The following is a 72,089-nucleotide window of genomic DNA, read 5'->3' as shown; positions in this document are numbered from 1 at the left end:
TGGTCAAAAATGTCTGCTAGTGTTTTTTTTAATCTGGATAAAGATGAATATCCGTCAATATCTGATAGGGACTGTCCTTCCGGCTCAGTTATACTAGGCCCGATTGAGTCCAGCTGCCTCATGTTTCCCTGTTCTTGCAAACCGATAGGCAATAAGTTGGCAGCACTCTGTGCATATAATATGGTGATTTGGCTTGAGGTCCCTGGTAAGGAGGTCATCACACTGTGATCGGAGGGTGCCCTTCCATATTCTAATTGTTCGGGGTGCCTCAAAGCCGGTTTGTATCTAGCCATTTTCTACTCCAATCTCTCAGATTTATCTATCTCAGCCCCCATCTCTTGTTGATATAGAGGCCTGAGTTTTGAGCTCTGTTATCAGGGATTGGGTAGCTTCTATTACTTTGTTGTGTGCCCCCACTTGGCCACTGAGTCCCTTGTTCTCCTCACCAAGGAACTCATTTTACTTCTGTGAAACTTGTATTTTCTGAGCATACTCAGACTAATCTCCTCACTTTATGAATTTTGGGCACATGTTGCCTGCTCTAGATCATATTCTGCTTGCCTCACATGTCCCATTCATTTTTTATTTTCTACCCTCGTGTCAGTCAGTTTCTGAGAACATGACTCACTTTTCTCCTTGTCCTTCCTTAACTGGTAAACTTTCTGACACAGGGCACTTTTTTCCTGACACAATTTACTATTCTCCTCACTAAGGTTATCTCTCTGTGATTTCAGAGCATTCAGATTCTGGTGCCCCTGTTCGAATTTCACCTGGGAATTAACCTCCTTTATGATCCACTGGCTATTCCCATCTTTTAGTTGTTTAACTTCCATCTGAAATGCACAAATGTCCACTAAGCAGGCTCTATTGTGCACTACCTGCTCACTTAATTACTGTTGACTCTCTCTCAGGCAGTTTTCCTTGATGTTCCTCTCTCAGTGCAGACAAATAGGACTCTTGCTCTAAATTAATTTGCTGCAGTACCACTAAATCATATTTTAGCTGCTGAATCATGTTTTCTATTTTTAACTCAGAATTTTGACTCTGTTGCACTATTTTTTCTACTTGCCAGAACTGTTTCTGTGCTTGATCCAACAGCTCAGATTGGGTTTGGACAGAGGCAACACTCTCTACATATCTTTCTTCCATGATCACCATATGGAAGTACATATATGCTGTGAGCTGGTCCATTTTAATGTGCTAGTCGCTGGTGGTCTGTGTCATATAAAAGTCTGTCAGGGCCTGATGTAACAGGCCATTATCTTGTCACATATGCATATGTACAGAGGTAACCTCCTGCAGCATTCTAGATTGCTACATTTTATTGTCCTATTCTACCCATTCACCTTTAATAAACAATTTGGAAAGAAAGGTGCTTTCTGGCCAGATTGATCTCTACGGTGCTCATTATGAAATGTGTTCTGCATTTTATAGGTTCTCTATGCAAGGGCAAAATCTCCACCCTGTTCCTGTTTGGTTTGTATTCAGAATGATCACTGTTGATTACTTGTATATATACACAAAGCCCTGAAACCCAGGGTACAGGTGTGGATGATGCCTTCACAATGCAACACAGCTTTCTATCCACTAAATCTAACAATACCTTCAAAGAATAGTCTGCTCTGCTGCACTGTCATAAGCGAAAACACATAAATGCTTTTATTTATATAATTCAGGTCATTTTTGATAAGGTTTCCAACCCGCCTCACACACAACCTCAACAAATACCCAGTGCCACAATGGACTAGGAACCAGGCCAGTGTTTATTAATAAGATATTTATTAATTTATTTAAGTCAAATCAGAACACACACATTACATCAGCCACCAATGTTGTGGCAACACAAAGACACAATGGGCCTCATTACGACCTTGGCGCTAGCCATGCCGCTACTGGTGGCCTGGCTTCCGCCGAAATCGCGTCCGGGTCCAGATTCCCAGAATGGGGAATTACCGGGCCATTCCGAGTTTGGAGGGCCTGGTAATTCCTCCCTCCAGGAACTCGGGCCCGGACCTTCCCCATTCCCATTTCAGTCGCTATAGGGCTGAATGGAAATGGAAGAGGGAGCAAACAACGGGCCGATTACGAGTGGCCCGTTGTTTGCTCCCTCTTACCCTCGCAGGACCCAGTAACAACGCCTGGTTTTACCAGGCGTCCTTACCGGGTCCGCGAGGGGACCTCGTAATGTGGCGGAATGGGTTTAACGGTTCCGCCTCCATTTGCGGAGCCCGTTAACCCGTTCCGCCAGGATCTCAATGAGGCCCAATATCCTTTTTGGTAAAGTAGCAACACAGAGGTGACACTAGAATATGCAATGACAATAGCTTCCTTTTACATCACCGCCCACACCCCCAATACAAGCAAAGAACATCACAAAGCACAATGAACAGAGTTATACTTTTCTCCCAGCAATCCTCACCCCCCAAACATCCACTAGGCTTGACTATATTGAATGGACGGCAGTGGCAGGGAGTGGGAACACAAGGGAAAATCCAGTTTTTGGTTAGTGCTCACAGAAACAAAATGACAGTAAGAAAGGGAAGGGGAACATTTGTTTTGCTGTGCCTGACAATAACACACAAGGCTTTAGGATTATGGTCCGAACAGAATGGGAAAATCGGTTTTGGGATGTTGAGCACAATTTAAATGTGAGAAAGAAAATGCAAATGGGAATTCGTTTCATAGCTTACAATGGGAACGCAGGGACAATTTTGTTTTGCACCTTACAATGGGAATATCGATTTTCAGTTACCTAGCACAGTTGCAATGGTAAAGCATAGAACGAAATGGGAAATTGGTTTCTGTTACACCAAAATGGGCAGGCAGGGCTTTGGGGAATATTAGTAAGCACAAAATGGAAAAAACGGTTTTAGGTTGGGATAACAGATGCAATAGAGAAAGAAAATGGAAATGGAAATTCTTTTTTAGAGCACAATGGGGACACAGGGACAATTTCGTTTTGCACCTTAGAATGAGAAAATCGGTTTTCAGTTACCTAGCACAGTTGCAGTGGGAAAGCATAGAAATAAATGCAACATTTGTTTCTGTTACACCAAAAAGGACAGGCAGGGCTTTGGGGAATATTAGTCAGCACACAATGCATACATCAGTTTTGGGTTGAGATGACAGATGGAAATCATATAAAATGAACATTAAAATACACACTGAACCTGTGCCATAAAATATGAACTAATACATTAACATCATCAAATTATACAGACCGGCCAAAAACAAAAAGTCATACATACCTAGTTCCATACCTAAAATCTATCAATTTCAATTGTCATCTCTTACAGTACATTTCCTACAAACTAATTCCCAGACGTGAATGGCAGAAGTTGATAGAACAAAACACTCAGGCCCAAACAAGGCACTCCAGAATTTATCAGAGGAAGGATTTTGATATTTCTCATAGGCCCGGTCATAGGTACTTTCTAAGACCTCACATTGAGTAAGTACATGCCTAGCTGACTAAATGGCTTTCCTGCATACTCTACATAACCTGCTATTTAGTGGAATTCCTATCCATGCCCCTGTATTTTCAAGTACCAGTGTGAGTGTAAGTAGATTTTCCGAGCCCCCTAATGCATATTTTATCTTAACCCAGAGATTGCAAGATGCTATGGACCATAGTGTATAAAGTGAGGGGAGGCCTAAATCCAATCTTATTGCCTGTATTGGAATGCTTGAGGGCATATTTAGCAGGGATTGTAAGATCCTACTCTCCAGCTTGCCCAAAGATGATACCCAAGGGGATATAAGATGGTAGGCACAATTGATAACTTATAGGCTAGGATCTTGGCTTCTATGCATCTCCCCAATTGGGAGTCAATAGTTTTTCTTAATACAAGCCATATTTTCCAAGCTTTTAATACAAGCCATATTTTCCAAGCTTTTTGAGTTGCCTCCTCCAAAAAACAGGTGCCCGTGAGCTTGGCCCCGATGATGATTCCTAAATACCTATAATCACAGGTCATTTCCACTTTTTTCCCTCCAAAGCGCCAGTTAAAAGGATTGCTCCCTCTTATACCTTCCCCAAATATCATGATGTCAGTTTTTTTGATATTTGGTTTCAGGGCGAGGTCAGAGGCGAATTCTGAAAGGGCCTGTAGGGAACGTTGTAGTCCAATTTTTTTTCTATCCAGGAAAACAACATCATCCGTGTATGATATATATACCAGGCCCTCATTTCTATATTGCGGTGGAAAGTTCAACACTTGCGCCAATCTCTTGGCAAGCAATGACAAATAAAGGTTAATAAACAGGGGAGCTAAAGCACACCCCTGTTTCAATCCCTTCATTGTTGGAATAATGTTGGATAATTCTCCATTCTGGGAGAGTCATATTCTGACCACCGTTTCACTGTAATTTTATTTTTACACCCTGCGCACACACGTGGAATCAGGGCTTTGGGTTGAATTCTTTTGGCAAATCTTTACGAATATACCAGCTCACAACACACTGGGAAACGATTGTTGGTTTTGAATGCCAGCAATACAGATCCTGTGAATTCAATGGGGGAATTCATTGATTTACTTTGATAAATATGCTAAAGATCGATACCAGAAATCAGGGGATTTTTCATTGAGGAAATAACTAAAATACAAAGGGAAATTGATTTTTCAGTGGTGAAATAACTAAGACAGTTCTGAAAGAATTCGGGGCAGACACGATGTATGGCTTGGGGTATTTCTACTTACAAGAGAGGTCTGGACTGGGCATCAGAGAGTGTCAGGGCACACTGCTGGGACAGCCAAAGGGGGTGACTCCAAGGTCTCCTTTCCTTCCTCCAAGGGTCCCAATCAGTCAATGTCTCTAGGCACCACTGCAAGGTTAGGCCTCTCACTGCTGGGATGTCCATGCCAGATTCCAGCAGAAGGTCACCTCAAGGAATTAGTCGGAAGAAAACTCTAGCTCTGAGGCAAGCTGTCTTAGTTATAGTGCAAATGACATCAAAACTGTTCATAATTCCTGCAAAAGGGATTGGTTAAGTGTCCCTACCCCTCTCCCACCTGTGTGCTGATAGGCCAAGGGAATAGGGGAGTGTTTTGAGACAGCTAGGGGAAGAGAGTTCTTCATCATCCAACTTCAACAGGAGGGCTCGGTCTGCATTAAGATTTAAAAATCTTCCCACATGATAAGTACCTTTAATCTCTACATTTTGACATATATGAATATATTTTTGAAACTTAATTTTACACCAAATCATATGAGACCAGTCAGGTGTCTGTACATTATTCCTGTGCAGAGATACCGTTTTTCTCCATTTACTCAGGAACTTTATCAGTGAGAATCATGGCATTTTATGAGCACCATGCTAATCATACTTGGCATGCTTTAATCAACAATTGGTGTCTTTGGAATTCACAAGGAGGGCCACGTCACATTTTAATGAATAATTTTAGTTGTGTTTATCCCACAGAAATCATTACAGCAAGGTCAGAAGGGGTTCATTGTCACCTTTCCTAAAAGCCTCGAATGACTGTTGTGCAATGTATATTATCAATTGTATGCAATAAAATGTGATTCTCCCTTTGAAATCAATGTGCAGCTCCACTACCCCCTTGCTCCGGCCCCACCTTTTTTTAAGTTCCAGTTCTCCTGTTTCAGGCAAATGACGTCAAGAGAGGGATCTGTGTTTAGATTAGCCCGCCCCTCCAAGGGATAATGACTAAGCTAATGCACTTTTTATGGGGTTTGTGACCCAAAGGTCACAAGGTCTGGAGAACAGACGCAATCTTATCTGATCCACCCCATGTCTCCCATCTAAGAGCATATTATTTCTTGTATTTTTAAGGAATAGTACTGGCAATTAAAGCAGCCAGGCCTATCTCTCCAAGGCTGCAGGGAGGAGAGCTTGGTTTCACATTTGAAGAAATCAACATCCCAGTCCCTTGCAATAAACAGCCTGTAACTCGTGCCTAAAGGCATTTAAAATGACATTGTATAAAACAGTTTCAAAGCTAGGCAAGTTGCTTTAACATTGTCTATTTTGTGAGCTTGTGCTCAGCAGCAACCCTATACACTTTTTTAAAGTCTGGCGAGCATTTTTCTGCACATATTAATAGTCTAGAGGGAAAAAAGAAATTACATGCATTTGTTTATTTCACAGTAATATGCTTGGTTTCACTGCAAGGGTTTGAAACACAATCTTGGAATTTTCATTTAAGATTCTGTGCACTACTGTTCCTGGAAATATCAGTGCAGCTCTCCATATATTTGTTAATTATGTCCACGTGTGTTTTTGTTCCTTCATGAAAGGCAGTTCGCTTATTTAGCATCTGGAGGTTTTTAGGCCCCCTTTATCTCCTTTTTACTTGGGTTTCATAGGCCTTATGTCCCACATTTTTTCAGCGCAGGCCTTTCATTTCGGGGCATGCAAACCAATGATTCTGTACTTTTTATTCATGGCTTCTGGGGCTATTTCACCTCACAAAATGCAGAATTTTCCCATTTATGTTTCAGGAATGCCTTAGTCAATGTACCAATCCGGAACTTTATATACGATGATCTTTCAAATTTAGGATTCACATAATCGAGGAAACCCTCACATCCTTTGTCGGTTTTAAAATTAACATAGCGTGACAGGGACGGCGAGCCAAGAGTCTTTATAAAGATGTCATGCTGTGTCTTGGCATGAGCAGCACCTTTTACGACATCCTTCGGAAGCGTAAAGATTAAACACTGGTTACTCCAATACTCCCTGAGATCCTGATCCCCCAAGCATCTCTCCACATGTGTGGCACATTTCAAAGAGGTGCCCCTTGGCTGTGAAAGAACATCCACCAGTGTGTCCTTATACCTATCAAGATCATCATTTGCCCACAGCCAGACCCAGAACAGGACTGGGTGGGGCTAGCAGAAGGACTATATTCCCTGCATGCCAGTCTCTAACGTCTCTAATAGCAATGGTTAATTGGGTGTGCAGAAAGGTAATCCCCATATGTTCTTGAGATATTTGTTTTTGACTTTCGCTAATGAATGGGTATCCATCTGCCCCCACAGTTCAGACTCATAGATTGCAGCATGTCTTGCCTGGGCCTTGTAAGCCGCCAATGAAACGCGCAATGCCCCATTACCATGTTCAGCAGCGAACTGGGCTAGAGGTCCCCATATCTGCCCAGGGTGGTCGTAGCTTTCTCCAACAGCATTGACCATCCACATGAAGCCATCCCTCTGGCCCAGGTAATTATAGTAGGGTACTTGTTCTATTTCACCCTCTTGCAAGGCCAGCTTGAGGCCTCAGTATTTCCGCCTCATGTTAGTTGTTAAAACCCATGGATTTAGTCTTGGTTACATTAAGTGCTAGGCCATTTTTATTACATAAGGTAACAAATACCTACAACTGTGTGCGGACTCCCGCAGGAGTTAAAGATAACAACACGGCATTGTCCACAAACAGTAGGACTGTCACCAGCTAACATCGCTGCATCCTTCTGAATGTCCAACATCTCCACAGTGATGCCATTACTGAAGATGCAAAACAGTTTTGGAACCGGAACACCCCCCTTGTGGACACCCTTTTCAATTTTGATACCCCTTGTAGTCCTATTATCGGTTCCCCACCGAACCACTGCTGTATTGCCCCTGTACAAACTCTGTATTGTGGAATGTCCAACCTCCTGAGAACCTCCCAAATGTGATGCTGGGGCATATTAATGAATGCAGTTCTCTGGTCGAGATAAACTGCATAAGCACTGACCTTCCTGAGTACTGCATATTTATTGATAACCAACCGTAACCGCAAACTCTTGTCAGTAGTGCTCAGGCCCTCACAAAACCTGGCTTGCCGGTGGTTGATGATCTGATAACTATTTGCCCAGGTCTTCAGATGGAAAAATAGAGCCCTAGCAAAGGTTTTTCCACCTGCATCTGACAACAAAATGGTCTGTAATTAGAAGGCAGATCTTTGGAGCCTTTCTAATGGATCAGGACCAACTCAGCGCTAGTCCAAAACACTGGCTCCACTTTTTGACTCAGAATGACATTGTAAAGTCTTGTTAAATACGGGACCCAAACAGATGGTTTGTTCACATAGAAATCTATTGGGACCCCATGGGAACCTCGCGCCTTTCCCAACTTTTGGCACATCAATGCTCTTATGACCTCTTCACGGTCAATACCATAGGTAGATGATTATGCATGTCTCTATGCCTTATGTTAGCCTCCTCTTCGAAGCTCAACATGCCACTAAGGCCCCCCTCATCACTATAGAGTCTACTGTAGGATTCCACCCAATTTTGCTCAGTAATACAACCCTGCAGTGGGTTTGGCCCTGCCCTATGCCCGGTCCCCATTAGGCCCCAAAAATCCTTTGAGTCCCCCTTACTGATAGCGTTTAGTAAAGTGCTTCAGGTTTCCTCATGCCATACCCTCTTTTTATCCCTAAGTAACCTTCGATATTCAGCTCTAGCCACCTGTAAACCTTGACTCTTTGGAAATGATAGAGATCTGGCTTCACTGATCAATCGTGCCTTAGCTTGTCGGCACTCCTTATTGTACCATGGGGTGAAGATCTCAGTTAGTTTACGTGTTACTTTTGAAGACTTTGAAAACCGAGTACCCACCTTTTGATGTTATACTCTTGTGGACGGTAAACCAATGCAACCGCATCATTGGGATCTATCGCGGCCACTTCTTCCAAGGACGGGACAATATCGTAAAATGCCAAAGGCAGGATTGTATCTAAATCAAGCTTACCCCACCTGATATTAAAGCATGCCCCTGTACCATCCGATGAACAGCTCCTTCCACATTACAGAGTGTTCTCCCTGCCAGAAGCACCCATAACGGCACACTCGCCTCCATAACGAGTGAATGTTAATCACTCTCTAGCCTTCTACAAATTTGGAAGGTACTAGGTCCAAGGTCTCAATGTTCACAAAAAATGTAATCAATACTACTATTACCCTGGTTATTTTCAAAAGTTGGTGCAGCCGAGACGTTGCCTGGAAACCAGCCAATACATGCCCTTAAATTAGCCGCCTTCATCAGGATGGCTACCTCCTCTGCGTTCCTGTGTTGTCTCGGCGGATAGGCTGCATTAACCAACCCTATTCCCCAATGGCTGCCCTTCTCATCCATAATAACAGACATAGCATATAGGGGCTTGAACTGAAGATTGAGATCTCCCATGGAAAAGATCTTCAAAAGGCCAGAGGGGGATAATCTCCAGTTCAGGACCCACTCTACCATCCTGTCAATCAATTCCACACCCCTACCTGTTATGTTACTTGAATTTGTAGAGCGCACGGTCGCCCAAAGGCATCATGGCGCTAATGAGGGGGCTGCTTGGCTGAGAAAGACAGTAGGAAGCCAGGGAACTAGAATACAATGGTCTTCAGAGCTTTCCTAAAAGCCAGATGGTTGGAAATAGATTTGAGTGGCAGTGGGAAGATGTTCCGAAGCTTGGCCGCAGCCATGGAGAAGGCTCTGCCGCCGAGTCTTTCCCGGTTATACCTAGTCACGACAAGTAGGTTGGTGGCCGAGGAACGGAGATCATGATCCGTAATATATCGGAGGAATTTAGATTGGAGAAATTCAGCACCAAAGCCGTGGATTGCCCGATGGACAATGCACAGTGACTTGAACTTAACTCGCTGAGCCACTGGGAGCCAGTGGAGTCGGCGAAGCACTGGCGAGATATGGGCACCATGGGGAGAGCCAGTGGCTAATCTGGCTGCCAGGTTCTGCATACGTTGAAGTCGCTGGGGAAGGCCTACCGGTTGAGAAAGGTATAGGGAGTTACAATAGTCCAGCCGTGGGAGGACTAGTGCAGCCACCACGGTGGGACGCATGACTTCCGGAATCATGGGAAGGACTCTTTTTAGAACCCTGATCTGCTGGTGGGCAGACTGACAAACAGCTGTGACCTGATCTGACATAGATAGAGAGGCAGAGAGAATAACCCCCAGATTCTTCACTTGGTCAACTGGACCAGGCAAAGGACCCAGTGTTGCAGGCCAAAACGCGGGAGTCCATAGTGAGGGGTTGGAAGGGCAACCCACCAACATCACTTCCGTTTTGTCGCCATTGAGCTTGAGCCAATTTGGTCCATCCAGGCCCCGACTGCCTTTAGGCAGTCATGAAGACACGCTGAGACCTCAGTTTGATCCTGATCCAAGCGGATCAGGATTTGAGTATCATCAGCGTAGGAATAACAGTTAAGTCCATGCGAGCGAATGAGGCAGACCAGCGCCCAGATATAAATATTAAACAGAATCGGGGATTGAATTTACCTGTCAGTATTCTATTGTAGAAATTAATCAACGATAACCTGGAATCATCCCTCAATTTAAGCAGACGTTCAAGTAGGTCAGGAGAGCTAGTATCCACCAGCCTAGCCAACTTAAACAAGGCCACATCCACCCACGTGACCAACCCCCCCACTGGGGCAATCCTTCCCTCCTTCAACTACTGGAATAGAACAAGTAGCATACACCTGAATATCTCCTGGAGACAAATTGGCCCGTAACATCATATAAATTCAAGCCAATCATTGTCGGTCATATATTTGTTTACCCTGGCTATGTTCCACGAGAGGACCCGCATCCCAGGATCAGTGTGAGTGGGGCATGCACCAAGATATTGGTCTGGCATATCCCAGGCAGCCTCTGAATCCAACTCCATCTCGTTCAAAAGATGGAGTTGATTCTGTTCTTGCCTAGGGTGTCCGGTCTGTCAATTCTGATAGAATATTTCGGGACCCCTGCTGACTTGCATCATCTATGCTGGATCCCAGTAGTGGGAATTTGGCTAACCCTACGGCCCTCTTCAAACTAGGCACTAAAATTGGAGTTGGCTGCTACTCTCAGTCCGGAAAGACTCTGCCCATGTTCCTTCTTCCCTACAGCTTTCAACACGACCACACTGACATTTGCAATGGGCCACGAAGGTGGTGACATTTTTATTAAAATCGCCAGGACATTTGGAGGCAAGGATCGCTGTTCCATTTCCAAGCGACTCTGAATCATTAAAGGGTCCCTCATTTAAACTCTGATAGCATCCACCTTATGTGGTCTCATCAGTCTTTCGCAAAGTGCAATATCACTTTGTATAATCGAGAGACATCCTCACGTTACTCTCGACCAATGAGTAGGCTTGTTAATAAGGCCTTTGCCTTGTTCATAGTTATTGTCCTCAGGTTTGGGGACATTCATTAAATAGAAACAGGCTGGCCTAATTATGCAAGTGTTGTTCATATGGGGGGATGTGTCCTCACTATGAGTTATGGCTGGTCCTGCACATTATTATCTAATCTTGACAACCTAGGGGGAAAATTGAGGGGTGGCCCTTTTTTTGCCTGGACATACTCTTGCTGGTTAACCCCGTTCAAGATGTGTTTTAAATGGTGTACCCATCTTCTCATTTCCTCTGACCCAGCTTCCACTGCTTCCCCCTCAATCACACACAAAGATGTGGGGGGTATCCATAATGGCAAACCCTCAACTATCTTCAACAATCTCTTTTATAGTTTTTAGTTCCTCATTCTCCTTCCTCAGAAAATTCTATAAAATATGGACCACATTTACAACCCTCACAGCCAAGCAGCACTACATCAAGTAATGGATTTGTAACTTGGGCAGCCTCCCCAGGCTTAGTAGTAGGGAACTCGGGAATGGGTGCAGGTTGAGACACAGTAAATGCAGTAACTGTGATATCATTACAGTTGGTGTTCAGAGCCTCAAACCTATTACTAATAACCACCTTGAGAGGATAACTAATACTGGTTGTAACCTCTTGATCTTCCTCCAACAAAGCTTTGTCCCCTTCCTCCTCTCTACCTGCCCCCAAACCACTAACGCCTACATGTGCCAGGATAAAATGACCCATGCACCACCAAACTGCTCACGGGGGGAGCTGCCATTCAGGAAAAGTATTACGAGAGTTAATAAAGATTATGAGAGTTAACAAAGATGATGAAACAATTACAAAGAGCCACCAACCTGATTTAACAATACTGGCATCGCCCCCTGACTCTACTAGCCCCATCATGCCCACTGAATATACGGATAACGAAGAAGCTGAAGATTAATCTTGTGGGATGTATTGATCCACTTTTGCTCTACCGTGCGGCCTCCCTGTGTCTGATGGTGCCAGAAACATCCAAATGGCTGCAAAACCCTTGTGCGTGCCAAAACCTATGGAAATTGCGCTTTACAACACAAAAAGATGGCTGCCAAATCTACCATGCATGTTGCAGTGGTGGAATGGAGATCTCACTCCTGAAACATGTCACTGGGCTTCACGACAAGTGAAAATGGAGCACAGAGGGAAAAGTGGTGTTTTGCTGAAAGAAATCAAAAATCTTGCTTTAAATCCTTTTTCGTGGTTGCTGAAACTGCAGAATGCCGGTATAAAACACCCTCAAACAGCCAATATTCTTGCTGGGTCTTATAATTCATTTAGTTCAAGAAATCATGGTGATATTACAATGTCCTGAAAAGCTGAATTTGTCAAAGAAACATCCACAGAGTGCCTGCCTGTGGAATCTGTCAAAATGTGGGCGCAGTACACTTGAATAACAGCTGTCAGAAGCCTGAATGATAAAACTGTAAACTTATACAACTGAAATCTATTTTCTGAAAATTAAGTGACAATTTATTGAGAGGCACCTAGGTTGTAACTGTCTAATCCCATAGTTTAGAATCTGGAATCAGTGTTCTAGCTGCTTGTTTTGAAAGTGTGTTTTAAACCAAGAAAAAAATGCAACAGAATGACATTTGAATTTAAGCTTAACTAAAAGCAGCCAAGTGGCGGTGAGTGGCAGTCCTGCAGCTTGCTATCATCACTTCAGTCTTTCTACAGTGCTAATTTATACTGAGAGGTGTGTTTCCAGCCACTTACTACATAAACTCATTGGCCCTCATTACGACCCTGGCGGAAAGTAACTGACCTGACCGCCATAGCGTAAATAGCGTTTCCGCCATTGCACGATGGAGTAAAGTGCGGCTAATTCTGACCCATCGGGCACGAGCATTACGCCATGGCGGAAGTGCAAAGTCTGCGATGGCGGAAATGTCCCCAAAACGCCCCTCACCGCCGTCGTACGGCGCCCTAGGTGCAATTCCGCCACCCATCATAGCGGTCACCGTAATGAGCGGTAATCGCAAAATACGGTGACCGTAAATATACGGAAACGGAAGTAAAAACATGGGCCCGGAACGGGAAACAACACGCCGTACACCTATAAAATCAGAATCCCAACACAACCATCAAAAATCCTACCCTGAGACACATCCCAACCCGTTAGCCACCCTAGTGAAAACAATCAAAATGGGAAAAGTTGCGAAAAAAGCGTGCGACCGCAAGCGGCAGGTCCACTTCTCCCATGAGGAACTCACCGTGCTCACAGAGACCCTCCAGGAGAATGCTGCCGTCGTCTTCTCGACGCAAATGACCAGGACGGCACTTGCGAACAAGAAGGCCATATGGGCCCTGGTGGCACAGCGGGCAAGTGCGGTGGGGACCGCACCCCGCACCCCACAGCAATGCAGAATGCGATGGGACGACTTGCGGATACGCGTACGGAGCATACTATCAGCCAACCGTAACATTGCCACAGCTACCGGGGGAGGATCGGAATCACCCATCAAGTTGACCCCCTGGGAAGAAATCTGTGCCTCCACCATTGGAATGGAGAGTATAGAGGGAGTCGGAGGGATGGAGAAAGGAGTGCAGACATCCGAAGAATCAGGTAGGTGGGCCAAAGAAAACAATGCAAAATCCACAATGTCCAATCATGTGAAGTACCATGTGTCCACATAGTGCAACAGAAACACATGTCCAGGAGAACGTCCACATACATTGGCCTGATAGCGCACTTCAAAAGTCACATTAAATACATAAATAATTAAAAATCCTAAAAACACCCTCTACACGTGCAGCATGCACACCCTAACTGCAGGCTGCAAAACAACTGCATCCTCAATCCACACAAAAATGAAACCACCTCCAAGGCCCTGACCCAAATCACCCTCAGGTACCACCCCAATGCATGTGATACATTGCCATTCCAATTTCCACAGACCCATGAATAACGCTCGCCCTCCTTTACTCCACCACAGGGTCCGATTCAAACGACGAGCTTCAGGACACCCCTACCAGCACACCTGCAAAGAGGGCCAAGACCAACGGCCAAAGACCCTCCACCTCAGCTGCACGGATCAAGACACGGCAGCAGCACAAATCAAGTGGCAGCACACAGGAGGGGACTTCAACAGGCACCCCAGCAGCCAGCATGCCCACAACAGCAGCACCACAGGTCCCCCCAATGGATGCCACAGAAGGCACTGCTTCTGGTGGCAGCAGCACCATAGGTGACACTGCATTAATGCCAGCATGCTCCGACACAGATAACGGTGCTGTCGATGTAGGACCCATCCATGACCTGTCTCAATCCCCCTGTTAGTTTCATCCCGTACACCATGAGGATACCACGCAGGGGCACCCACAAGACGACGACTGGCCATCCCCCACAAGCCCTGTGGCAAGGCAACATGAGGTGATCAGCCCCTCTGTGACACCACCGCAAATGGGCATGGCCCAGCAGAGGCAACAGTCCCTCGACCAGGTGATCGTGCAACAGCAGCAACTAGCCACGCTCCTCAAGGAGCATGCTGATGAATGTGGGGGTTCTAAGGCAGCCATAGAAACATCTACTGAGACACTTAGGGCACAAATGGAGCGAAGTACAGAGACACTAAGGGTACAAATGGAGAGAAGCACCGAGAGCCTGAGGGGGGAACTGCATGCGACGTCCAAAGACGTATGTGGTGAACTAGCCGCTGTGCGCCGTGTGCTCACTGAGCTCTCACAAACCCTTAGGGACATGCATGGACGTGAGCAGGCAGAGACATCATCTGTTGCAAGTTCCGTCCAGGGCAGCCCCCAACGTAGATCTGGGAGGAACCTGCGCTCCACAGGCAGGGGTGCCCCTGATACCCGGAGAGGGGGCTTGCAATAGCGTCTGCCCACTGACAATGAGCATCTTTGGACACTGGTGTTCGGGGGGGAGGTAGGAGGGTGGAGGGGGTGTGTTGGGCATCCTTGGGTGGCGGGTCGATGGGGTGTGTAACATAAGTTCACATATGCTATAAACATTTCACAATCATCCAATGAGATGTGTGGACATTGATCTTTGTGTACGAGGCCTTTATAGGCGTACAGTCCATATTGTGCATGTTCCAGACACACACAGTGCCACAAGTCCCGTGTCCATGTATCAGCCACCAGGCGTGAGTGCTAGAAGCATGAATCTATGATATGATATGATATGATATGGTATTTGTAACGCGCCTATGACGAATTTCACGGGCCTCCTGTGCCTCGGGGACTCCTTCAGGTGCTGCCACATCCCCACCCTCATCATGACCATCTTCAGGTGCTTGCAGTTCTGCGTCAGGGGGCATGGGCACATTTCTACGTACGCACATGTTGTGTAGCATGACACATGCCATGACCATCTTTGCAACCTTCTCATGGCGGTACAGGAGTGCCCCGCCAGACCTGCTGAGGCAGCGGAAACGAGCCTTCAGAAGGCCGAATGCCTGTTCTATGACTACACGGGTACGTGAGTGGGCATGGTTGTAGTCCTCCTCATGCTGGTTCTGTGGGTTCCGGAGTGGTGTAAGGAGCCATCTCTTCAGTGGATACCCGGCATCACCTGTATGTGGACAATAAAGGATGTTTGTGGAATGACATTGCTACGTACGCATCCCCCCCCCCCTTCCTGCCAGGTCATTGCCGCATCACATACCCCACATTATCATGCATGAAATGAGACTCACTGAGTAGCCATGATCTGTTCCCTGCGTGTCGCTCCATGTAGCGTGGTATTGTAGAGTTCCTCAAGACCATAGAATCATGGGTTGATCCAGGAAATCGGGCACAACAATGTGTAAAGATCCTGTTGGAGTCACACACCATTTGTACATTAAGAGAATGATATTGTTTCCGGTTGCGGTACTGGACCTCCATGGCATGTGGGACAACCAATTCCACATGGGTGCAGTCGATGGCACCAATGCAACCCGGTATGCCGGCAAGTGCATGGAATCCCACTTTTGTGTTTGTAATCTCCTGCTCCGAGCGTGGTAAAGAGATGTAGTCGTCTGCGTGCTTCAGGAGGGCATCGAGCACTTGCAATAGTGTCCGTGACAACAGTGGCTGTGAAATGCCATGCAACTGTCCGACTGTGTGCTGGTAGGTGCCTGTGGCCAGGAAGTGGAGTACAGACACCACCTTCAGTAGGGGTGGGATGGCGGTTGGGCTATCTATCATGCTGACAAGGTCAGCGTGTGTCATGTCCACAATGGCGGTTATGGTGTCCCGGTCCAAACGGTAGAGGGTGTGGATCTGCTCATCAGTGAGGTTGAACGGATGAGCTCGGAGGCGTGGGATTGCAGGCTGCCTGCGTGGTGGTAGTGGCTGTGCTGGTGGGCCTTGCTGGCCCTGCCTTGCCCTCCTCCTCCTCCTGCGTCTCCTCTGTGCGGCCGGTTGTTGTAGTAGTTGGTGTTCGTCTTCTTCTTGAAGTTGGAGTACTTGCAGTGCTATCAGGTCCCCCAGGGACAACATCGCTAGTCCTGCCGGTAGCATTTTGGAGTGGGTGTGGTTGTGGGAGGGGGTTGGGTGTGCAATTTATGTGTTTTCAGGCTGTATAGCCTCCACCTGTGGTGATTCATTCCACCTGTGCCAGCTGCAATCCCCTTTGGGCGAGCACGTCCCGCACACAACGCTGCAATTTGACGCATGGCATCTTGCTATTACAATCATGTTTTTAATCCCGATGGCAGTGAAATATTGGTTTATATGTTCATTCTGCTATGCTCCCATTGTTTCACATACCAACTTTGCAGTCGCAAACAAACTTGGGAAGGGTCAGTGGAATGTAGTACTCGATTAACGGTGGACCCTCATGCAGCACTGTACCGAGGTTCACCGACGGGCGGGGCGTCCCATTTGTGAGTGAAGCCAGTTGCCATTTTCACACACTGCCGCACTACATGGATGAATTTGTGATTTCAAACGGTCACAGATGCCTTTTCGACGTGATGTTGCAAATGAGGAATTCGAAGGACAGCGCTTTCGGTTTTCAGCTAGCGGCGAGGAGACGCCCACAGGTCTGACTGCAAATTTAACGTTCTATTGTTTAATGTCCTTGGGACAGGGGCCATGGCGAGAATGCAATGATTGATATGAATAGTATGGGATGCGCAATAGCGTAGTGGACGATAAGGCAGGACGTTCCCAAATACATGTTACTTCACAACACTAGTATTCCGGGCTGGGGCACAGTGGATTTTGCAGACTGCATTACGCACAGACTCAATGGAAATTTCAAATGTCATGTGAGTAAATAATCAGGCGTTTTTATACCGGGATGAGGGAATGATGTATGGATGCATGGACAGATGATTTAATTGAGAGTTTGCCATGTACATGGCTTTTTGGAATCGATCCCCTTCCCCTGCGCTATGTGATGCAGAGCTGCCATAGTGGGACCATCGTCTATCTGCCCTTGTTGGACCCTCCCTGTCTCGACGCGCCTTCAAACACTTGTGTCTATGCACGTTACTAATCCCATCTAATGGATTCTGTTTTAACAGACGCATGCACACAAACACTCGTTTGTAATAGTGTTTTCAACTCGATTTATATAGTTATGATTCGCAAGTGATTTTTGGGTGGAAATAATCCTTTTGAGTGGGCTAGCATGCATATGGCTGTAGATTTAGTGTGTTCATTGAAGTGAGTAATTCAAATGTAGTTCTGATGCCCATTCTATTCTTTTTCATTTCATTTGGGTGACAGGTATCTCCTCCCCTTTTGCCGCTGCCATCTGTATGCCACTCCTGCAGATGGCTTTTACTCCCAACACCTGCTGCTTCGAGTTAATCAGTGGAGCACCATTACGATCTTATGGGACGATCGCCAATGGGCCACATGCCCTTACGCAGTACTAGTGGCTAGGAGCAACATATCGACCTTTCAGCTGGACTAGTGCCTACCTAATGGGACGGCCCTGTGGTTCTAGGCACTTCCATGTTGCCTTTTTGAACTTGAATGTAGCCCCTGTGTACCATGAAGGAACAGGGCGTCACACAAGAAGAAGCTGGTCATTTATTGCGGATGCAGCCCACATTAATGAAAAATGTTTTTGAGTTTATGACCTAATAGCTGTATGGGCTTGGTGAATTTGATGTGCATTGAAATTTTATTCTGATATTAACCGTGTAGCCTTATTCTTTGCAAGTAATGTAGCATATTCCTATTTGTGGAGCGATGTATTGTGAGAAGATCTGCATTGGGTTCCGGCTTCTGAGTATAGTTGCGTGGTACTGTACTGGCCGCGTTTGCCAACGAAGCCCAGTAAGGTCAGGAATAGGGGCTGCCATTATGACTGTTTTGATGATGTCATGCTCAGGGGCGGGGGATTAGCTTTTGTGTAACAGATGCCGGTCAGCCAGGTGGATTGGTGGAATGATGTGATTATCAGAAAATGGCTGGTCACAGGTGCCTGTGTTTGCGTGCGTTTCTTGGAGGGAGACTGAGGTCATGTCCATTGGAATAGCTTCTGTATTCGTGCCATCTGTGCCCTGCAGCTCCCATTGGCCCCTCTTGAGATGAGCCTGGCTGCTCAGTCACTCTGCCAACTTGTGTGGTACATGCTTATGCTGATGGTTGGTTTGTTTACTGGCAAGAGTACAGGGCTGGTGCAGTCTCCCTCAGGATACTGCTTTGAATGTTGCCTTACACTGGTGTCAAGCGATGGGGGCCTGTTGTTGTTTTGTCTCATATTTCAGTTCATATTGCTGTACTTGAACCTTCACATGCCTGTGCTGCATCAGTACGGCAATGGTGACATGCCAAATATGGATGGCCACTCACAAGGCACTTGGAGCCCCTACATTCATTTGTTCGTTGGCATGCATGGGTGACTTGTACATTTCACTGGTTGCATTGTGTAACTTCATTGCACCTACGAGGAGTTGTGCAATGTGGCCAGGGAGTGGTGTACAGGCACTCAGTAGGGCCATTTACGGTTGGTTCACGATGCCGTATTTCTCACCATGGCGGAATGGTACTTTCCGCCATGCTTGATGGCGTTAAGTAAATGTCCGCTAGGGTCAGAATTCGCGTACCGTTGCGCCATGGTGGTAATTACGGTTTGCATGTCGCGCGTGCGCGTACTTGGTGCAGTTAGCGTTGGAGTTCACTACGGTGTCGCTAATGGCATCGTACTTTACGGTGACGGGTCATAATCGCACCGAGCGGTATTCGATGGCGGTATTGCATTTCCGCCATCGTTTTTTGATTTCCACCAGGGTCGTAATGAGGGCCATTGTCTCCGCGGAGCGGACGCGGAGTGGCGGTGAGTGGCAGTCCTGCAGCTTGCTATCATCACTTCAGTCTTTCTACAGTGCTAATTTCTACTGAGAGGTGTGTTTCCAGCCACTTACTACATAAACTCATTGTCTCCGCGGAGCGGACGCGGAGTGGCGGTGAGTGGCAGTCCTGCAGCTTGCTATCATCACTTCAGTCTTTCTACAGTGCTAATTTCTACTGAGAGGTGTGTTTCCAGCCACTTACTACATAAACTCATTGTCTCCGCGGAGCGGACGCGGAGTGGCGGTGAGTGGCAGTCCTGCAGTCATGCCAGGCAAGCCGGCTAAGCCTGCAAGGACCGCCACTCCACCAACCACACCAGTCAATCAAGAGGTCGACTTGGGCCGCTGTTTGAGAAGCTCAACGGCCACCATAAGAAGCACTGCACCAGTTTTCACAGACTTTTCCGCCGTCCAGAACCAGTCCAGCACTTCTTCCACTTCTGAGAACATGCACCAACGTTCCCTAAAAGGTGCAGCGACTACAACCTCTGCACTACTTAAAATACAAACTCCACTTACTCGAGAAATGAAAACACCAGTTCGACCTTCCAGTCATCCCTCGCCCTCACCCGGGGCCATTCCTCCGCCCTCTGAGGCGATGACTGAGGTTTCGCTCCTCGACGACGTCCACCCGCCTTCAAGCCAAAGCTCGGAACCACCAGCGACTCCTGCCCGCCCGCAGCCTCCTTCAGTCGAGACCGGAGCTCCGCCGTCACCCGGAGGGGAGACGGCGTCGAGACCTCTGGACGGACTGATAGGCGCTCGCGTCGGTACGGGTGCCGAGGCCGAGACGCCCATAGTGGCCACCCCCGCCCAGAAGGGGAGAGGGGCCTCGGTCGCGATGGACTCAATGATCAGGGGCCTTCAAACCGCGCCTCCAGAACCACAGCTACACGAAGCTGCGCGCAACATGGCTTCCCAGGAGGGAACACAGTTCCAAGCGCCTCCCCCCACCGTACTAACGGTAACAGCCGAGATTCACAAAAGTGCAAAGCAAGCCTCAATACAAGAGGCTAACTCACAGCCTCTACTCATCGCCGTATCGAAATCTCCATTACTCACCACCCCAGACGGCAAAGGTACAACGCTAAACCTGAAAAAAAGGTCACGACTTGCTAGTGCCTTTCCAACTACAAAAAAAAACACAGTCCAAAAACAGAAAAAGAAAACATTAACCCCATTGACGAAGCAAGCTACTAATACTAACCGTGGTGAAACAAACAAGAAAAGCAGATTGGCTCTAACAAAAACCTCTACAAAGACAACAAAGAAACATCAACAACCATTGAGCCTTTTATCGGACTTTTTTCTCAAACACCCAAAGGTCCTCCAAGGAATACGCCAAGATTTGACCGACGAGGAAATCCTAGAAGCGGCCAGCGAATGCTCCCCTCCTACTAAACAGCGTAGACTGTGCCGGTAACATCAACCCTTTTTGCTGACTAACCCTAAAGGAACCGACTGCCCCACGCAACCCCAAACCAAGGAAAGGGGGCCAGGCGCAGACATACTCTCAGCTGCAACCGTTGCACCAACTACTGCTCCACAGTCCACGGGCCTAGTTTCCAACAACGCAGCTGACATAGCGCCTGATAAAGCGCCTGGGCGCACAAATAACACTGCCATTACCACGGACGCCCCGGCCCCAGAGCGGGTAGATAGTGAAATACTGTCCAGCAACGAGAGTGAATCTGCTTCCCCAGACTCTACGGAACCGGAAAGAGAGCTTCACGAGACATCCTCAAACTACTCTACGGTTTGTCATAGCGTAGTCCTCACCGGTGCAAGTCTAATGGCTTCCCAAACCCTACCTCAGGACCTTATTTCTACAGATAATCACACCCCTTTAGTCGTGGAGTTAACCAACAAGAACGAACCAGCGAAAACGTCCCTTCCTGAGGCACGGGACCCCCATAACAGAACAAATAAATCACCAGTTGACAGCCTTCGGAACAAGATGACTCCCCAACCGCCTAAACCAAATCCTCCACTTGAGAGAACCATAGACTCTTTCTACTCAAACCTCAACAACTACAACACTCAAAGAAGAATCTCGCTTGACCATCCTATCAGATCGATAAATACAGATTCTACCCCCACCCGCCTATTATCCCCTCCGCGAAATCGTTCCTCTTCTCAAAGTTCCACAGCTTTAAAAGATCCCCCCCTAAAAAACTCGACATGTGTACCCTGATGTCGGCCCTGACAATCGCCTTCGCCCCCTTTACCAAACGTTACGAGACAATTGGAGACACCTTGAAAGACCAAATCTCAATACAGGCGGCAATGTCAACCAAACTGACTTTCCTCGAAGGCTACATAACCGCCCTAGACCTGAAACAAAAGCAGGAGGTCGCCTCCAGATCTCAGCCACCGACATCACCCACAGTCATAGAAAAGGACAACACAACAGTAGTGGTCTCGCGGCCAACTCACACCCTGCAAAAATCTACAGCAACCCAAACAACAGCATTAATCGACCTAAAAATCACGTCCAACCCACTAACCAGGTCAGAAAAACCTACAAAAGACCCTCCAAAGAGCACTACACGACCTACGACAGCCCCAACTTTCAAACCAGTATTTCTATTTCAGGCCCCGACCAGAGGTAAACTCTCACCATCATTAAAACTTCCGAAGACTCAACCACCCCCAACACCCAAACCTGAAGCAAAGCAAAGGCTGTCACGCGAAGAAAGTGCCCCTATCAACCCCTCGCCAAGAGGGGCCCAGGCACCTTTAGATCAAGAAGACCTGATGAACTTAACACAGCACTTAACAGAGAGGTCGACACTCAACTCAATGAATGAAATCTACATATCAGATCCAGCTCGGCCATCTACTCACAAACATACGAGGTTTAACCCAGTAGACTCTGACTCCGATTCGCCATTTCTCACCCTGGCGAACCGTAGAAAGTCAGCCATCAGGAGACAGGACGACACGAAAAAGCACTCTTCTCCTTACCCTAACCACAACACTAAGAAAAGATCCTCTCATCAACAGAGAGAAGCTAGAAAAAGTGGAAACTGTCCGAGCAATTCTAAAGAACATCACAAAGACACTAAAAGCTCTACCCTTGATCCCGGTCGACTATCTAACCACCCGCAAAGATCCATAAATAGACCTCCTACAAACAACAGAACAATCAGAGACACTTCACAAAAAAGACCTCAAATTAGATGGATCCTTAAGCTAGCACAAATCCAAGAAAACCGAGACAGAGTAACCCTGAATAGAAGAGGAGTCATCGACCTCTTCAGCTACATCCCAAAACTAGGCGCAGTGAAATCTGCGGACATCCGAATAGTAGATCCAAGCCACATTCACCACAAGGCGATTTCCCATCTGTACATCTCCTCTTCGTCTACGAACAAATTACTAAGATCAGCGGCTGAAGACCTGCTAACACTGGGCTACAGCCTAAGCGAATCGACAAGGAAAATAAAAACACTCATAAACGAGGAACCAACGCTTATTGCAAACTCCTCTAAGAGAGAAATTGAATCAAAGCAACCTAGTCAATACCAACATCGTTTGACAAAAAATGTCCGAGATAACCGTTCACGGGAAGAACCTGCCAATCTGACCACTCATAAAGTGCACTTGACGCCATCCATAAAACAAATTGCCCACTCGACCACGTTAGGCGACCATTCTTCAAATACGCAGCTCCCCCATGCTCCTCAAAGAGACAAGTCTAAACAACGACAAACGGTCGATCCAATGAAAATCCAAAAGACGGTACAAAATGAGCTCTACTCTAACGTGGCCAAACCCACTTCAGCCTCCACCCTCGAGACAGTGTGGTCATGGCTTCCTAAGGCCTTGAAACCCCGGCGGATAAAATAGCCATCAAAACCCAAGCTCTACCGAGATATCACCAAAGACACGCACAGCCTGACGAGCGATCGTATAAAGTTGTGCTCATGGAACACTAGAGGTTCTCACCATTTATTCTCCCAGAGCTCCGTAGACTGGCACGAATACGATATTATCTGCCTTCAAGAGACTTGGCTTCTTCAACCACCGACTATAGACGGGTACGTGACCAACATAGTCGCGGCCAAGAAAGGCTCAACAGGCAGACCAACCGCCGGCCTACTTGTAGCGATCCGAACTTGCCGAGGTCTAACGAACATAGAAAAACTAAAAGAGTCTCACAACATGTTAATGATGAAGCTAAACTGGTCCCCGACTGTAGAGACCGTTCCAACTAAACCAAAGCCGATGATCATCATTACAGTATATTGGAACCCGGCCACGACAAACACTACAAAATTCATCAAAAAAATGGAACAAGACATTGATTGGATCCTCCTAAAACACCAAGTGGACAACATACTTATATGTGGTGACCTCAACATTAAGTGTCACAACCCGGAAAATCCCCCTGCTGGCAAACCGAAAGGCCCTTCTACCGACCTAAGGGCGTCCAAATGGCAGAAGTTAATGGAATCCAGAGCCTTCTCAAACCTTGACCATACCTTCCACGATCCAAAGAGATACCCATCCTGGGAGAGAGCCAACTCAAAATCCACTATTGACTATATCTTTGTCTCTCGGCCGCTGCTAAATTTAATAACATCATTCAACGTCCAAAGACCAGAGGAGAGTGACCACAACCTTTTAGAAACCACCTGGGTCTCGGTAGCTCCAAACAACATCTCGATGCCAAACAGCCTCGAGTTAACAACGCAAGGCACAAGATTAAAAATGACCAAAAAAGCAATAACCTCCTTAACTACTGCCTACAAAGATCTCACCTTACGAAACAAGCAGTCGACGAACGACTATACTCCGCTGTTGACAGTATATAGAGTTCCACGTGGCAAGACCAGTCAGAACCCCCTTCAACAAACTCATACTTTTGACAAACTAACCCAAGGAAAAAAGAAAGAGTTAAGGAGAATCAAAAAACTCGCCCTAAAAAGCAAAGACCCCGCAACGCAATCAGCCGTCCCTATAGCTGTTAAAGCCTACAAAAACTGGCTGAGAGGACATCGACACAACCTATACCAGCAAGACGCTGAAAACATCCTCACGGCAATAAACGGCAACCACGCAAGAGACTTTTGGGCCCTCATTCATTCAGCGACCCCAGGCACTCTCCCCAACCAACTAAACGGGATTGCTGCCTCAGTTTGGGAGACCCACTTCGAAGCCCTATTCAAAGAAACAGACCCCGTTCAGGGCAAAACAATCGAAACCAACTCCCCATGGATAGACATTACTGACCAGGAAGAAATCCAAATACAAATAAAGAAGCTAAAACCCTCCCGCGCCCCTGGCCCAGATGGGATAACAAACCTAGACCTAAAAATCCACCCTGAAGCGTGGTCCCAGCTTCTGAGTATCATCTTTGCCCGTTGTGTAGCATCCAGATCCATACCTCCATCATGGACCAAAGCGAACATAGTTCCAATCTACAAAAAAGGAAATAGGGCCGACCCAGCCAACTACCGCCCTATAGCCCTCCTAGACTCAATAGGTAAACTATTCGGATCCCTTCTCTTACAACACTTCACTAAGTGGGCTAACAACGCCCCCTGTCATGATAACCTCCAAACAGGTTTTAAGAAGAACCTGGGCACGAACGCCCATATCTTGATACTAAACACACTGAAAAACAAGATCCTTGAAGGTAAACCCACACTTTACATCACGTTCGTGGACCTTACTCAAGCCTTTGACAAAGTGGATCGCGCTAGACTATGGCAGAAACTTACGACCTGGAAATGCCCACCCGAGATTCTGAACCCAATCAAGGCTTTACACTCCGGCACATCAATGAGGGTGAGGTTAAACCAACAAGGGTCACTTTCGGGAGAGATAAAAACAGCTAGAGGCGTTAAGCAAGGTTGCCCACTTGCTCCTGCATTATTCTGGACTTATCTAGGCGACTTTCAAGACTTTGAAACACAAATCCGTTCGTTCCCTCCAAAGCTAGGAGGTACCCAGATTAGCCGCCTGTTGTATGCCGACGACCTCATTCTATTAGACCACACCCCTATAGGTCTCCAACGGCAATTAAACAGCCTCCAAAGGTACATGACGGAAAATAACTTAGAAATCAACGAGTCCAAAACTAAAATGATGAAGTTTCAAAAAACACCTAAGAAAACAGAAAAACTCCACCTCTATCTTGGCTCTACTCAAATCGAAACGGTATCTAGCTTTAAATACCTGGGAGCCACGCTAGATTCATCCTTAAAAGACAAAGCCATGCAAGAAATCCTCATTGACAAAGTCAAGAAGTTATCTACACAGGGAAAGGCAATCGATCTCAAATTCGGTCGCTATTCCTTAATCCCCGTAAGAGACTTCTACAAAAAGAAGGTGATTCCCTCGGTCACTTATGGAACTGACGCCATGCTTAACCTTCCGTCAGAGTTATGGCCAAAATTGGAAGCCCTGTTCTGGAGGAAAATTCTTGGTCTCCCTAAATCAACTCCAATAGCCTCGATTAGGAGGGAATTAGGCCTTCTATCTCTGGGAACCTCTGTCGCACTGAACAGAGTCCAACTATACAGGAAATGCATAACGCCTGGGTCGCCATACGCCTATCAACTGATAAACCAGGAACTCAAATCGAAATCGTGTAACTCACTCCAGAAATGGGAATCAAACATGCACAATCTGCTACACCTGGCTGAAAGTAGCAAAGAAGAGCTGATAACCAACCCTGCCAAAACCTCGAAAAAAATTAAAGAGTTGGACTGGATACAAACCATAGAAACCGCTAACAAATATAAGCTCACCAGTCACCTTCCCCCCTTTTTCAACAAGTTGGACTCACTGCAAACTTATCTCAAACTTTTTCCAAGCAGACGAGCGCGTCTATATTTTTTGAAAATACGTTTGAATCTTCTGGCGACAAATGAAATCTTGGCAATCAGAGGGCTATCAGAAACTAATCGATGCCGGTATTGCAAATCGACTACAGAAAAAGAGACAATTCGCCACCTCCTCTTGAACTGTCCAAAGACACGTGACATCCGTGCCATTTACTTGAAGAGCATCATCTCTGACTTTGTATCGTTAGACGAGGGAAACTGTTGGAACAAGCTGATCGCAGGCGACAAACCTGGCTGGGCTCTAGCCACGGTTAACATCATGCAACATATCATCAACATGACACCTCCTTAAGAAGCTTCGAACATTGATCCCCGCCCACCTACTGCTTACATATGGGTCCAAACTGGCGAAATCGCCAAAACCTTAGAACTCACCTTCATGGTGCCGTTTGGTGAGACTTCGTCGTTTCCACCAGACCACCTTGGTCAACCCTTCTTCATTCTTCATCGACATGGAGAAACATCTTTTTACCTGAACATTAGACATTGTCCTTGAAATTTCCTTCAACACCAACCATTTGTTCCTTTTTTTCTTTGTAAAAATCCGTAGTGATTATATACAAATAAAAAAAAATAAAAAAAAATAAAAAAAGAAAAACTTCCCCCACAGAGGCCAGTCCTCTCCCTTCTGCTCCCCTCCACAAGGAAATCACACCTAAGTGATGATTACAGGGTGGGAGGAGAATTTGGGCTGCTGTGGGAAGGGGACAATGGACTTCCTCCAGCTCAAGGAGATGCTAATTATGAAGGGTCGTAAATGGCCTGGGCCCAGGAGGAAATGGGATGAGACTGCTTCTGAACTGCAGAGAGGCAGAAGGAGGTGGAGACAAACAACCAGTTGTGGCTGGATATTCACAAAGAACATTTTGTTTAAATACATATAACTTACCACTTCAAATTGTTTAAAATACAAAAATCACATATTTGTGAATCTAAATTCTGACTGTACATTTTAAGAGGCAGCAAAACCGTGTGACATGTTCTAGAAGGAAATGGTGGAAAATATGGTTTTACACCAAATGTATTTATGCCAAAAGTATGAAACTTCATACACTTATGCCCATATTTAATGTGCACATTTGTAGAAATTTGCTCCGAAATTGGACAATGTGTACCGGACAAAAAGGGCAAAATTCTGTAAAAAGCAGACACAAGATCTTACAGCGATGGGGTTTGGAGGAGTATCTGCTACACAACATAAGTAATCTATATATGTTATTGTTGTAGAGGTTGCACACATGGAAATATGTATGGTACCAAAAGTAGATTTTGTGATCAAGAGGCGAGGGGTGGACTCTAGGCCTTGTAAAACCACATCATCATGATGACACACTGTTTTCTCCTCCTATCAAGGAAGAGAGGAGACCCTGACCAATCCCTGGAAAGGGGGCGTGCTTAGGATAAACCAGCACACACTCCCCTTTATCATAAGCATAAATAGAGACAGCTCAGGGCTGGAAAACACACACAGATTCGCCCACTATCCTGATCCTGGCGAAGCAACCTGAAGCAGAACTTTCCATCTTCCTTGCTCCTGACTCCAGAAACTTGGCAAAGCAGAAAGGCCCATTATATAGCTGAACCTTTTTCAGCTAGGCTTTAAAATTCCAAAACCGAAAGGGGAACAAAACAAACAGCCGGGCTGTGCTGTACTGCTTCCCCGCTCAAAGAATTATCATCAGAACCAAAAGATCCAATCCAGTTGTGCCGTGCTGTGACCAGAAAGCTGTGACCAGAGCCATTGCAGACCCAATAAAGTCCTGTGCCGTGCTGTGAACAGACTCAGTCCAGTCCGGTGTGCCCAGCTGTCTGTCCCAGAACCAGATTCCCTTCCCTGACCAGAAATCTTGACGGACCAGAATCCTGACGGTTCCGGTTAAAAAACATATCTAGTGAGTATCTATAGATAGAACTGTGTCACTAGCATATGTACTGTCCATTGTCAATCCCTATCTTAAATCCATCCTATCTTATCTTCAGAACCTGCATTGTTAGGAGCATTTTTGAATTGTCAAAACTCTCTATCGTATCCCTCCTATCTTCCTCCTGTACTAGTATTGTTAAAACTATCTTTGCGCTGATATATTTCATCTGAAGAAGGCGAGCTCCCCGCAGGCAGTCGCCCTGATCCAGTGGCTGTGCTTCTGTCTGGTATTTGTTTCTTCATAGTCATCCCCTAGTGTAAGAATCCCATTTGTCTTTTAAAAGTGCATTCCTGTTTCCCAGTTTTGCGCTAATCTGAAAAAAATAACCTCCACTAAAACGTCCATAACTTCCTCCATTTTTGTGCTAGAAACAACATTTCAACTTCTGCTTATAGCTCACATCGTCAGCTTTCCATAGAATCTAAAACATTCCAAATCCATACCGCACGCTGAAAAGTTAGCCGCAAATTTCCTTTAGGGAAAATTCTGACACGTGTAAAACAGCTTTTGATTGCTTCCGACCTCAATTTTAAGATTTCACATTGCTTCTTAGTATCAAATCATTGCTAGTGTTTATGTGCAACTATCCGAAGTGGCTCCCATAAGAATTTAAACAATTTCAGCAATTTAGACCATATTTAGTGTTTTACCCAATCCATTCTCTAGATAACTTTAAAAATCATTCTGAACGCTTGCCAATCAATTCTGTTTTTCTCTTGTGTTGCTGGGGGGAAACTGGGATTGATATTTTGTTTGAGTTTTGCCATTCCTGAAACCTGTTCTCTCCTCCTATCTCTTTACATTGTCTATTGGGGGGTTGAGGGGTGTGCAGGGGGAAATAGTAACCACACTGCTAATCTGATCTGAACACACACACAAACATATTATTTCTGTGCTGAATTGTTTTGTTCGCTATTGCTTCTTGTACATTAAAGAGATTGCTTAGTGTTACATCACCCCATTGTTGATTATTGTGTACCCATAAACATAGTGTGATTAAAATTGTGAATACACAAATAAATATTTTAACTTTGCAAACCAGCCTGATTCCTGGTTCAGTGTGACCGGGGGGGTTCCAAGAGAGGGGCGTGATATGAGTGTTACATCGTTCAGATTAAAAGAACTTTTAGACACAAATAAATAAGGGTTACAGTTGTGCATTACACGCTAGGCATTGACTTAGGTGAAGTGCCGGATTGAAATCACTTACAATCTGTGGGCTGTCAACGATGCTAGCGCCTCTCCTTTAGGCTCATACCTAAATAAGGAGGGGCTGGCTATGAGTGCAGAGACCGGCCCCACGCGAATCACCAGTTTCAGTTGCTCATCCATCTCACCCAGTGCATTCATTCTGCATAATCTTGATCCATCTGCCAAGGGGAGGGATACCCTTGGATAGTGGATGCAAATGCAGCCTAGGTTGCTCATGGCCCTCCTTGAACTCTATGTTATAGGGCAAGCCACAGGAGGGACAGTAGCCAGATGGGAGGATGCACAGAGGACTCTCAAACCACTGGAGAAGACAGATCATCTTAACCATGATGTCCCCTCCAACTTGAACTGTACTAGTTTGGCTGGTGCAAGGGAAGTCTCAGCAAATAGGGAGAGCATCGCTAACAACTTTGCCCTCAATGCCAAGGGGCTCCAGCCCCCAATTGCTTAGGCCCCTTTGCCCCCACTCTTAAACCATTGAACCATGCAGCTCAACAATTAAATCTGATTGCTGCCTGAAGTGCAGACCGTGCCCCTAGTAGTATCCACACAGTCAGCTGGTAGGGTTGACTATGTATTCCCCAACTCTTTTCCTAATGGTGTTTTCCCTAGGGCCTGCAGATTAGAGCCAAGTCAGGGTATGGAATGCACGCCCCTAAATGCTTCACCCGAAAAAATACAACCCACTAGGGACGAAGGCCCAAGAATCTCTTGCAGGGATAACATGTTTTATCTCTACAAAACCGGTGTGCCAGCAAAGAATTCTGCTGCCTTGGAACGTGCTGGACAAAAAGAGTGTCAACAGAAAATTAAAAGGATACAGAGCGTCATAGGTGGCGTCATTACATATGGTGAGAACACAAATGGTTGGGTGGTGCCAACCATTACATGGGCGGCCTGCTCCATAGGGTATGCCAGGCCTTTGGTCCCAGCCCTGTCCAACCGTCTTCCATCACGTGGGGTCTTCTGGGCTCATCGTCTCCAGGGAAAAAAGTTCGAAGAAACAGTTAGCAACATTTTGCTGACAGTGCTACTCTATTATTATACGGTGCACAGAATGACACAGGGGGGAGTCTCGAGGTATCACTGACCCACACACTTTTCACTCATCCCAATCGCTTCCAAGGATTCCAAGGATTTCACCCCTGCTTTTGAACTTTATTTTTCCTTCGCTGTACCTCACATTACAAATCATGTCATTATGAAATAAAGGCAGGGTGACCATAATCTCAGATCTTTAATGGCTGATTGGTTTATGGTCCACGGTCTAGGGTCAGCTGGTATCTCAGAATTTGAGGGTCTTGGGACTTTGACAGCTGTAGGGCCATCATTCGTAGGTGGCTTGGTGGGTGTCGAGGGCTGCTCTGTCCTGTTTGTGATAACATGTGCACCAATACCCCCAGCACTGTCTCGTGGCCTTGCAGGGCACATTCTTTCTTAGAACAAACATATTGGCAACAACTTTAAAACAAAGAAGTGTTTCTGTGGAAGTTAGCAACGTGGGACTCTCTCCTCAGCTCTTGGGCCTGTTCAGATTTCTCCTTTAGACTTGCGGCCTGTGTCTAATGCACCAAATATTACATGGCCGTTCAGGCCCCATGCTTCAAATCTGTCTACAAAATGGTGTAATCTTATATAGGCGCTCTCTATTTAAATATAATATTATGATCATGTGGTGACCCTTAGGACATCCCCTTTCCCCCATGTCTATTACAGCTCTCCTAATGGGGCTCACATCACCTGAAAGCGCCTAGGGGTTGTGGGATGGGTTCACTCCCCTCCCAACATTATGAAAAGTGGTGTGACGACAGGGTGACATACGGGGTGGACTGTATTCTTGCACAAGGTTCCAAAACTCGCCACCAATTGCCTAGAAACCAAGGAAACGTTTATTAACACATGCATCCACTGGTTCCATGGGGTATGTGGTTGTCCATCTATAATTCAGGAGTATATTTCAAACTGCACCAGATTTCATTTCCAAGGGAAGAGTACTTTCAATTTTTTGTGGATTGAATTCAGGGACTGGAGAGTGGCAAATGATCTATTGGATATTGACATGAGATGTAGTTTATCTCAAAACAGCATGATTGTAATTGGTCCTCACACCCGGTAAAACCATGATTACCCTGCTGAAACTAGTTTACAGCAATCTGTTCTCTCCGGCGCTAATGTAATGCCACTGGGGAAAATTAAAACTGTAATAAAACAGGGGGTTTTACACCCCATGGGGTCCTGAAGAGATTGTAATTGAGATATGGGTTTGTTGGTTAATTAGGATGATAGGGGTCAATGATGGTGTACCTTTATCCCATGGAAGAATGTAAAGCCAACTGTTTAGTTTAATTATTACTGTATGTGTTTGTATGTGTTACAATGTACTTTTATGGCCCCATTGCTAAATAAATGTATTGACTGACTGACAATATGTTTAGTATCATTTAGTAGGGCAATAATACCAAATACTATTACAGAGAATTATAAGTAGGAGGAATCTGTCCTCTACCATAGGTTACAAGGATATTGCAAGTCACTGAGGAGTTCCGTTATCAGAAAGAGTAGTGATATTCAAACTGCTTTAATCAGAGCCCCTCCTATATAGCCATAACTGCTTTAAATTTCTATTCAAAGCAGTGACCATGATACCATGATCCCTTTTTTACAGAACCGCATGGCCTCCGCCTCCACAGCGGGTACCCTTCGGCCACCCCATAAGGTGAATGCCCCACAGTGTGAAGACCACTGAAATAGTGGAACAAGGTTGAAGTCTGAGAGGACTTGCAATATCTTTTTACATACAGTAGGGGATATTTTATTCTTTATAATACATAGAGCCTCATAACGAGGTGTGCGGTAACCCGCCGGTGCCCTCGGCGGGTTGCTGCCAACTCCGTAACACTGTTTCTGCCACCTGAGATCCTGGTGCCACTGGGACATTCAAGACCTGGTGGCCCGGGATCTCAGGTGGTGGTGTTGTTCCTCATTCACATTGAGTCCCATAGGACACTATGGAAGTGGGGTCACAGACGCACCAGCACTGTTGCTAACGATGCCGGTGCTTCTGTGACAACTGTGCCGACTGGGAGTCTGCCGGTCCGGTATGGGTGCCAGTGCGTTGCTATGAGCACGCTCCATTCCGTACCGTAAGACTTGTGATGAGGCCCATACACTTACACTGCCATCCCTTTTAATGCCTGACCTCTTGCATAATGCAATGCGCAACAGTTTTTAGAAGCTTATACTTATAATCAAGGTAGCATCGGTTATGATTAAAACAAATAATAATATGCAGCTTTTAATGTTCTGCAGGAAAATTATGTAAGCAGTTTGATAAAATGTGTCTAAAACGTTTCTTTTTGTGCTTTAACACATGAGTGCAAGAATCTGCCTGCTAGTGCACAAAATATATGCACTGTCATATGCAGTTCCTTATCAGTTAATGTGTCTAAAGGGTCACAGAAAGGGTTTTACAAGAACATCTTGTTGGCTTTAATACGTCTGCAATGACACCTGGAATTCTGTTTGGTGATGGTTTAAGCAATAGCCATTGTTACATTACTACTGAAGATTAATAACTGGTGTCAGAGCTGTAATGCCATGATCTTATTTCAGGTCAGTAGAAATATCACAATTAAACTGTAATAAGACAATTTTGTACGGGCTTTTATATGGGTATTGCAGGCTTCAATGTATTATAATTAAGCTTTATAGACCCAACCCGAGGGCCATTCTGGGAGCTATGGTCCCTGAAGACCAAATTAAAGGCCTTAGTGCAGCGAGTGCTTTTTAATGTAATTTCCAGGCCCCATAAATCATGATACAGCCACTCCCATGTGTAAATCTTCCCATAACTTCCCCTATTGGCCACTTCCACTCGCTGATTCGTATAGCTGTCTTGCAATGAAATCCTGCAGGATTCCCATAGTAGGATGGGTTTCCCACAGCCCACCCCTAACTCTTCCACAACATGTGTTTCCCTTCTTCCCCTCCCCACCTTTACCCTGATATAGAACACCACTTTACCTAGGCCTCGGGAGGATAGCTCAGCGGCAACGTGCTCGCCTTGAAAGCAAGACCACACTGAGCAACACAGATTCGATCCCCTGGTCCACACTTAGAGACCTCTGGGTATTAAGCGCATTATAAATAACCTATCATACTAAAAATATAACATTGAATACTTTTCTTTTTTGGCTTCTCTCTGGATTAACACTGCATTCTCACATTGAGGACATTTCTTAAAAGCTTCACTGATGCAATGCACAATGGGAGGTATAGAAAGGTTTTTGGGGAGTGAGGGCACTCCATTCTCCATCACATTTTTCCCCAAACTGCTACCCACTTTTACCCCAAACGAACGAAAGGCACACCTACCATGCTGTGGGCCCAAGTTGTTGCTTATTTGGTGCAAATCCGTCCCAGGGTTTTCATGTCACGTGGAAGCACCTTTCTCTCTCTGGGAAATTTAATGGGAGTAGATAAACAAACAGCTTGTTCTTGTTTTATAAATACCCGTTGAACCATTCAACGAATTTCCTCCAACGTGTCCATTTTGCAGAGACCCGTGTCATGCATCTATTTTGGAAAATGTCAATGCCAGTCTTGGGTGGAAAGCTCAGCAGCAACGTGCTCGCCCGGAAGCAAGACGACAGGGAGCCACACAGGTTCCATCCCTGGGTCTGCGCTTAGAAAAACCTCTGGGTAGTAATCATATCATATCCAAATACATCTGATGAGCCACATATGTGAGATGGGAGTAATGAAGATCAAACCAGCTGGGAAGAAATGAAGCCTTGAACATAGAGGATATACACAGAAGTTTCCAATCACTACTTAGTGGTAACAAAGGCGGCTGGGAGGGGTAGGAGCAGGAAAGCTGAGGACCTCTTTAAGGGGAGACGTAGGGTTGACGGAAGTGATTAGTGAATGGCAAGATGTTCTCTGAAGAGTGCAGTCTTAATGCACTCTCTGATAAATACAACAATCGTGGGAGCCAGTCTTATTTGCTTCGATAACTTGTTCCACAGACAGAGTGCATAAGGTGAACATGCATTGTTGCTTTATTTTCTCTTGCAATTCTCTATTTCCAGGCTAGCAATGACATGGTTTCGGTTGGAATGGTGCCCCAGAGATGGTGGGTTTCTAGGCTAGTTAGAGTGGTGGTTCCATCGTTATTGAATTGTTGACAATGCAGGCTTCCTTGAACATGAGACATTTTTGAATGCGTAGCAAAAGCAGCTGTGTGAGGATGGGGGTGATGTGGTGGCATTTCCTTATCGCTGTGATGAGGAGCGCTGGAGCATTCTCGGCGGTTTTTAGAGGGTACAAGGTTATGATATGATATGATATTATATGGCATTTGTAACGTGCCTATACACAAGTGTTTCAAGGCGCGACGAGGCAGGGAGGGGGAAACAAGGGGAAGACAGACAACGATCCTACTAGGCCAGGTGTCATTCAGACCGCGCAAGTGCAGGGGTAGGGGGAAGGGAAAAAGTGCAAGGGGAAGGGGGGGGGAGTGCAGTACAAATAAGTAGAATAGAAATAAAATAATAAATAAATAGGGCCAGCTGGTGGCAAGTGCAAGGTAAGTGCAGACAAGTGCTGGGCGGGGGGCTGTAGTGATACAGAGACAGTCCCACAGTGCAGGGGTTGCCAGGGTGGCAGTGCAAGTGAAGAGTGACTGGGCCCAGGACCGAGGTCGGTGAGAGTGGCCCAGTTGCAGAATCAGTGCAGTTTTGGTGAAGAATTTAGCAGGGGAGATGGAGAGAGGAAGCAGAAGTGAAGAGGAAGGTTTTGAGGTGCTTCCGGAACCGGAGATGGTTCTCCTCAAGTTTCAGGGAGGCAGGAAGGCTGTTCCAGAGGGAGGCCCCTTCCGCGGAGAGAGATCTACCCCCAGCTCGTTGCTTCGAGAAGCGGCTGACCCTGAGGGAGTTGGAGACGGATGAGCGTAGGGCTCGGGAAGGAAGATATTTAGGAAGAGAGAGTTGAAGGTATTTAGGCCCCAGGCCCCAGAAGGCCTTGTGGACAATGCAGAGGGTTTTGAACCTAATCCTTGCAGCCACTGGGAGCCAGTGTAGAGATTTCAGTCCTGGAGAGATACGGTCCCTGGGCTTGAGGCCAAGGACAAGTCTCGCAGTTCTGTTCTGGATGAGTTGCAGAAGGCGGAGAGTGGAGGCAGGCAGATTAAGATAGAGGCTGTTACAGTAGTCCAGCTTCGAGAGAACCAGGGCTCGGGAGACAGTGAGCTTCTGGGGGAAGGAGAGGAAGGGAAGAATACCTCTGAGGAGGTGCAGCTGGTAATGTGACTTCTTAGAGACGTCAGATATATGAGGAGAGAAGGAGAGTGTGGAGTCGAAGATGACCCTGAGGTTTTTTGCCTTGCAGGTAGGAGCAGGAAGAGGGCCAAGAGAGGCCGGCCAGAGAGCTGCAGGGAAGGAGGGAGTGGGTGTGCCGATGAGTAGGATCTCAGTCTTACTAGCATTAAGGCAGAGGTCATTGGCAGCACACCATTCCTGGATAGCAGACAGACAGTCAGAGATGAGGGAGAGGAGGAGGCAGAGGGTAGCCTGAAAATGAGCTGGGTATCGTCCGCATAGCACTGAAAGTTGAGGCAGAGGGCAGCGATGCGGTAGGCAAGGAATGCCAGATACTGGTTGAACAGCCAGGGAGAGAGATTAGATCCCTGGGGAACGCCACAGGTGGAGAAAAAGATGTCAGAGAGGAAGGTTGTACTTTAGGTTCCTGCGAGTCCAGGTGGTAACTAGCGCTTGGACAACTGCTCTGAAACTAGCGGACGGAATGAAAGCGTTGACCGTGTCCCTCATGGGTTAACATGTTGATGTGTGTTTTCAACGTGAGGTCATGGCGGAGCTGAGAGCTCGTTTACTGGGTAAGGGTTAATTTGACAATCATTCGACTGTCATGCCCGTCATCCCTATGTGGATGTAGGCATCTTCAATTGGGTTTCCAAGGAAACTGATTTGGACTTTGACACTTAGAGGTACAGGCAGGCGAGAGACTTTCAGACTTGGATGAGTGTCAGTTTCTTATTTTCATTATTGCTTGTAAACGTTTTGTTTTATTTGCTTATATGGAGAACCTCAAAATGAAAGCTGTTTCATCAGTTAGGAAAACGTAAACAACACAATCATCGTGTTAACAGAAAAGTGATGTTTCAAAGTTAAAAAGAATATGTAAGGATTTTAAAAAACAATATAGCAGTATTATTAAAACATCTGTCAATCTTTTCTCCAGGGACCAAAATCAAAGATCAAAGAAAGTGGTTTCTATAAAAGAGTTTGTGGGTGGCAAAACATTACAAACTCGAACATTGGATGGGTGAGTTTTGTTCTGTCCAGTGTCCCACTTAAATATAGTTGAGAATAAAATGAGATTCCTTTGATATTGTTGTGGCTCTCACAGTAAAACTAGCAGCGGAAATACATTCAGGATTAAGTGTGCTCTGGAGACTGTCGTGAATGTGAATATGGATGGGAATCAACTACTATAGCCTGCAGACGATAATGGTAAACAACTATTCATAGCCATGAAGGCAAATTGAACACATTGACTGCAGCGAGTGAAAGGGAATTAGAAATGCGCATAGTATGCTGCCCTGCACAACATATTGTGATCCAAAGATGTGTGTTTGCAATCATGGTGGGCGAAAAAATATCACATTTACATAAAAGACATTAACTGTTCATGTACGGGGGTAAAGTGAGAAACATAGTAATGGTAGACGCTCAGAGGCTGGCCCATAAATGAAAAATGAGCCTGATGCTTGGATGAGACCTAAAATACCTGCCGAGATGTCCCATATGAAATCATTTGTCAGGCCTAGATTTTTCTTTGAATATTAATCTCATACTGTGGTGGGTGGTGAATGTAGTCAGGGGAGGTACATAAATATTTCCCCTGAAAGATTGTGAGTGACTAAGTGTATTGATATAGTCCCAACCAACTAAGGTAGTTTCGAGGGGAGGGGCTCTCCCCATGGCCCATTTTATTTTTTAATAATAGAATAGCATAGTGTATTTTACAGTACACTGTTTCAAAAACAAAATCTGATGGAAGCCATACAATTAACAGTTCACATTGGCAATTTCCAGTAATTTATTGACATGTGTAGTGTGCTCATGTCAAACAAGATTGCTTCATAGCACAAAGAAGGACTATAGAAGTCAAACCAGACTCAGCTAAGAAACGAAGTTCAATACAACGAAGCAAAAACGCGAGTTAGCAGGCATTTGCAGAATCTAGTTCGGCTCTGTTCAGATTGTAGGTAAATCGGTATTTTATTCCATATTTGTGATGTACGTACTAAATGTTTTTGGCCTTCATACCTTGCTTTTTTGAAAGCTGGAAATTATTGCAAGGAGGGGGAGAAGTTTTAAAGGCAGGTTGAACTGAGACCTTGGATGGCTTTGTATCAGGGGTCCTCCAAGGCAAGTAAAGACTGGAACACTAAAGTAATCCCAATAGGAGCATGCACCAAGCAGGAAGTAACACAATTTATTTAGGCCCGGCTGGGAAAGCATGGTTCGAAAAGTATGGTCGAGCAGAACTGAGCCAAGATAGCTGTCAACACCACCCACTGTGGGCAAACCTTTTATGCATAAATCACATAATTAGCATGTACAAAGTTGAAACATTTGTTAGATTGTCCCAAAAGAGCTAATTGGTGGGACTATGTCAGTGACCTATATCTACATTGAATAATGATGATTGTCTCATGCCATCCTGTTCCCCACCACTGAAATCTACCCCTCATAATGTGACGAACCTTCCCACACTGCCCCATAGTGAAGCTTCATAGCATTACGTGATTGTGTTGACCACTGGAATGTTATTCATCTGCCATTGGTCAGTTCCCATCAAACACACACAGCAACCTGAAATTGGAAAAGGGGAGACCTTCACAAGGCATCCGTTTGACAAGTGCCATGTTGTGTTTACTATGTTTTTACCGGGATGCTCCCGGAGACTGGCTGCTGTCCGCGAATCCAACATGGCGTGCATTTCCAAAAGTCTGATGCACATCACGCTTCTCATCACCCAATCAGTGGGCACTTTTGGTGCCTGTGTGCATCACGTTGCTCTCTGGGCCAATCGGAGGCCTGTCTGCAGACCAAACAGGGAAGTGAGTCCGCGGACTGAACCCAGATATGATGAATTCTATTTGACCTACTTTTTGGCCCTTTTAAAAAGGAATACTTGACAGATTTACACCAAATTTACAGAAGCACACTTTCAGTGCCAAGCAGCCACTCCTGCCACAAATTTGGTGACCCCCTATCACTTTGCCCCCCGCACAATACCACACCAAATGTCTAAGAATCAATCTGATGGGGCCATATACTTTTTTTGCAAAGTTGTGTGAGGATTTGTCATAATATATATATTACAGGGACTGCGGTAGTGACCCTGTAGTTATGGTTAAGATGTTCAATCCATAGGAAGATCACTTTTTGGGTGGCTTATAACTCCCCCCCCAAAGGAATCCTTATGAAACCTTGCAAAGACAGTATATAAGGCCCCATCAGATTGATCCAGAGAAGTTTGGCAGGGTTTCGGTAAGAGGAGACAAAGTTATAGGGGCATCCCAAAATGTGTGGTTTTTCCCATAAATGCAATGGAAACAAGATTTTGCTCAGGCCTACAGCCCAAATCGCAGGATGGATTTTCACCAAATTTGTGGCAGGAGCGGTGGCTTGGTTCCAAAAGTGTGCTTTTGTCAATTTGGTGTAAATCTGTCTAATAGTTTTTCTTCAAAAGACTAAAAAGTTGGTAAACAAAAAATTGTGATATCTGAGTTTGGTCCATGGACTCACTTACCTGTTCGGTCTGCGGATAGGCCTCCAATTTGTCCAGAGGTCAACGTGAGGTCCGCGGACATCAGGCATGCCCACTGATTGGATGGCAAAAAGCGTGATGTGTGTCAGATTTTCCAAAACACCTGCCACATTGTATTTGCAGACAGTTGCCGGTGTCTGTGGACATTGCACTGGAGGAAAAGTCTGGCAAACATATTTTGGGTCATTTGGTGCTGGAAAGAGGGGGTGAGAAGAGTGGGGGAGAGGAAAAAGATGATATGGGGATATTTTTGTAGGTTGAAAAAGGCAAGGCAGGTGTTGTAGCTGTCCGTGGACACCGCAGTAGTTTGTGGACAGTGCCATGAACAGATAGCTTGGACAAGACATTTGGGGTTATTTGATGGCGTGAAGAGGGCATTCAAATGGTAGGGAAGTGGAAAGAAGGTAATGTGGAGCTTGTTTTAAAGATGAAAAAAAGAAGGATTTGGATGCTGCCGAATCTGTGGTCAATTTTAATGTCCGTGGACATCATTTTGACTGCAGCGTGTCAGAGTGAGTTATCAGTTTCCAGGGTGTGGTAAATACTTCAAATATAGTTAATTGTATTGTGATGGTTGATGCCAGTGGCAAGATTGTAGGAGCATGACCGCAGGACATGGCCCCAAGAATATGTGCACTGGGCACAACAACCACAGCAGTAATATGTGTACAGTAATTATAGGTAATGTAGTAGAAGTACAAAGTGTTTGGTTTCTAATAAGGAGGAATGATGTAATTGAACCGTATATGGTACTTATGATTGTAGTACAATTGAGGACACTGCTTATAGAATATGTATTTGATTATAATTGCTGTGGTTACTTAGTATTGTAGTGTTTTGAAGCTGCAATCTCTGGTTTATTTTCAGTGGAAAAAAACAGTACAATTTGTTAAGCAGGATTGTTCAAAAGCTGCAGTTGCATAAACATTCAAATATATATTTTCCTTTTTAGACCCTCATACACAGTACATTCTAAGTATTATGTTTGGTACAGCATTAGTGTATGGCACACTGATGTTGTATTAGGATTAAATAATCATTTGGTCATTGGGGAAATACAATACATACTGGAGAAAAAAAAAGATTACAGTTACGTGAGTGTAAGGGTGATAGTTTGTTTGAAGTATGCTGTGATGAAGGGAATGCTTGAAGTAGTTAGCTAACTGTTGGTGTATTCTAACTTCATTAGAGGTTAGGAGATGTTTTGTCGTATAGGAATTGAGATGGAGTATTTGAAGTGCTTTGCAATGAAGGGGTTTTTTCAAGTAGTTAGATGCCTGTTGGCGTATTCTAACTAGATTTTCTTTCAAAAGTGCTATTGTAGTATTATGGATGTAGTTAGATACCTGGTGGTGTATTCTAACTGGTAACTGTGCTATAGTTTACTGACTAAATTTGGGTTGCAGGAATATTAAGTAGACATGTGTTAAATTTGCTGGTAACCTATGTTTTGGAGTAATGGAGGTATCGTTACATTCAAACCAACCACTTTGTTTTTTGACATATATAGTGCAGTGCCCTGAAGTGGTTATGGCACCAGTGTGGGATACTATACCAACTGTTGTGAAGGTTTTCTTTCCAAGAGATAATTGGCCATGTATGAAGCCTGTAATCTTACAGTTATTTTTGGTACCATCTGAATTGTACCTTAGACACATTAGTATGACATATTGGTTATGTGAGTTTATTTGTATGGTGGAATGATAGTCTGAATTGCAAAAAGGGCATAATATGCCATGATTTGCATTCTGCACAAGCTGGTAAAATGGAATGGATTCAGAATTTGCCATGGATCATATCCAAATCGTTCATTAGGGATGTGGACTTGTGAAACATAGTTGCAGAGAGTGCCTGTATGTTTCCACGTTTATAGGGATGTTTTTGGTTTCCAGTACTTGTAGTAAATTCATTAGGAATTCTTGTGCATTTTCTGTGTGTTTATGGTCAATCTTACCATTCCTGCACAGTAGTCCAATTCTTGCCTTATACCTGAGACACTGTAAGTCTTGTCAGGATTATTTGTGGCATTTTGGTGAAGCACAAGCATTTGCAAACTCAACTGGTCCGAGCCGTTTAAGTAAATGTTGTGAACAATTGGTGGCAATTGAAAGAGAAGATTCATTGTCACATTAGCATAAGAATTTACTCCAGTTGTGTTTCTGAATTTAAATGGACCAGAGAGTTCTGTTTGTGGATCATTTTTTTGGGCTTGCAGATGTTTCTGCAGAAGAGAGATTTGTGTGTTCCTTGTCTGATGCATGTGCAGTTGAATTTGTACTAGATAGTTTTGTGGTGGTATTGTTTGACGCAGAAGGAGTTGGTTGTTTTTTTAGTGGTATTATTGGGAAATCTGCTATAGCTTCTGTTTCTATTATTTTGTCTTTTAAAAGGTTTATTTTTTTGAGGTACAAGGTACATATCTAGATGGGGGTGTATAGTGCCCCTAGCTTGTTGTAATCCGGGATGCAAGGAGTGTCAGCATTGACTTTGTTTGCATCAGAGTTAACTAGGAGTAGACCATTGAGTGTACACAGAAGTGAATATGCTATGTAACTCATACCTTCTTTAAAGACTGTACTGCCAATGTCAATCAATGCTTGATCTAGGGTTAGACCTTGTGATTTGTGACTAGTGATAGCCTATGCAAGAGATAGAGAAAATTGCTCTCTGTGTATGAACATCTTTGAAAAGGAGGAACCGTCCTATTGTCCTGCCAATTTAACTTACGCAAGTTTGTCAAAGTAGATGTTGACAAACTGAATTTTGTTGTCATGTGGATATGTTTGGAAGCCCACAACTGTACACATTGCTCCATTCACTAAATCTAGTTCTACATCAAATTTATGTTTTAGAATTACTCTGCAGTTTAGACACAAAGTCAATATTTTCTCCAATCTGACTAAACCTTGTTCTACGTCAAGGTTATGTTTTAGAATTACTCTGCAGTTTAGACACAAAGTCAATATTTTCTCCAATCCAGCTGTGTTGGAGATACATTTTCCTAAGTTATTTAGTCATGCTGTTGCTTGTTGACGAATAGAAAGTGGCATGCCGTGCACTTCTAGTTTGTCTGTGGAGCTGGTATGCAGTATGGGTTGCTTTTTTTATTTCAACATTGTCTTTTTGGATTGACTAGAATTTGCAAGGGTTGGCATTAAGGACATACATTTTAGATTTTGTTAAGTTAATTGTTCCATGATATCGGGAGCAGATGTGTTTCATCCATATAGCTCATGGGTTAGTCTACTATTTAAGATGGATTTTGCATCTTTAGTAAGCCGACCAATTCTAATGCTTTTTAAAATGTTAACACATGTGAGGTCTGCAGACTGGCGCATGTTTTGAGTTAGTTCTCTGTAGTAAATACATTGCCAGAGATTTACATTTCCAATGCTGTTGAGGGTATTGCAGCATTGTTCGTGTCCTAATGTTTTGAAAAAAATCAGTTGCCCTTTCACTGGTGTTAACTGTAGGAGGTCTCGGAAAACAATTTCATGTTTTCCTCCAAACAGTTCTTTGTAGTTGGTTTTTAGGACTTTGTGCATTCTGAGATGAATTAAAGTCAACATGAGGTTGGAAACCATGCTTAATTCATCTAGCAGGAGTACTTTAATTTGTTTTAGAATTCTGCCTACTTCAGTAGCAGCTTCTGCTGATCATTTTTAGTATTCTAATATGTTTTCTTTTTCTACAGGGAGGAGTAGTAGTCAGTGTAAAGTTACTCCTCCTGTGTTGTTGTTAGCTAAATCTTTGGGGGTTGTTACTACAGCTGAAAGGTTGTTGTCTGTTAAGTTTTGTAGACATTTGCTGATTATTTTAATTAAGAATATTTTACCAAAACCAGCTTCACCACCTACATACAGGAACAGAGGTTTATAATTTCTACAGCTACAGGTTTTACTTTCATGTTTAAAACCATGTTCAATTTCTTGAGTGACCTTTAGCTATGTGGTGAGTTGGTCATCATTTAGCTGCGATTCGAAAACTGACAAGTCTGCCTTAGAATGTTCATATCGATAGAGAGTATCAATATCACAGGATTTTCTCCCTCATTTGTAGCTATTTCTGCTTCATTTGTAATGAGTGGTTCTCCAAGTGGTTCTTGGCTTCCTGTAAAGGAAGGTTGACTTCCCTCAGGAGTGTCTTTGTCTAGTTGAGCTTAAATTTCTTCCTCTTGTTGGGGTTCATTGTCCAACATTTGTTGGCATTGTTTGAAATTGTCATTTGTTATATTGCTTTCATTTGCATTGAATGCAGCTTCAAACAAGTCATAATCACCTAATAATTATTACTCTTTTCTCCAAGATTTAAACATTTGTAGTAGGTCCATGTAATGCAGTTCCCTATGTTGTAGAGATTTAAATGATAACTTTATATGATTAATTAGACTGGGTTTGGTGAGTTTCACTAGGCTTCCTTCACAAGCTGAGACCGAATATTTGTCAGTTGTCTCATTTGGTGTGACATTGGCCCTCATTCCGAGTTAGGACTACACCATGGAGTAAATAGCTCCATGGTTGGAAACCATGGAGCTATTTACTCCATGGAATACCGGCATGGTGAATGGAGTAATTACCGGTCCATTCCAAGGTTGGATGGACCGGTAATTCCCCATTCAGCATAGCCCTTCCCCATCCCCATTTCTGCCCCCATAGGGCTCAATGGGAATGGGGAAGGAGGTAATTACGGCACCGTAATTTACGGTGCCGTAATTTACTCCAAGGTCACTTTGCGGGTCCCGTAATTTACTCCTGCTAAAAGCAGGAGGTAAAGAGGGACCCGCAAAGGGAACTCGGAATACGGAGGTAAGGGATTACCGCCATCGGTGCCCTTACAGGCGCCGATAATCCCTTACCTCCAACCTCGGAATGACCCCCATTGTTTTTTAAGGTGTAGTTTTGGGCACTGTCGTACAGACACATATTTTTTCCAAAGTAGTACTTCTGCTTCGGTAGTATGTGTCAACTAAATAGTTTTCCAAAATGTCCTGTCTGTTAGTATCATTTGTGGCTATGTTTTCTATCTCTTGTTAGGATTTTAGTATTGTTTTTTGTCATGAATCTGGTCCAATGTTCAGCCAGACAATGTGCTCAGATTTTCCATATAAGTCTGTACTTTTTAAATAGTCTGCAGCTTCGTAGCACCAACATTCTCAATGGCAGAGCATTCTTACACCAAAGATATACAATTTCCGTGATAATGTTTTGTCAGATGATATGTCCTCTCAGAAGTCCTTTAGCTCTGTTTTCTCATCTTTGTTGAAATAGGCTGTGACATATCTTGGAACTGCAGTGAAAATGTCTGCAATGTACTGTATGTCTATGTTTACATTCCACAAGAGGGCAGTGATTGCATTGTAATCATTGATGTATTTGGATGTTACGTCCCTTTTAATGTTGTATGTATTTTTAGGGGATTTGTCTTTTACACTTTGTCTAACAGAAGACATCAAGCAATTTACTTGTCCTTTTTATCAAACTGTTCTAGGGAAGCCAAATCTACATTTGGTATAGTATTTCTGTTTGTTTTTTGTAATATATTGGATGCGACACAGGAGGTAAGTAGTAACACAAGGCTTTATTACTTGAACTAATATTAATACTTATACAAGGAAATAACAAGTTCATGGGTTAAGCCCCACTGGTTACAACGCTCTCCCTCATTTCTCCACCAACAGTCTCCCTCTCGTCATCACATTCTGGGCATGGTCTCATCACTGCTCCTGCTTTGCACGCTCCTGCGTTACACGCAACCTGCTGAGACCAATGCTACATAACCTCCCTTCTTCGTGAACAGCAGGAAGCGCTTGAACTGTTTTCTTCACTCGCACACTTATTCAGCCAATCGTTGAGGTCTACAGTGTGTTCTCCCACAACCTGACTGGTGAGGACATTCTGCATTGTTACTAGGTAAGGAAATACCCACCTTCTATTTCATTTCTTCACCAGTACAAACTCTCATTCATCTCCCCTTCTCTTTTATATCAGCAAACCGACAACTTGAATCCGGGCCAGCCTTCGCAATACCATTAACGCTCTTTACCATATACACTAACTCCATATTCCACACACGACCATCATCCACTCTCACAGCATGCTTGAACACTTCAGACTAAATAATGGGCTTGGACCATCTGCATAGTCCATTCCTGAGAGCAGGTGGTAACTTGATTCTCACAGTGTCACCCACAGCAGGCATAATGTTCCCAGATCTTATTACTCCAGACTTGTCATGTGCCACCTTGTTCTTAAACTGGTTCCTTTCAATGTGTTCCACAAAACCTTCTAGTTTCTTTCCTATATCAGTATTTCTCCCCAACCAAGATGCTACCAATTTTGTGTTGGTTTTCTGCCCTCGACTGAACACAAAAGGTGAAATACCCGGTGTGCAGTGTGGGGTAAAATGATGGGCTACAATTACATCTTTCACAGCTTTTTTCCACTCTAAACCATTTGACCACACCCAACGAATAGCATCCTTGAGGATCTTGTTGAAATGCTCCACGACACCATTTGTTTGAGGGTGATAAATGGTACTAAATGTCTGCTCAATAGAATTTCTCTTGTAGTACTCACTCATCTCACTTGAGCGAAATTAAGTTCCATTATCTGTAACAATAACTCTAGGAAAACCTTCACGGTCACTGATTTCATCTAAAAAATCAATGACCGACTTAACAGTAATAAATGGTTTGATCAATACTTCTACCCACCTGATCAACAAATCAATCACAATCAAACAAAAAAATTGTTTACCCCCACTGCATACTGGACCTAAAACCAAAACCAAACCCAGTTTGTCCCATGGTTTCTCAGGAACATCTATCATGACCATAGGATACTTTGAACTGCTAAATAGTCTTGGGAGGATAGCTCAGGAGCAACATGCTCACCTGGAAACAAGAGGACACGGAGCAACACAGGTTCAATCCCCGGGTCTGTGCTTAGAAACCTCTGGGTATTAAGCGCATTATAAATAACCTATCATATCATATCATACTTGATCACTATTACAACAAAGAATACAATTTCAAACCATTCTTTCAATTTGGAGGTCATATCCAGGCCACCAAGTCATTTCTTATTCTTTGTTTTGTTTTGACAATCCCTTGATGGCCCTCGTGACATACAGCTATGATCCTCTGCCATATATTCAAAGGAGGAATAATCTGGTCTACACACATCAACAGTTCACCATAGATGCTTAGATCATCAACAATGTTCCAATAAGGCAGTAGATCTAACTCTTGAAAGAGCTTTTCTTTACAAAGGCTGTCATCTTGTAATGCATGACACAGTTTGTTGGGGGAACTGTCTTGTTTCATTGCCTCTTCCCATTCCTCTTGTGGAATGGGTGCATCATTTATGTTGAAAACTACATCTGCATCATTTTCCTCTTCATCAGTTTCCACAGAATTCGTAAGTCTGGATAGACAGTCTGCAGTTATGTTCTTAACTCCAGGTACGTACTTAACCGCATAGTTGAATTCCTGCAATCGGGTTACCCATCTCCTGATGCAACCCGACAACTTGTCCAAACCCTTGGACATGAATATCTCATCCAAAGGTTTGTGATCAGTTCTGAATTCAAAATCTGTGCCTGAAATAAAGTTCCTGAATTTGCCAGCCGCCCACTTTATGGCCACTGCTTCTTTTTCAATAGTGGCATATGATTTCTCTGCACTTTTGAACAGCCTGGAAGCAAATGCTATAAGAACTTCTTTGCCATTATCCCCTGGTGTGATAACAGTGCCCAAACCCACGTTGCTGGCATCTGTGGTAATAATAGCCTTTTGATCAGCACGCTCCTGCGTTACACGCGACCCGCTGAGACCAATGCTACATTTATATATCTACTTCGGCAGTATTAGCCACATTTATATTTTTGGAAGCGTAATACTTGTATATATAGGTCAATATCTATTGTTTCTTAAGGGATGTCACAGGTAATGTGTTTTTTAATGAACTGTAAAACAGTGGCAACACTATCATGGCCACATTTTGGAGCATATTTTATCCACAAAAGCATGTCTTGCACTTGTCCGAGTGGAGGGGTAGTTTTATTGCAGATAAAATACAGCATTGCAATGAAGCGATGGTGAAAGTACTTTGATACATTTACAGGGTGAAGAGAACAGAGTTCTCCTGGTGTTTTTATATCTATTCCATCTTTATTTTGGTTTGTAGCATGTAAGAAGTTGTGCAAGTCTTCCATGCGTACTCTGCACAACTTAAAGTAACAAACCACGTGGGTTGGTCTAAGCAACGTAGATCAGTGTGACATTGGAACCTTTATTTGTCATAATTGACTACAAAACCTCATCTGTGTCTTTTTTTTGTTTTTAGGTAGTTGAGTATCGGATATGTTAAAAAAGTTTATTTATTCATTTATTCGAATTTGTTAAGCGCACAGCAGACCGAAGGCATGTTTTAAATATGTGTGCAACTCCATAACACTGAGATGCTAGTTCACTGTTGAAGAGGAGGTGGAAAATGCAGTCAACATTTTGTCTGAATCTGGGGTCTTCAGAATATATTCGTAAAGAGCAATATCATGATGCACTAATTTGGGTGGACCTTTCATCATATCTTCCTCTTTTTCCTGTAGGAAAGAGTAGAGGAAAAGAACGTGCTTCTACACTTTTCTTCCAAACGCTCATTGGGGATCCTTTGGCTTGATGTGTTTGATATATTTCTAATTCATCATCAACTGTGTCTTTGGAGTGTAGTCGGTGAATTGTATACCGATCTAAAATTCAGGCTGCAGGATCTACACATTCAAATTGCCAGTTTCTGGTGACTCTTGAATGAATTGGGTTGTTTCTCTTAAGTTTTCCTCTATGTTTATTTCTTTGTAGTATTCATTGTTTTCTTTTTGATATTGTAAAGCTTGTCTAACTTTGTTTAAGTTGAATTGTTGTTGCCAAATTGTTTGGTCTTGTTTTGGCACACCATTAACTAATACAATCAAAGATTGATCTGTTGGCCGTTGTACTCCTAGAGTTTGTATATTTTCTTTTAGATCTAATGGTAAATATACTACTTTATTGATTGAAATGGGTGCACTGTTTGTATTATAATGCTCTTGTACAAGTTAAGCTGTTGGAGAGCCTTCGGAACTTATTAGTAATAGCATGTGATGGCTTTAGGTTATTGTCAAGCTTTGTGTTGCAGTACGTGCACACTGTTGAGGGGTTTGTTTTTTTGTATTTAGCTTCTGCTGTTAGATATAAAGCTAAATGGAACTATTGGGATTCTTCATTGTCTTCTATTTTGCAGGCTAGATCTACTATTTTTGTGCTCTTTTAAATACAATTTTCTGCGGTAACAGACACATATTTGCTCAGCAGATGTGTTTTGAAACTTAGCTCTTTTAATTGTCTTTTTTAGGATGTTGGTGTTTATGAGGAGTTCCTATAATGCAGGCTAATGAATGTCCCCACAGACCAGTGTGGCTGCGCAATGAACAGGAGTCTATGGTTTGTAAAGTTTTCATTTTACTTTTGTCTTTTAGCTTCACATAGTAATTGAGGAATTGTCGTAAAGATTTAAAGGATTGTATGCGTACATTACTCATTGAGCTGCATGTCCATTTGTACACTGGACAGTTTGTTTTGGTGAAAGGAGCATTTGGTTCAAGGTTTGTTGGGGACTTTTTTCTATAAGGGTTTCTTTTGTCATAATGGTTTGTTCCACCATTTCATACACTTGACCATTATTTTCTATGACAATTGTTTTTTGTTCTTGTTTATAGGCTTCTTCATTGAAGTATGGTTGTGTGCATCCATTCACTCTCACAGATGTTTGAAAGGCATGTTTAGAAGTACTTTTTGTAATTTATTGATGAATTTAGTTAGTGGTTTTATTTTGTTTAAAATCAATATGAACAATTTTCTCTTCAGTAGAAACGCACCGTCAATTAGATGTTGCAGCATTAGCATCACCATTAGCATTAGTCTCCTGCAGTAGTTTTTAAGGCTAGATCGTGACTTTTCAGATGTTTTATAAGATTGTGAAGAACTCTACTGGGGAACATTTTCTGTAACATAATTTTTTTGGATTGCTTTACTGTGACTACATTAACACTGGTAGATAGAGGATTAGGTTTGTTAGTAGGTCTGATTTTCTTTGTACATCATTTTTTACTTTTTGTTTTTGCAAGAGGGGCATTACATTCTTTAGTTGTGGCTGGTTTTGTTTTGTTAGTGAGGTTACTAGCTCTTCTGTTTTCCTGTTTCCGATACATTGTTTTAGAGGTGCATGACATTATGGTGTTAATTTAGTTTTATCTGCTCAACTTTTTCTTTCTTTTCTACAGAGCTGCTGTTTAGTAGGCATTTTGTTGTGCCTGTAGGGAAAAGAGCAATGTTCATTGGAAAGTTGTGCAATGTATGGTGCATGGGTGTGTGGGTGTGATTGTAAAGATGAATAGAGTGCTGTTTGATTGTGAGGTGGTATATTAGGTGTGGTTGGGAAGGTTGTGAGAACAAGCGTGTGCAGAGGTGGATGGTGTTGGGTTTATGAGTAAGGCAGTGGTGGTGTGATGGAATCTGTATGGTGATTGTGCTGTTTTGAGGAACAGAATGGGTGTTGAAATGGTGGTGTGTAGATGGGAATAGTAAGAGTGTGCATGGTGGAATATAATGGGCTAGAGGGAAAGAAATGTTTTGAAAAGAGTAGTCTGGGGTAAGACATATATTGGAACTGTGCTGCTACAATTACATACATATACCTGGTACATTAATCTACTTACTTTTTTGAATGTGAAGTATATTCATTTTTCTGTTCCTGACTTCAGTGATGTGCTTCTTTACTGTAATTGTAAAAGAAAGTTAGTGAGGATATGTGGTAATGGCAAAGTACTTTTAGTAAGCAAAGTTCATATTTATAAAGGAAGTTAGAGTGGTGGGGAAAATGTTAATGAAATTACTGGACAGTTCAAAATGATTGCTTTTAGGAGCATTTTCATGAAAGTTAAGAAAAGCGTATGTGCATTTGTAGAAGCCCTGTAGCATTTTGTCAAAGAGAAGAAAAGTTGATGGAAAAGATTTGTAGTACACTTTTAAAAGATGGCAGTTGGTGTGTGAAAGTTTAATATGTTAGGAGCATATGCATACTTGCCAACATTAGGCCTAAGGAAGTTGAGGATATAATTCTAAGTTCAAAACCATCCAGATGTCTGGGTGATGTCTGCCCAGCAACAATTGTCAAAGAGTCAGTGAAGGATCTCACACCCTTCATCACTTTGCTTATAAATGCCTCTTTTGCAACTAATACAGTACCTACAAACCTGAAGGATGCCTGGATCCTGCCATAGGTAAAGAAACCCTCCCTGGACCTGAATACCCTGACTAACTACAGACCTATCACCACAGTACCCTTCCTACTTAAAATACTGGACAAAGCTGCCTACCTACAGATTCAGCATCACTTGGAAAATAAAAACCTACTAGGACTCCGTCAATCAGGCTTCCGACAAAGTCATGGCATAGAAACAGCTCTGCTAGATCTAGTAACACAAATAGAAACTATAAAAGACAAAAAGCAACCTGGCCCTCCTTCTGTTACTCGATCTATCAGCTGCCTTTGATGTGGTAGACCACAAAACTCTCTATAACCACCTTTCATCGGCGGCCCACTTCTCTAATGATGCCATCTCCAGGACTTAGTCATTCCTCAACAACCGATCCACCAGAGTCTTTGCTCTGACGGCGTCTGCTATACCTGTGCCGGCCACATGTAGGGTCCCCAAGGGCTCCTGCGTTTCCCCTACGCTTTATAACATATTTACAAAGCCTCTATTCGATGACTATATTACTGACTCCAAACGTTTAAATGACATCTACCTGATCATTCAAGCTTGGATGGCCAAACATGGACTCTTTCTTAACGACGATAAGACAGAGTTACTCCTTGTAGGTACCCAAGCTAGTTTTAACAGACTGGACAAACAATTCAACTCATTCAATACTGACACAACGACATCAAGGTATCTAAGGATGTAAAAACCATAGGTATATATATATATTGATTCCTCTCTATCCTTATCAATACAACAGCCTACACCTGTAAGCTTATCAACACCTATAGGCCATTCCTAACCACAAATAACTGTAACATCCTAGCTAGAGCACTAGTCTTAACCAAACAAAACTACTGCAATGCCCTCTACCTAGGCACTAGCCAATACAACCAAAATAAGTCACAAACTTTTTGCTCAGAGCATCGACTAACTTTCCTAGATCACTTCACATCTCAGAGTTAAGACGCAGCACACGTTGTCTTTCATTCAATCATAGAATTAAATTTAAAACCTTATCTCTTACCTTCAAATGCTTAAATAACCTAGCTACCATTAATCTTTGTGACAATTTGAAACTAAACTTCTCTGATCGACCATCCAGATCTTCGCAAGCCAACTGCCTTACCATCCTTTTGTTTAAGCTCCAAAAGGCGGAAGGCAGAAGCTTCCCTGTTCTGGCAGCTAAAACTTGGAATACTCTACCCCACACCCTCCTAACTGAACCTTCCTTCCACAAATTCAGAAATGGTGTCAAAACCTGGCTCATTGTGAACGTGGACTAACAACCAGTACCAGCAGTTCCTCTTCCATAAACAGACTTCCTTCACCTGCACCCTCTCCACCCTATACTTAAGTGCTAAGCGTTGCAAAGTATGAGTTGCATTTGCCACATCGACTGCATCTCCAATCACTTACTACACATTACCCATCCAAGGACATATGTAAATATTGCCAAATGTAAATACTGTGATATGTAACTGTAAATGTATACTATGCAACTGTAAATACTTTTTTCTTTCCTATCTACCTGTAAGAAATGTGCCTGGATGCCCCAGGGCTTTGTGTGATATATAAATAAATACAATACAATACAATGATGCATTCTAATCGTTAGGTGTTTATTTAGTGCTAGACTTTTTGTTTGCATTCTGGGACCTGGAGTTCCAATTTTAGCATTGTAAAAGTTGGAGTACATGTCATAGAATGTAGAGAAAAAAGTAGGACTGCATAAGCAGCTGAGGATTGGAATGTGTTATGTTAGGAAGTATGTGTGCACTGTCAATATATTAAACTTGCACAAACTAAGTGCCAATTACACATCTATTTTATCTGCTTTTACTTTCTTTTATGAACAAGTGACACAGTGCTGCTGTAAATGCAGATATGCATTTTTTTTACTTTCTTAAAAATGCTTCCCAAAAATATTTTGAAAAGCACAGCATTGTATATGTTTATTTGATGTACATGTCACAGTTCTGAATCTTAAAGTTAGTCATGTTTTGTTCTTTGCATTCTGGACTTGTAGTTTGAGTTTTATCATGGGAGAAGAGGAATTGGAAGTGACAGAATGCAAAGGAAAAAAGAAAAACCTAAGAAGCACCAATACATTGGAATGGGATGTATGCCTGTGCTACCAACATATTAAACTGGCAGACACTAAGTGCCATTTAAAAATGGTCATCAGATGTATTTCATGTGCTTTCCCCTTATTGTATGATACAATGCTGCTATATTTGGACATATGCATGTTTTAACTTTCATTACAAGGATTGTAAATAGAAACAGTTTGAAATGCAGAGAATTGCAATTGTTTGCTGCTTCATGTGAGCAGGTGATGAATGCTGGAATGCATGGCATTCACTAGAGTGGATAAAAAAGAGAATATGCTTATTGAGAAGCGTATTACAGGGTAAGTAGCAAGACCTCTTTTTATTTATATATATTTGTGAAAGAGTTGAAGAATGAAAAAAAATATAAGCATACCTCTACTTTGTTCTGTTATATGCAGATCTTGATGAATCTGGAAATAGAAATCTTGGACAGCTTCAGAGTAATTTTTTAATGCAGATGTCTTTCACTAACAGGAGATATGTACGGTGAATGTTCAAGTGTACATCTGAAGAGTTGAAGTGAGATGACAGGGTTAGGTGAAGAGGTTTTGGATGTGATTGGTGGATGGATGTGTGATCTTTGAAAGCAGCCAATGAGGGATTGTTGAGAACATGAAAGTGGAAAGGGTAGAAGGGCTGCCCCTGTGCTACAGGGTCCATGGGCACCATGGAAGTCCACGGACAACATGTGCCACATCCGGGTCTTTTGAGGATACCTGACATGGAAAGGGGACTTTGGGTATTAGTCAATCAGGATTGCTTGGTGTGGTGTACAGGAATAGACATTAGTATGAGTTTTGTTTGCAGGAGTTGTGAGAGCAGTGGCTATGGCTGTGTGTTTGAGAAGGCAGGACAGACTGTGTGGATACTAGGGGACTCTTCAATTCAGTCATTTTAAGGTGGATGTTAATAAGCATGGCATCCTTGGAAATATTAGATTAGCAGAAGTGGAGGTTTTCTGGAATGCAGTGTGTGGCTTAAACTGGGCAAGGTTTCTTTATTCTGTGAGAGTACGGCTCACTTTAAATGTCCAGACTTTGTTATTGTGCATTGTAGAAGGGACAGTTTGGGGTTTGCGACTCCAGTGTCTTTGCACGTTGCGCTGAAGGATTTCTTTAAAGGCCTAATTCAACTGCTTCCTTCTGCTCAGATTGCTTTCAGAAAATAATCAGAGGCAAACATGGAGATGTCAACACACTTTTTCAGTCCTCAAATTGAAGAATAAAGGCATTTTGTCAATAAAGGTGCATCTGCTTTTTTGTATGTTACACGAATGTCATCTTTTGAGAATTATAATATAAATTCTGCTGGTGTGATTTTTTTGTCAAGATGGAGTTCACTTCACAGATGTTGTAAATGCAATTATCCTTTACAATCTTAGGAATGCATTGAAGAAGTTCTTATAAGGAATTGCAACAGAAGATGTAGAGGGTACAGTACTACTGTACATAAAATCAAAAAAAGGGAAAAAAGGTGTTTGTTAAAACCCCCCAAAAAAGGTTCTTTTCAGAGACACCACTAAAGATTAAGGGGTCGATTCATGGAAATAATGTGCGCCGAAAATTCCCGCTCAGAGGTGCCAAAACGTGCAAATCGCAGTAAAAGTGCGAAAATCGCAGTGCAAGGGCGAAAATCGCAGGGAAACCAGCGCACATCGATTCATGGAAGTCCGTGCGCGAGAAAAACATTGGATGTGCGCTAAAAATGTGCGCCGCGCACGCCGGCGCACAGGTCATCCAACAGCGTGTGCCACGGCCACTGCGAAATCGCACATAGCGCGGCGCACAGCACAAAAGTAGGCGGAACACGGGGCGTAACACTCGGAATGGGGAACAACGCGTGAAAATATGGGCGTCACGGGGGAAGTACAGGAGGCAAGTGCGCGGAACGCCCACACGCTCGCCTACAACCCGTATTCATGGAATCGAATAGGGCAAACCGGCGCACGGTCAAAGACGCGCACAGGGCCAAACAAGTACGCCACAAGAAAGCAGGCGGTAGCACCCCTGCAATTGAAAAAAATGTGCGCCAAAATGTGCACTAACAAAAAGCACCCATATACAGCCATGTTGAATGGGCCATACAGTGGCCCTCTAGGACAAATGAGGTGCAAAGGGGCACTGACAAACACGGACACCCGCTGTGTAAAAAATAGCGTGTGCGTGTGTTCCTGGGTGCGCGGGAAGTTCCACACGCGATTGGCCTGGGTACCTGTACTTCGGGGTGCGCGGGAAGTTCCACACGCTATTAGCCTGGGTACGTGTACTACGGGGTGCGCGGGAAGTACCACACGCGATTGGCCTGGGTAGGTGTACTACGGGGGTGCGCGGGAAGTTCCACAGGCGATTGGCCTGGGTACGTGTACTTCGGGGTGCGCGTGAAGTTCAACACGTGATTGGCCTGGGTACGTGTATTCCGAGGTGCGTGGGAAGATTCACACGCGATTTCAGCAGGGTACGTGTATTTCGGTGGTGCCGGGGAATGCTACACGTGATTTGGCCATGTGGGTCCTCCCAGGTGTTCCCTCTACACCATCCAAGGCCCCTGCAGGCAGCCCACACCACAGGTACTACCCTGCACCCCTGCTCATGTCCCACAGGCAACCCATCCACCATGGCCATGCCCACCAGCCAACCATCATGTCACCTTGCACTACTGATCAACAACACATGTCTCCCATCACCCCCAACCCCCAGCCACCAGGGGCAGCCTCCACCAGGCCCCCACTCATGTCTCCCACTCCCACCACCCCCACCCCCCAGCAGTGCAGGGGCAGCCTCCACCAGGCCCCCACTCATGTCTCCTATCACCCCCACCCCGCAGCAGTGCAGGGGCAGCCTCCACCAGGCCCCCACTCATGTCTCCCATCACCCCCATCCCCCAGCAGTGCAGGGGCAGCCTCCACCAGGCCCCCACTCATGTCTACCACCACCCCCACCCCCCAGCCACCAGGGGCAGCCTCCACCAGGCCCCCACCCATGTCTACCACCACCCCCACCCCCCAGCAGTGCAGGGGCAGCCTCCACCAGGCCCCCACCCATGTCTACCACCACCCCCACCCCCCAGCAGTGCAGGGGCAGCCTCCACCAGGCCCCCACCCATGTCTACCACCACCCCCACCCCCCAGCAGGGCAGGGGCAGCCTCCAACAGGCCCCCACTCATGTGCCCTATCACCCCCACCCCCCAGCCACCAGGGGCAGCCTCCACCGGGCCCCCACTCATGTCCCCTATCACCCCCACCCCCCAGCAGTGCAGGGGCAGCCTCCACCAGGCCCCCACTCATGTCCCCTATCACCCCCACCCCCCAGCAGTGCAGGGGCAGCCTCCACCAGGTGCCCACTCATGTCTACCACCACCCCCACCCCCCAGCCACCAGGGGCAGCCTCCACCAGGCCCCACTCATGTCTACCACCACCCCCACCCCCCAGCCACCAGGGGCAGCCTCCACCAGGCCCCCACTCATGTCCAACTCATGTCTCCCTGCACCCCAACCCCCCAGCCACCAGGGGCAGCCTCCACCAGGCCCCCACTCATGTCTCCTATCACCCCCACCCCCCAGCAGTGCAGGGGCAGCCTCCACCAGGCCCCCACTCATGTCCCCTATCACCCCCACCCCCCAGCAGTGCAGGGGCAGCCTCCACCAGGCCCCCACTCATGTCTACCACCACCCCCACCCCCCAGCCACCAGGGGCAGCCTCCACCAGGCCCCCACTCATGTCTCCCATCGCCCCCACCCCCCAGCAGTGCAGGGGCAGCCTCCACCAGGCTCCCACACATGTCCCCCTGCACCCCCAGCCACCAGGGGCAGCCTCCACCAGGCCCCCACTCATGTCCAACTCATGTCTCCCTGCACCCCCACCCCCCAGCCACCAGGGGCAGCCTCCACCAGGCCCCCACCCATGTCCCCTATCACCCCCACCCCCCAGCAGTGCAGGGGCAGCCTCCACCAGGCCCCCACTCATGTCTACCACCACCCCCACCCCCCAGCCACCTGGGGCAGCCTCCACCAGGCCCCCACTCATGTCTCCCATCACCCCCACCCCCCAGCAGTGCAGGGGCAGCCTCCACCAGACTCCCTCACATGTCCCCCTGCACCCCCACACCCCAGCCACCAGGGGCAGCCCCCACCAGGCCCCCACTCATGTCTCCCATCACCCCCACCCCCCAGCAGTGCAGGGGCAGCCTCCATCAGGCTCCCACACATGTCCCCCTGCACCCCCACCACCCAGCCACCAGGGGCAGCCTCCACCAGGCCCCCACTCATGTCTCCCATCACCCCCACCCCCCAGGGGCAGCCTCCACCAGGCCCCCACTCATGTCCCCTATCACCCCCACCCCCCAGCAGTGCAGGGGCAGCCTCCAACAGGCCCCCACTCATGTGCCCTATCACCCCCACCCCCCAGCCACCAGGGGCAGCCTCCACCGGGCCCCCACTCATGTCCCCTATCACCCCCACCCCCCAGCAGTGCAGGGGCAGCCTCCACCAGGCCCCCACTCATGTCTACCACCACCCCCACCCCCCAGCAGTGCAGGGGCAGCCTCCACCAGGCCCCCACTCATGTCCCCTATCACCCCCACCCCCCAGCAGTGCAGGGGCAGCCTCCACCAGGCCCCCACTCATGTCTACCACCACCCCCACCCTCCAGCCACCTGGGGCAGCCTCCACCAGGCCCCCACTCATGTCTCCCATCACCCCCACCCCCAGCAGTGCAGGGGCAGCCTCCACCAGACTCCCTCACATGTCCCCCTGCACCCCCACACCCCAGCCACCAGGGGCAGCCCCCACCAGGCTCCCACTCATGTCTCCCATCACCCCCACCCCCCAGCAGTGCAGGGGCAGCCTCCACCAGGCTCCCACACATGTCCCCCTGCACCCCCACCACCCAGCCACCAGGGGCAGCCTCCACCAGGCCCCCACTCATGTCTCCCATCACCCCCACCCCCCAGCCACCAGGGGCAGCCTCCACCAGGCCCCCATTCATGTCTCCCATCACCCCTACCCCCCAGCTGTGCGATTTGCCTGGGTACGTGTACTTCGGGGTGCGCATGAATTTACACACGCGATTGGCCTGGGTACGTGTACTACGGGGTGCGCGGGAGGTTCCACACGCGATTGGCCTGGGTACGTGTACTTCGGGGTGCGCGTGAACTTCCACATGCGATTGGCCTGGGTACGTGTACTACAGGGTGCGGGGGAAGTTCCACACGTGATTGGCCTGGGTACGTGTATTTCTGGGGTGCACAGGAAGTTTCACACGCGATTGGTGGAAATCCACGTGTGCTCTGTCATCACGTGTAATGAGGGAAACACCCGCGCGCGTCACGTCACAGACGCGCTTACGCGCTAAGGGCCTTTGGTCCAATGAAATCGCATATGCGTGCTGACGTGCATACGCGCTAAGGGCCTTTCCTCGATTTACATGCAGACGTGCAGGATTTTCACGTGCCAAATCACTTCGGATCAAGCTGGCCATGCGTAAGCACACGGAAAACCACGCTCCTGCCCAGAAGGCCGAATTACTGCCCCCCAGAGCCCCGAGCACGCTCCCACCTGCCATCTGCTGCTGCCTGACTGCCTGCTGCCCACGTGCCCACACCACAGGTACTACCCTGCACCCCTGCTCATGTCCCACAGGCAACCCATCCACCATGGCCATGCCCACCAGCCAACCATCATGTCACCTTGCACTACTGATCAACAACACATGTCTCCCATCACCCCCAACCCCCAGCCACCAGGGGCAGCCTCCACCAGGCCCCCACTCATGTCTCCCACTCCCACCACCCCCACCCCCCAGCAGTGCAGGGGCAGCCTCCACCAGGCCCCCACTCATGTCTCCTATCACCCCCACCCCGCAGCAGTGCAGGGGCAGCCTCCACCAGGCCCCCACTCATGTCTCCCATCACCCCCACCCCCCAGCAGTGCAGGGGCAGCCTCCACCAGGCCCCCACTCATGTCTACCACCACCCCCACCCCCCAGCCACCAGGGGCAGCCTCCACCAGGCCCCCACCCATGTCTACCACCACCCCCACCCCCCAGCAGTGCAGGGGCAGCCTCCACCAGGCCCCCACCCATGTCTACCACCACCCCCACCCCCCAGCAGTGCAGGGGCAGCCTCCACCAGGCCCCCACCCATGTCTACCACCACCCCCACCCCCCAGCAGGGCAGGGGCAGCCTCCAACAGGCCCCCACTCATGTGCCCTATCACCCCCACCCCCCAGCCACCAGGGGCAGCCTCCACCGGGCCCCCACTCATGTCCCCTATCACCCCCACCCCCCAGCAGTGCAGGGGCAGCCTCCACCAGGCCCCCACTCATGTCCCCTATCACCCCCACCCCCCAGCAGTGCAGGGGCAGCCTCCACCAGGTGCCCACTCATGTCTACCACCACCCCCACCCCCCAGCCACCAGGGGCAGCCTCCACCAGGCCCCACTCATGTCTACCACCACCCCCACCCCCCAGCCACCAGGGGCAGCCTCCACCAGGCCCCCACTCATGTCCAACTCATGTCTCCCTGCACCCCAACCCCCCAGCCACCAGGGGCAGCCTCCACCAGGCCCCCACTCATGTCTCCTATCACCCCCACCCCCCAGCAGTGCAGGGGCAGCCTCCACCAGGCCCCCACTCATGTCCCCTATCACCCCCACCCCCCAGCAGTGCAGGGGCAGCCTCCACCAGGCCCCCACTCATGTCTACCACCACCCCCACCCCCCAGCCACCAGGGGCAGCCTCCACCAGGCCCCCACTCATGTCTCCCATCGCCCCCACCCCCCAGCAGTGCAGGGGCAGCCTCCACCAGGCTCCCACACATGTCCCCCTGCACCCCCAGCCACCAGGGGCAGCCTCCACCAGGCCCCCACTCATGTCCAACTCATGTCTCCCTGCACCCCCACCCCCCAGCCACCAGGGGCAGCCTCCACCAGGCCCCCACCCATGTCCCCTATCACCCCCACCCCCCAGCAGTGCAGGGGCAGCCTCCACCAGGCCCCCACTCATGTCTACCACCACCCCCACCCCCCAGCCACCTGGGGCAGCCTCCACCAGGCCCCCACTCATGTCTCCCATCACCCCCACCCCCCAGCAGTGCAGGGGCAGCCTCCACCAGACTCCCTCACATGTCCCCCTGCACCCCCACACCCCAGCCACCAGGGGCAGCCCCCACCAGGCCCCCACTCATGTCTCCCATCACCCCCACCCCCCAGCAGTGCAGGGGCAGCCTCCACCAGGCTCCCACACATGTCCCCCTGCACCCCCACCACCCAGCCACCAGGGGCAGCCTCCACCAGGCCCCCACTCATGTCTCCCATCACCCCCACCCCCCAGGGGCAGCCTCCACCAGGCCCCCACTCATGTCTCCATCACCCACACCCCCAGCAGTGCAGGGGCAGCCTCCACCAGGCCCCCACCCATGTCTACCACCACCCTACCCCCGAGCAGTGCAGGGGCAGCCTCCACCAGGCCCCCACTCATGTCCCCTATCACCCCCACCCCCCAGCAGTGCAGGGGCAGCCTCCACCAGGCCCCCACTCATGTCTACCACCACCCCCACCCCCCAGCAGTGCAGGGGCAGCCTCCACCAGGCCCCCACTCATGTCCCCTATCACCCCCACCCCCCAGCAGTGCAGGGGCAGCCTCCACCAGGCCCCCACTCATGTCTACCACCACCCCCACCCTCCAGCCACCTGGGGCAGCCTCCACCAGGCCCCCACTCATGTCTCCCATCACCCCCACCCCCAGCAGTGCAGGGGCAGCCTCCACCAGACTCCCTCACATGTCCCCCTGCACCCCCACACCCCAGCCACCAGGGGCAGCCCCCACCAGGCTCCCACTCATGTCTCCCATCACCCCCACCCCCCAGCAGTGCAGGGGCAGCCTCCACCAGGCTCCCACACATGTCCCCCTGCACCCCCACCACCCAGCCACCAGGGGCAGCCTCCACCAGGCCCCCACTCATGTCTCCCATCACCCCCACCCCCCAGCCACCAGGGGCAGCCTCCACCAGGCCCCCATTCATGTCTCCCATCACCCCTACCCCCCAGCTGTGCGATTTGCCTGGGTACGTGTACTTCGGGGTGCGCATGAATTTACACACGCGATTGGCCTGGGTACGTGTACTACGGGGTGCGCGGGAGGTTCCACACGCGATTGGCCTGGGTACGTGTACTTCGGGGTGCGCGTGAACTTCCACATGCGATTGGCCTGGGTACGTGTACTACAGGGTGCGGGGGAAGTTCCACACGTGATTGGCCTGGGTACGTGTATTTCTGGGGTGCACAGGAAGTTTCACACGCGATTGGTGGAAATCCACGTGTGCTCTGTCATCACGTGTAATGAGGGAAACACCCGCGCGCGTCACGTCACAGATGCGCTTACGCGCTAAGGGCCTTTGGTCCAATGAAATCGCATATGCGTGCTGACGTGCATACGCGCTAAGGGCCTTTCCTCGATTTACATGCAGACGTGCAGGATTTTCACGTGCCAAATCACTCCGGATCAAGCTGGCCATGCGTAAGCACACGGAAAACCACGCTCCTGCCCAGAAGGCCGAATTACTGCCCCCCAGAGCCCCGAGCACGCTCCCACCTGCCATCTGCTGCTGCCTGACTGCCTGCTGCCCACGTGCCCTGCCATTTGCTGCCTGCACATCAGCCAGGGGTGCTGTTGCTGTGACCACCCCTGCTGGAACCGAAGACTCCCTACTGGGATTCCATCGCTCCACAGCCCAGCCCCAGGACCCAGTTGCCCACCCACTCCTGCCTCTGGGGTTGTCATGTCGGGCACTGCAACATCTGGCACCACTGACAACCCCCGGCCGGAGAGGCAGAGGGGCACCAGCTTCAGTGCCAGGGAAGTTGGTGTCCTGGTGGAGCAAGTCCTGGGGCAGTATGATGCCCTCTATGGAAGTGTGCGCGCCGACAAGGAAGGACGGACTCGGATCTGGACGGACATCGTGACTGCCATCAACGCGGAGGGGGTGGCAGTCCGCGACTACCAACATGTCAAGAAGCGCTGGGAGGACTTCAGGTCCAGGACCCTGAACAAGGCCCGGCGCCTCTTGAAGGCAGCGGATGCTATGGGGCGCCTGGGCCACTTGTCGGAAGATCAGATGAGGGTCCTGGAACGCATATCCCCAGCGCTCCACGTCCAGGTCCTTGAGAGGCAGACCCATCTGGAGTCGAGCGGTAAGTGTACATGCATCATGATTGTAAGCTGTGCGTGTGGTGATGTGCCAGTAGTGTGCCGGTTGCACATGCGTTTGTATGGGGCCGAGTATGTGTGGGGGTGTACAGGACCGTGAGGCTAACACATGCGAGGGCTGTCATGTGTGAGACATGGATGGTGCTTGTGTGTGTAGGCTTGCATGCCAAATGCAGTTGTGTGGGCACACATGTTTGGATGAATGTGTGTGTAAGTGGGCATGTTCGTGATGTCATGCATGTATGTTGTTTTCAGCTGCATGTATCAGCACTGTGTACATGTGCATGTGTGTGTATTTGACAAGGGTGCAACATTGAGGCAACATGGCTGCATGTGACAGCGGGATGTGGAAGCCTGATTGGCAGATGTGACATGGATGCCCATCGCAACACTGCAACAGTTGGCTGAGGTGTACACATGCATGCAAGTGTGGTGGTGTGCGTGCATGTGTAGTGCACTCCCTGTGTTGCATGTGATGTCTGGCTCAACTTTGCCTGCTCATGCTGTTGTATGTGTAAGGATGGTGCTGGCAGTTGCGATGTGGTTGTGGTATGGCTCATGTGTGCAAGTTGAAATGACATGTGTGTTGCCGATTGTGATGCCATGTCTGAGGTTTGCCAATGCCACTCATGTGCAACTGTCATGTGTGTATGTGTCCATTGTACAGTGCCCTGATGCCTGTGTTTTATTTCTCCCTGTCTGCAGCATCAACTGATGAAGAGGGCGGAGAAGGTTCTGTGGAGCACAGCGGCGGGGATTGCACCGCCAGCCGGAGACGCAAGGCCCGGCTCCCCTCCCAGGTTGTCATCTCGTCGGGGAGTGAGGAGTCCGGTGCCGCGTCCTAGGCCACAGCTGCCGGGGGGAGGTCCAAGAGGCGGAGGTCGGAGTTGGACTCCTCGGCAGCAGAAGGGGAAGCTGGGACCCCACAGGGCCCAACGGGGGAAGATGGCACGGAGTCATCCAGGTTGGTGGGGGGTTTGGTGGAGGAGGAGGCCGTGCAAGCAAAAGAGACGGGGTCTGGAGGTAGGGATTCCACTGGTGCTAGTGGTGCAGTGCAGGACCAGGGACAGGAGGCAGCACAGGTCGCCGCGGAGGTGCCTGTGTGCAATCCTGTCCCTGATCCTGTCACTGCATCATCTTGCTCCAGCAGGGATGCCTACGTCCAGACCCGTTTTCAGGCAGGGGATGAGCTAACGACAATTGGCCTTCCTCTGCCTGCGGACGTGGCTACCCGGGTCCGGGTTGAGCCTGTCCTGACTGGTGTGGCGTTGCGTCAACGGGCCATGCAAGGTGACCTGCAGTCTTTTCATGAGGAGACTGCACGTTATCTCGAATGGCTCGTTGACCGCATCGGCCTACTGGGACAGGTCAGCCAGGCCGGATTCCTCCGTTTGATGGGGCTTGCTCAGACCCCCTCCTCAACTGAACCCCCTATGCGACAGTCGTCCTCCGTGCCATCTTCCCACCCATCAGTCACCTGGGTGCCCTGTGGAGCTGCCTCTGACGGTGCGGCCAGGCTGGTGGAGGAGGCATCCCTGCCACAGTCGGGAGTCGGACGTCCAGCAGGGGTGGCCATATCAACGACTGCACCCCAGCCAGCGGAGGATGTGTAGGCAGCAGGAGGCAGTGCACGGGCAGAGGCGCAGCAGCAGCTATGTGGTGGGAGCCATGATGGCTCGGGGCCTTCGACATCGGAGGGGCAGGCATTGGCCGGAGGGCAGGAGGACCCAGGACGGGAAGTGTCTTCCATGTGGCAGCGGTTGGGCCACGCCATAGATGCGGAGCCGCAGCGGGCGAAGAGGCACGGCTCACGATGGTCAGGGCGGAGAACTCCATGCAGAGGGCCCTGAGGCGTGCCGAGTGCCTCGAGGCAATCCGCAGGGAGTTTGGGAGGAACATGTGGACGGCCCTGCGGACCCTCGGGGCCATGGAGGAGGAGCGCTTCCGGGACATTGAGCAGGAGTTTGATGATGCCCTGTCCCGGAACATCCTGAAGTGAGCCATCGGACTAGCCCGCTGCCCTTGTAAATAGTTATATAGTTAGTGTTAGGTTTCCTTTGGTTTAGCTTTTTTTTTGGACCTTTTGGACAATGGGCCACATTTTTGTATATAGTTATTTTTTTTAGGTAGTGTTATTAGATAGGTTTCATTTCTTCGGTTGGGATCATGGACCCTGGTTAGTTTATCTGTACATAGTTGACTTTTGGATTTTCAATTTTTATTATGATTTCGCCATAGAGCAATGGTTTTCGATTTTAATTTTGCATTGGATTTACTTTTCTGGACTGTGACTTTGGACACCTTTCCTTTGCATTATGATTTGTGGTTTAGCATTATTTCACGGACCTGCTGTAGTTTTTTTTTTTGAATTTCTATTATTGTTTGTTTATTTTTGATTTAATTTATGTTTCTTTTAATACATATTTTTTCTTCAAAGTTCAATGTGTAGTATCATCTCATTGGTTTCATGCATATCATGATATGGCTTTTGACATTCACTGACACCCATTGGGTGTATGTGAGGGACATGTGTTCATTTCCAAACTTGCAATTGGGCTTCTGTTATGTTTTTGCCATTTCTAAGTGGGTGGATGCAATACTCGGGTGGGTGTTTGCCATTTGGAGGCTGACCATAAGGGCCAGGGATCTACATTGTGGAGAAATGTTGGCTGGGAGACATGAGTGGGGGCCTGGTGGAGGCTGCCCCTGCACTGCTGGGGGTGGTGGTAGACATGAGCGGGGGCCTGGTGGAGGCTGCCCCTGGTGGCTGGGGGGTGGGGGTGATGGGAGACATGCGTGGGGGCCTGGTGGAGGCTGCCCCTGGTGGCTGGGGGTGATGGGAGACATGAGTGGGGGCCTGGTGGAGGCTGCCCCTGCACTGCTGGGGGATGGGGGTGATGGTAGACATGGGTGGGGGCCTGGTGGAGGCTTCCCCTGGTGGCTGGGGGGTGAGGGTGATGGTAGACATGGGTGGGTGCCTGGTGGAGGCTGCCCCTGGTGGCTGGGGTGGGGGTGCAGGGAGACATGAGTGGGGGCCTGGTGGAGGCTGCCCCAGGTGGGTGGGGTGGTGATAGACATGGGTGGGGGCCTGGTGGAGGCTCCCCCTGCACTGCTGGGGGGTGGGGGTGGTGGTAGACATGAGTGGGGGCCTGGTGGAGGCTGACCCTGCACTGCTGGGGGGTGGGGGTGATGGGAGACATGGGTGGGGGCCTGGTGGAGGCTGCCCCTTGTGGCTGGGGGGTGGGGGTGCAGGGAGACATGAGTGGGGGCCTGGTGGAGGCTGCCCCTGGTGGCTGGGGGGTGGGGGTGGTGGTAGACATGGGTGGGGGCCTGGTGGTGGCTGCCCCTGCACTGCTGGGGGGTGGGGGTGGTGGTAGACATGAGTGGGAGCCTGGTGGAGGCTGCCCCTGGTGGCTGGGGGGTGGGGGTGATGGGAGACATGAGTGGGGGCCTGGTGGAGGCTGCCCCTGCACTGCTGGGGGTTGGGGGTGATGGTAGACATGGGTGGGGGCCTGGTGGAGGCTGCCCCTGGTGGCTGGGGTGTGGGGGTGATGGTAGATATGGGTGGGGGCCTGGTGGAGGCTGCCCCTGGTGGCTGGGGGGTGGGGATGCAGGGAGACATGAGTGGGGGCCTGGTGGAGGCTGCCCCTGGTGGCTGGGGGGTCGGGGTGGTGGTCGACATGGGTGGGGGCCTGGTGGAGGCTGCCCCTGCGCTGCTGGGGGGTGGGGGTGGTGGTAGACATGAGTGGGGGCCTGGTGGAAGCTGACCCTGCACTGCTGGGGGGTGGGGGTGATGAGAGACATGAGTGGGGGCCTGGTGGAGGCTGACCCTGCACTGCTGGGGGGTGGGGGTGGTGGTAGACATGAGTGGGGGCCTGGTGGAGGCTGACCCTGCACTGCTGGGGGGTGGGGGTGATGGGAGACATGAGTGGGGGCCTGGTGGAGGCTGCCCCTGGTGGCTGGGGGGTGGGGGTGCTGGGAGACATGAGTTGGACATGAGTGGGGGCCTGGTGGAGGCTGCCCCTGGTGGCTGGGCGTGCAGGGGGACATGCGTTGGTGGGCAGTACTGCAAGGTGACATGTGGGTTGGCTGGGGGGCATGGCCATGGTAGATGGGGTGCCTGCAGGACATGTGCAGGGTAGGCCCCTGTGGTGTGGGCCACCTGCAGGGGCCGTGGAGGGTGTAGAGGGTACACCTGGGAGGACCCACACGTGCAATTCACGTGTGGTGCTCCCCGCGCACCCCTGTAATACACGTACCCTGATGGAATCGCGTGTGATACTTCCCGCGCACCCCTGAAATACACGTACCCTGCTGATTTTGCGTGTGATACTTCCCGCGCACCCCTGAAATACACGTACCCTGCTGCTTTTGCGTGTGATACTTCCTGTGAACCCCTGGAATACACGTACCCTGCTGTTTTTGCATGTGATACTTCCCGCGCACCCCTGGAATACACGTACCCTGATGGAATCACGTGTGAAACTTCCCGCGCACCCCTAAGATACACGTACCCTGCTGCTTTTGCGTGTGATACTTCCCGCGTACCCCTGAAATACACGTACCCTGCTGTTTTTGTGTGTGATACTTCCCGCGCACCCCTGGAATACACGTACCCTGATGGAATCGTGTGTGATACTTCCCGCGCACCCCTGACATACACGTACCCTGCTGCTTTTGCGTGTGATACTTCCCGCGCACCCCTGAAATACACGTACCCTGCTGCTTTTGCGTGTGATACTTCCCGCGCACCCCTGAAATACACGTACCCTGCTGCTTTTGCGTGTGTTACTTCCCACGCACCCCTGATGCACACGTACACAGGACAATCGCGTGTGGAACTTCCCGCGAACCACTGAAATACACGTTCCCCGCTTGGCGTTTGCTGTTTGCCAGCCCTGTGAACTGGTCCAGCGTTAGCGCAGCCCTTTGCGATTATTTGGGGATTTTGGTGGCTTTTCCTTGCGCGAGGGCGTTCTTGGGGGCGTAACTGGCGCTGCTGCAGGGTCGCTGAGCCACGCTGCGCCACGGCTGGTTTTGGATGCGAAAATCCATGAATACGCTGTGCACAGAAATCGATTTTAGCGCACGCAGCTGGTGCAGACATTCGCACGGGCATGCTGTGCGCCAGCCGCATGCGCCACTTTTGTGCGGATTTCTATGAATTACCCTCTAAATAACTTAAATTGTGTTTAATCCCCCCACTCCTTTGAATAAACATGACATCCACGGACACTGCGTTAGTCCGCGGATGGCACGTGCAACATCCGGTTCTTTTAAGGTTGCCTGGCATGGAAAGGGGACTGTGGTGATTAGCCAATGAGGTGTTTTGGTTGTAGTTTACAGGACGAGAGGGTAGTAGGCATTTTGATTGTTGTGTGTAGGGATGATGGATGTGGCTAATGCTCAAAAAAAGCTAATTGTGTGGATGGTGGGGGATTGTTGGGTGAATAATTTGCAAAGGTACACTGAGATGTGTGGCATCTGTGGTACTATTGGTTTGGAGGCAGTGGAGGATTTCTGGTATGCAGTGACTGGGCTCAACTAGGTGAGTTTATTATCATTGTGTAAGACTGTGGCTCACTTTCAATGCCCACATATTACTGTTGTTCATAGTGGAGGAAATAGTTTGGGGTACTTTACTCCACTATATTTACAGGTTGCATTAAAATATATGTCCCTAGGCTTAATGGCATGATTTCCATGTGCAAATGTTATTTCTTCAGAAATTCATCCAAGGGAAGCGTGGAGATGCCCAAATGTGTTTTGTGCACAACCACAGCAAGGTAAGCACCTAGTAAATAAAGGTGTATGTGCTTTTTTGAATGGTGTGGGCATGCCATCTTTTAAAAATGAAAACATCAAGTTGGATGTTGCAAACAATTTTCTCATTGAAGGAGTGAATTTGACGGATTATGGGAATCAGAAGTTCCTTGTAAATATTCATAATTCACTGAGAAGGTATATGTGAAAAAGATGAACTGTGCACATGAAAACATTTGTATGTAGTTTTAGGAAATAAAAATCAGAAAAGCAACATAAAAAATAAAAACTGAAAAAAACAAAAAAAGTCTCTTTTAAGAGCCACCAGTGTATAATAAATTGTTTAAATTAAGTGTGAACCTCCACAACCCTTTCAATTGGAGGATTTACCCACGGTCACTGCAGTAGTCCATGGACGGCACGTGCACATCTGGGTCTTTAAGGTTGTGTGGCAAGGAAAGGGGACTGCAGAGGCTGCGGACAGTCAAGGTATCTACGGACAACAGAGGATCAGCCTTTTGGGTTTCCAGGGTGTGGTCTACAGTAAGAGAGAGTAGCAGGGGTTTTGTTAGTAGGAGTTGTGAGAGGACTGAAAATGACCATGGCAATGTCTTTCAGCAGGTAGTGTGTTAGGATTTTGGGGGACTCTTGATTCCACTGGGTGAAGTTATTTCCTGAGAATTGTGGAATAGCGAAAAATCATGGATTCCCTGAATTGGAAGTATTCTGGTATCGAGTGGAGGCATCAAGTGAGTGGACTTGCTCCCATTGTGTGCAAATATTGATCAATTGAAACTTCCGGACATTATTATCATCCATTGTGGTAGGAACAGTTTGGGGAATTTAACTGGAATTTCATTGCAGTTTTCAATGAAGGAGACATTGGGATAGTTCAAGGAAATGTTTGCTAACTCCAAAATAATGTTTTCACGCATTGCGCAGAGACAGATGGAGATGCGTTCCAGTTCATTTGGTCTGCAAATGGAAAGAGCGATACGCAAAATCAATATATGTCAAGAATGCTGTGTGTGATTTTGTTCGAAATGTTGAGATGACATTGTTTCACAATGAGAACATTACATTTGATAGGGCAAACATTTTTTGGTGAGATGGATTCCATCAGTTTTTTGTGGGAAACATGCAAAATGCTTTCAAGCAGTTTCTGTGAAAGTGAGATGAAATAATGAAATTCAGTGAAAAAACACAAATAAAAAAATGTATAAACACTGAAAGTCCAAAAAAAGGTTCTTTCAAGAGCCACCATTGTTTTACGCAAAACAATTCAAATGGTTTTAATTGTCCCACGCCTGGAATTATTTAGAAGTCTGCGGACTACCTCGCTGTTTGCGGACTAAGCAGGCTGCACATGGGCCTATGACTTTTTTTCACACTTCTATTTTATAACTGTGAAAGGTGGCTCCTAAAGGAACAATTTTTTGTGTTTTTTGGGGGGGGGTTGTATTTTTGTGTGGCTTTTGCAGTTTTCTTTGCAGGGGAGGGAAGTTAAGGTGGGGAAGGGAAGGGAGGGAAGGGAGGGAAAAGGCACCAACCACAGAGATGGATGTGCAGGTGGACAGGGCATATTGTGCATGCCTTAAATTTAACATAGGGTGCACTGTTTCTTGTACCCTTTGAAAACTGCCTCAAAAGCACTGCAAAACTTTTCCTCCCGGCAGAGCAGTGTGTCACAGTACATGCAGCATACTGTGACCCTTCAAAGGTAAGGATCTTCAGAATCCTGTATGGCCTGTAAGTTCGCCGGTCGGATCCTCTGCCCCACAGGAGCACCCTGTGTGCTGACAGGAGTGGCTGAAAAAGATGGCACAGAGGAAGATAGCCTGCACCTTCCTGAGAAAGGAACAGCATTTTCAGTGCAACTGGGTGGTTAATGCCCCTGTTGGCTGTCACTGAGTTTCACCCCACATTCAATGCATTCAACACAGGCAGCAATTGCTTTCTGGATACCACCCATGGTCCTAAAGAACCTCCACACCCAGGACTCACTCTGGCTGCTGGAAGTTGGCACTTCCACTAGCTCATCTTTTTTTTCCTCTTGATCCTCCTCTACATCATTATGCTTGTTCCCCTGTCCAGGCCCTTGTGATGGTGGTGGGGATGGTGGGGTGGTTGGGGAGCAGAAGTGGCCATAGCAGATGCCATCACGCTTTCCACTTTCAACAAAGAACATTCTGCAAAGCAGGTGCCGTAAAATGCTCTGCCCTGGATAGTCAGATTGAGAATGAGGAAAAGAAATGGGTGGGTCCCTTTAGAGGAACCGTCTATGGACAGTCATACTGTCCGCAGACTACAGAGTCTAAAATAGGACTTCAAAAGGTGTAAAAAGTTGCCAGATCAAAGTAGAGTGGGTCTGGGAGCTTTGCAAGGGTAATGTTTCTGCTTGAAACACCCTAGATTGGCTGGAAAAGCACTTTTATACTGGTGCAGCCATGGACATTGTTCGCAGACACACCCGTCAAGCCACACAGATGTGGTTACATGATGACATCCGCGGCGTTCATGGCCCTGACGGCCATCCGCGGATACCCTTTGGGTGAGAATCACAGGGAACATGCTCTGGGTGTCCGTCATTGAATTTGCGGACTAATTAGAAGTGCATCATGCGAAACCGGACATGTACGGACATCGTGCATTCCATTGTAATGTGTGTTGAATCAAATAATTCATATTTTTTAACGTAAGTGTTTGTACAAAAAGGTATATTTGCATGTTGTAAGCATCCGTTGTGATTTTAGGTACATCTGTTTGTTGGTTGCTGGGTTTACCTTTTTTGTTTGTCCCCTATGATTCTGAGCATTGCAAATGCCGCCTGACATCTTAGGACTAGCGCACCGTCCACGGATTTCGCATCTGATATATTGGGGGCAGCATATAATATAATGAACTTTTAGCATGTTAAAGGAGCACTAGTAAAAACTTATGAAATTCACTGAAAAAATGTTGTTAAAGGGACGTTATGGTAAAGTGTCACTAATAGAAACCTATGAAATTCACTGAAAAAAACTTTGTTTAAAGGGACGTTATGGTTAAGTTGCACTAATAAAAAACTATGAAATTCACTGAAAAAACATTGTTAAAGTGTTGTTATGGTTACAAGTAAAACCAAAAAACCCTTGAAATTCGCCAGGCAACCAAAATATGTGCCACCTCCGTGCACTGCTAAGGCTAACACCCAGGCCATCAAAGATGACATCACAAATGTCATTGATTATATCTCTGATGACATCACATATCTAGCCCGCTTCTTTTTGTTTACTGACACATGTAGGCAACATGATTTTGTTCACTGATGGAAACAATTTTACCAATTAAAATGTGTTAAATATGTACACTTTAACCTTTTAGTATGTTGTTAAGGAACTTTCCTTAGGATTTGGCCTCAGTTCATGGTACACAAACATGGCAAAATAACAAGAGTGGAAGATCTCCCTCCAACATGATAACTGATTCGTTAATGCCCTGTGGCCTAGAGCGCTGCACGCCGTGCACGCGTCACAGCAGTGGACGGGTTCCATGCACTCAAAACAGAGTGCGTGGGTGTCCGAGGCCAGGAACGAGCAGTCAAAAAAAGTACATCTTGTGAATCATCCTGCAGCTGGAGGGAGGTTAAATGGATTGAAGAAAATAAGAAAGGGGGCAAGCAGAAAGTTACAAAATCTCCATGCTGGCTGCCAAGTGGCTATCCTAAATTTAAAGGGGAAGCTAATGTTTTTGCTGCAAAGGATTCCGGTGCAGTGTGGAATACTTATTTTTATGACGTCAAACTTAATTTACAAATATAATAACAATCTCTACATCGCCATAAGAATACTTCTTTATTTAATTTGTGGTTGTTTTATTGAATTAGAATACTTTTTTGAAAACATTTTGTGCATCCTTATTTTGGCCACCTACAAACATGACAAGTAGGACACAATATATCTAAATACTTCGCCTAAAACTCTTATTAGTAGCTAGATGTATTTTATTTTAGAAACATTGTACTTTATTGTTTTTGAATCTACATCCTACTGTTTACTTGTTTCATATTTGACCTTCTAGACTCATTAACACTCATAATAATGCACATGTATGTAATCTTGCACTTATAGCGAACACTTGTACATATGAAAATATACACTGTTTTACACAATAAAACAGAAGTAGAAGACTGCAGAATGCTGTTTTGTCTTCTAATTTATGTAATCTTCAGATTATTATCTCTGCATTTACTTCATACTAATTTTAAAATACAACCTAGTAACAATCCATCTTTTACTTTACATAAACAACTTATAACGCTATTGTTCCATTTCAAGCTTTTTTCTGCATATTTATATTCACAAAGAATATAAAGGATATATTTTAAAATGTTGGTTCTAACAACATTAAATAAGCATTATTTTAAACCTTTGGCAATCTAGCTTGGTGTGTGTGACTATACAGTCATTACACACAAGCCAATCTGTATGCAT

Source organism: Ambystoma mexicanum, chromosome 10 (assembly GCF_040938575.1).
Source record: "Ambystoma mexicanum isolate Mex_15411 chromosome 10, UKY_AmexF1_1, whole genome shotgun sequence".
Classification (NCBI taxonomy): Eukaryota; Metazoa; Chordata; class Amphibia; order Caudata; family Ambystomatidae; genus Ambystoma; species Ambystoma mexicanum.
The sequence above is the reverse complement of the archived record's forward strand: the minus strand, read 5'-3'. Positions refer to the sequence as shown.